Source organism: Brassica napus, chromosome C7 (assembly GCF_020379485.1).
Source record: "Brassica napus cultivar Da-Ae chromosome C7, Da-Ae, whole genome shotgun sequence".
Lineage (NCBI taxonomy): Eukaryota > Viridiplantae > Streptophyta > Magnoliopsida > Brassicales > Brassicaceae > Brassica > Brassica napus.
This window is the reverse complement of record NC_063450.1, coordinates 32,120,264-32,189,180: the sequence shown is the minus strand read 5'-3', so window position 1 is coordinate 32,189,180 and position 68,917 is coordinate 32,120,264. Positions and strand designations below refer to the sequence as shown.

The 68,917-nt window shown below is 36.9% G+C and overlaps 9 protein-coding genes, 1 long non-coding RNA gene and 1 other non-coding gene across 21 annotated transcripts; 7 read left to right on the top strand and 4 right to left on the bottom strand.

The window, feature by feature from the left end:
- Positions 1 to 2,835: 2,835 nt before the first annotated feature.
- Positions 2,836 to 4,532, bottom strand: LOC125575522. The gene is made up of 3 exons (XR_007325993.1): positions 3,572 to 4,532; positions 3,336 to 3,475; positions 2,836 to 3,094 (listed from the first exon to the last, which is right to left on the bottom strand). It is a non-coding gene; the product is annotated as an uncharacterized LOC125575522 (long non-coding RNA).
- Positions 4,533 to 4,777: 245 nt separating this feature from the next.
- Positions 4,778 to 6,178, bottom strand: LOC106408946 (mitogen-activated protein kinase kinase kinase 20). Its single transcript, XM_048762329.1, is given in 2 exon segments — positions 4,778 to 5,311; positions 5,314 to 6,178. Coding segments are annotated over 2 exon segments (894 nt in total). The 5' UTR covers positions 6,008 to 6,178; the 3' UTR covers positions 4,778 to 5,111.
- Positions 6,179 to 11,833: 5,655 nt separating this feature from the next.
- Positions 11,834 to 11,940, top strand: LOC125590750. Its single transcript, XR_007326754.1, has one exon. It is a non-coding gene; the product is annotated as a small nucleolar RNA R71 (small nucleolar RNA).
- A 4,879-nt stretch (positions 11,941 to 16,819) lies between these two features.
- LOC106390994 (galactan beta-1,4-galactosyltransferase GALS2-like) lies at positions 16,820 to 26,145 on the top strand. The gene is made up of 3 exons (XM_013831566.3): positions 16,820 to 18,162; positions 24,691 to 24,886; positions 25,524 to 26,145. The coding sequence occupies exons 1-3, from the start codon at positions 17,076 to 17,078 to the stop codon at positions 25,867 to 25,869; spliced, it is 1,629 nt and encodes a 542-aa protein (XP_013687020.2). The 5' UTR covers positions 16,820 to 17,075; the 3' UTR covers positions 25,870 to 26,145.
- LOC125589808 lies at positions 18,334 to 24,521 on the top strand. Of its 9 annotated transcripts, XR_007325991.1 has the most exons (7): positions 18,342 to 18,499; positions 18,594 to 18,840; positions 19,051 to 19,108; positions 19,779 to 22,978; positions 23,073 to 23,319; positions 23,530 to 23,587; positions 24,258 to 24,521. XR_007325991.1 is itself a non-coding variant. In XM_048762328.1 (5 exons), exons 4-5 carry the CDS (start codon positions 20,434 to 20,436, stop codon positions 24,278 to 24,280), a joined length of 1,326 nt encoding a protein of 441 aa, XP_048618285.1. In that variant the 5' UTR covers positions 18,342 to 18,499; positions 18,594 to 18,840; positions 19,051 to 19,108; positions 19,779 to 20,433; the 3' UTR covers positions 24,281 to 24,521. The 9 variants fall into 9 exon arrangements, 7 of the variants coding, with proteins under 7 accessions (XP_048618284.1, XP_048618283.1, XP_048618281.1 ...); XR_007325992.1 differs by lacking the exons at positions 23,073 to 23,319; positions 23,530 to 23,587; XM_048762328.1 differs by lacking the exons at positions 23,073 to 23,319; positions 23,530 to 23,587 and having other exon boundaries at positions 19,779 to 21,736.
- A 1,488-nt stretch (positions 26,146 to 27,633) lies between the features above and the next one.
- On the bottom strand, positions 27,634 to 29,107 carry BNACNNG58250D (uncharacterized protein DDB_G0271670). Its single transcript, XM_013831516.3, has one exon. The coding sequence runs from the start codon at positions 28,808 to 28,810 to the stop codon at positions 27,737 to 27,739; it is 1,074 nt and encodes a 357-aa protein (XP_013686970.1). The 5' UTR covers positions 28,811 to 29,107; the 3' UTR covers positions 27,634 to 27,736.
- A 136-nt stretch (positions 29,108 to 29,243) lies between these two features.
- Positions 29,244 to 31,812, bottom strand: LOC106390961 (ycf3-interacting protein 1, chloroplastic). The gene is made up of 6 exons (XM_048762321.1): positions 31,341 to 31,812; positions 31,096 to 31,140; positions 30,847 to 30,960; positions 30,236 to 30,316; positions 29,570 to 29,740; positions 29,244 to 29,425 (listed from the first exon to the last, which is right to left on the bottom strand). The coding sequence occupies exons 1-6, from the start codon at positions 31,650 to 31,652 to the stop codon at positions 29,336 to 29,338; spliced, it is 813 nt and encodes a 270-aa protein (XP_048618278.1). The 5' UTR covers positions 31,653 to 31,812; the 3' UTR covers positions 29,244 to 29,335.
- A 139-nt stretch (positions 31,813 to 31,951) lies between these two features.
- LOC106390931 (DNA replication licensing factor MCM6) lies at positions 31,952 to 36,368 on the top strand. 2 transcript variants are annotated; one of them, XM_013831496.3, is made up of 18 exons: positions 31,952 to 32,161; positions 32,250 to 32,402; positions 32,484 to 32,609; positions 32,841 to 33,003; positions 33,099 to 33,292; positions 33,380 to 33,575; positions 33,659 to 33,736; positions 33,874 to 34,103; positions 34,185 to 34,299; positions 34,423 to 34,497; positions 34,588 to 34,728; positions 34,832 to 35,035; positions 35,110 to 35,271; positions 35,350 to 35,405; positions 35,482 to 35,624; positions 35,708 to 35,818; positions 35,904 to 36,034; positions 36,138 to 36,368. In XM_013831496.3, exons 1-18 carry the CDS (start codon positions 31,974 to 31,976, stop codon positions 36,261 to 36,263), a joined length of 2,592 nt encoding a protein of 863 aa, XP_013686950.2. In that variant the 5' UTR covers positions 31,952 to 31,973; the 3' UTR covers positions 36,264 to 36,368. The 2 variants fall into 2 exon arrangements, with proteins under 2 accessions (XP_013686950.2, XP_013686942.2); XM_013831488.3 differs by having other exon boundaries at positions 35,705 to 35,818.
- A 17,635-nt stretch (positions 36,369 to 54,003) lies between these two features.
- On the top strand, positions 54,004 to 56,230 carry LOC106399400 (26S proteasome non-ATPase regulatory subunit 2 homolog B-like). 2 transcript variants are annotated; one of them, XM_048764405.1, is made up of 6 exons: positions 54,004 to 54,675; positions 54,882 to 54,982; positions 55,108 to 55,228; positions 55,310 to 55,371; positions 55,534 to 55,644; positions 55,747 to 56,230. In XM_048764405.1, the coding sequence occupies exons 1-4, from the start codon at positions 54,559 to 54,561 to the stop codon at positions 55,346 to 55,348; spliced, it is 378 nt and encodes a 125-aa protein (XP_048620362.1). In that variant the 5' UTR covers positions 54,004 to 54,558; the 3' UTR covers positions 55,349 to 55,371; positions 55,534 to 55,644; positions 55,747 to 56,230. The 2 variants fall into 2 exon arrangements, with proteins under 2 accessions (XP_048620362.1, XP_048620361.1); XM_048764404.1 differs by having other exon boundaries at positions 54,024 to 54,675; positions 55,838 to 56,230.
- Positions 56,021 to 56,842, top strand: LOC106398664 (proton pump-interactor 1-like). The gene is made up of 2 exons (XM_013839185.3): positions 56,021 to 56,260; positions 56,332 to 56,842. Exons 1-2 carry the CDS (start codon positions 56,135 to 56,137, stop codon positions 56,641 to 56,643), a joined length of 438 nt encoding a protein of 145 aa, XP_013694639.1. The 5' UTR covers positions 56,021 to 56,134; the 3' UTR covers positions 56,644 to 56,842.
- Positions 56,843 to 60,407: 3,565 nt separating this feature from the next.
- Positions 60,408 to 63,287, top strand: LOC106419054 (flavonoid 3'-monooxygenase CYP75B137). The gene is made up of 2 exons (XM_013859808.3): positions 60,408 to 61,414; positions 61,829 to 63,287. Exons 1-2 carry the CDS (start codon positions 60,479 to 60,481, stop codon positions 62,447 to 62,449), a joined length of 1,557 nt encoding a protein of 518 aa, XP_013715262.2. The 5' UTR covers positions 60,408 to 60,478; the 3' UTR covers positions 62,450 to 63,287.
- The last annotated feature ends 5,630 nt before the right edge of the window (positions 63,288 to 68,917 follow it).

The following is a 68,917-nucleotide window of genomic DNA, read 5'->3' as shown; positions in this document are numbered from 1 at the left end:
TTTAAAAAGATTCTTCCCAAAAGTAAAGAAAATACTTTCAAGATCTGCTAAATATTTTACCAACCGTTTTTTAACTAATTTTTTTTTAAAATCCAGTAGAAAATAGATTCTACCATTAGTAGGTTATAGAGGACACCGTAGATGTTATACTTTGCTGATAATAGTTGAAACTTTCAGTAGTAGACGCAACTTAAAGTGTAGACGCTCAGATATGAGTCTTTTAGAATATCTCTTATATATTAATTAAAAATCATTTAAAAAATAGTAACCTTACCGTTTGTAATATTTACAAATTAAACTTGGTGATGTGACAGTTAATTAGAACCCAATTTCACCAATGTGGCATGTTTAGAATCGATTGGAAAATTAGTTAGTCTAATTTAAATTTGATAGGAAATGTTATATTAACCCAAATACTTCGAGAAGACTTTGTTATATGATAAACACATTTATAAACAGAACTCAAAGAAAAAATAAACAATAGAAACGAGACATGAGAATTGTAGAGAAGATGACGGCAAAGGCGATGGCGAATGAGAACTAGGGCACCGATGCCTTTTCGAGATGGGGATTTTGGAAATCAAAGGATTAAAGCGGTGCAGATTCGGTTTGATACTCATCAGGATGAAGGTCTGGGAAGATATGTTAAGGGAAAGATGGATATCGTGGGGGTGGTTTCATCATTTCATATTAAGGAAGAACATGATCGATGGGCATTGTTGGCGGTTTTCAGTTTCTGGTTTTTTATTTTCTTTTATCTTAATAGTCTCTATGAGCATTCAATGGTTTAGGGTCTGTTGGTTTTATTGGCGTATTGTTTTGTGATTATTCTATGAGTTTGGAGCTCATATCTTTTGGAGCTCTTTCTTCATATACAAGTCACTTATGTTATGGTACAATTGCTGGAGCTTTGGAGTACATTGCTTATATGATAAAAAATTTCAGGAACTGGCAAGAATCAGGGATACCGGTTACAGAGGGTTACGGCTTTAGTTTGGTCTCATCAAACCAACTAAAGACACTGTTCCAGTACAACCAGCTGGATGGAAAAGCTTTTCTTTTGGTGATTCATTTCGATGGGTTGGGTACAAGAGGGAAAGTATGGCTAAGGGTGCAAGTGCATGATCTTCCTAACGCATCCAGATTGGTGTATGATGGTCTTTTTGTGGAAAAGGGTAGCAATTTTTAGAAGATACAAAACTTATGGGGTTATGGTTTCTTCGCCATCATGGGATTATTGTGTACAATAATAATAATAAGTTCGAGATTTTTTGAGTTGAAATTTTGGGTCCCAAACATTGATTAAGTTGCAAGCATCTGTAGTCGTATCGTGCTTAAAATGGTGGCTTCTTTGGATTATGAGAAATAAGAATATAATGGTATTGTTTTATTGTTGTTTATCTCGGTGGGATATTGGATATCGATATTATTTTAGAGCTTCACTTTATAACTTTGGTCCTGGTGTTAGAAATTGTTCTCCTGAGGACCATCTGAAGGAAGAAAGGCGTTTTGCCTCAAGTTTCAAATAGTTAGTTTTGACTCAGTCTAGGGTGAATAATAATACAAGTACACGGTCTCATTTTTGGGCTTCTCAAAGTGGAGTAGACAGGAGAGTTTTGGATAGAAGCATGGAAACAATCATCATCAGTTTTGGAGTACGCACATCGATTGATCAGGTATCATTACACCCCGATGATATCTAACAAAACTAAAAGGCCAATATACTGAGTAGGGAGTGTGTCCACGTAGGATCAATAATTCAGACCAATTAGGAGCATGTAATTGGACACGTCAGACAGACCTCACGGTCGAGCAATATTTCGTGTGGGCTTCACCCGATAAGCTTGCCATTTGGGCTTTATCGGATTTTCATTTGCCCGATGGGATACAGATCACCAAAAAAACCGTCGAAGGATAACGATTCTCCTCACCTCTACCACTTCGTCTTCTCCGATCGAAGAACAAAGAAGCCGAGAACTAATCGAGCCACTTCTACACAATCAATACTTTTGTTTCAATCAATCAATACATTTTTAATGATTTCGTTTCACCTCCCTCTTTTCCTCTTTCTTTATATACTGATCTTCTTTCTTTCATACAAACCAAAACCCTAAAACCACTCAAAGCTCAATCCATGGCGATGAAACCACAATTACGGGTATGAAATTTTCTTTTGCTTAGTAAGAAAGAACCTTTGTGAAGATTAGGGTTTGTGGTTTGGACGATGCGTGATGGTTACGGAAACGAAGCATGATCCTATGCTCTTTCTTGAGACTCTCCATGTAAGCTATTGGAGATGATTTCTCAGCGTGTAACCTTTGTTTGGAGTCTCTTATGAGAGCGACCGAACCAAAACTACCTCGGCCAAGAAAACATACAAACTCTAGTACTGAAGAAGATTGGCCAACGACATTCGGAGCTTTGCTGTTGTCTTCTCTAATCATCACCATCTTAGTCACTCTCTGTAATTAGGGTTTTTGACTCTATTTTGTGTTTTGTTTCTGGTTTGAGAAACAAGTGATCGAATCAATGATAGCTTTAGAGAGGAGTCTCTAGCGTTCTTATTTATATGAAGCTACTTGAGTAGGTTGTTCACTATTCGCTTTGGGTTTTCACTATTTCCTTTTGTTTTTGTTGATTATCATGTTTAATTTTTTTTGAACTAAATTATCATGTTTAATTTCCTTTTTAGTTTCTTCTTTCCTTTTTTTTTTGTAATTCCTCAAAGTTTCAATTGATTTTCAGATTTGCATTCTTATTTATCTTATTCATAAGAAGCTGAGAGCATCATTATCCTACCAACCCATAATGGGTTGCTTAATAATATAATAATAGTATTTAAGGAGATAATTTGGGTAAGAGACTTAGCTAAGCAACTTGACATTTTCCTCCTCCATTGCATTGCAAGGCTCTTATTTTAGGGTGCTTAGAAATTTTAAAGATTCTTTTGCCAATATTATGTTCTTCAAAGGAGACCATTCAATACACAAAACATACGGCAAGAGAGGAGAAGAGAAGAAGAGTATTCACTTGTTAGAATCCGGCCATCCTCCAGGGAATAAGAAGACCACCTCCTCAAACCCCAAGAAGTTATCTGCATTTCCATCATAAACAAAAAGCAAACACACGCTTGATCAAATAAAGCCCCACCATGAGACTCAAATGCCTCAAAGACAGAAACTTTTCTCCATTCTTGGTTCTCTATGTCAATGATTTTCGGACAGGATGGATTTAATTACAATTTGATTTTCTCTAGTTGTTTGCCTAATCTACTAAGAACCATGTGAAGAGACATTTATTAGATTTTTGATATTGCAGAATAAAGAGATGTTTACCCCATTGATAGTGTCCATGGGATGATCTTCGTCTATGTGGCAGCAGAGAGAGACGATATCAAAAATAGTCTGAGCAGAAGGGGCAAGCATACTCTTCCCTGAACTCATCTCTCCCTCTACCTCCATGTGAAGGCTCGGTTCTGTCGAAACCATCAATAAGATTTACAAAAGCCACTACACGAAACTATCAATAAGATTTGCAGAATATCTCTTTACTAACTAAGTTAAAGCCTCACCTTAGTCATCGAGATCGTGGCTGATCGTCCCATCGCCGGCGATAAGCCCGTCGGAGAAGTTAGCGTTTCAGTGAAGGAGCTTTTGGATCAGAACAAGGACGGCGGCGAGGAGGAGAAGACGGTGACGTACGCGGTGAGACGATCGAACCCAAACCCTATCCCTCGAGACGATCAAAGACGACGACGAGATCATCCCAAGAGAAGAGATCAATCACGACATTTTGGAATCGAAATCTACTGATTTCAGGAAGTGGGGAGAGAGACAGAGATAGAGATGAGAGAGAGAAGGAGATAAGCAACGTAGCTTATTGTTCCTAATTAAGCGACGGTGCTTGAATTAAAAGATAATTTTCTTTTTCTTTTAATCAAAATTAATCTAAGCAATCTACCTAAGCAACCTGGATAGTTTGTTTATATGTTGTTCACTGTTTCCTTTTTAGTTGTATCTTTCCTTTTTTCTTATTTCCCAAAATTTAAATTGATTTTAAACTGATATTATTGTTTTTTTATTTAGTTTTTAGATTTTGGGTTTTTCAATTTTTAGTTTCTGATTTTTCCGTAGATTTTAGCTTTCCCAAAAACTTGGATGATGATTTAGATTTTAAAAACTTGATATGATTTATTGCTCGGCAGTAGATGGATGCAGTGACTCCCTCTCCAAGTTTTGAGTCTTTGTTTTGTGTTACTAAGTTTCGAGTCTTCCACTCCAAGTATCAAGTAAACTATAAAAGGGAACGTTGGGATCTCATTCTGTGACACACATGTATTATTGAATATCGAAAGTGAATCCCAAGGACCCTTCTCCTTGAGTAAACTGAATCGCAGAGACAAACCCTCTCACGACTTCAATCTTCTCTAACAAACTTTCATGAGAAAATATCTACAACAGACTCTCATTATTTATACTTCTCTCGACTCACCATCAATTATCTTCACTTCCCTCCAATTCATCTCCCACGTCATCTCGTATTAAGTCTTTCTTAACTCCTCTGCCTCTCTTCCTGATGTATGCTCTCCAGGGGTCTATCAATATCCACCCACCCCCCCCCCCCCACCCCACCCCCCACCCCCCCCCCCCCCCCTCTTCAGAAATTAAGCTTGCCCTCAAGCTTAAAATCTGGAAACTGCATAACCAAGTCTCTCACGCGGCCGGAGCCATGATTGCTCATAACCAGGTAAACCTTTCCACTGGATTAATGCCTCCAAATGAATGTGTGAATGTTTTTCTGTTTGACTAATTTAAACTGTGTAATAATAGTATATATTAGATTCTTTTAAACATTTCAATAGCAATCCTCAGGCAAAGACAAAGATACATTAAAGGAATAAGTCAAGTACCAAAACATGAATTATACTGTTCTTAACTGTGCAACAACAATTAAATCAAGACGCAAACTCAACTGAAAGAAACTTAAATACGACTCTCTTTAACAACCGAGACCTAACTCAGCAGATCAAATCTTTAGGTCTTGGAACCATCATCATCGGTCTCCTCCTTGTCTTCTACCATAATATTCTCTCATAACATTATTGTGTCTTATCACTTATGACAAGAAGGGGATAGTACTGAAGCATATGATGTAGCCTTGGTGCAAACAAAAGGATGTTTCAGCAGATCCGCTGCGGTGGCTCTGCGTGAGGGGTGCAACGCCATGCACCGCCTCAAGAAGTCGTTGGCCAGCGGAGATACTAGTCTCGGAAGCCTCCACTTGTAGCAACATTCTCCCATCTTCACTGGACTCCAAACATCTGAAGCACACACGCTAGAGACCACATGTCAACACCCGGTCCAATCATCTTCACTCGGTTGGGTCCCAAAGACTCAGGGGGCATGTACTCCTTTGTACCGCCAGACAAGGACCTTGGATTCGTACAAGAAGGCTCCTTAGATAGACCGAAGTCAGCAAGCTTGAGATCCCACGGCTCTCCGACAATCTTGGAAGGGAAGAGGAGAACGTTAGCCGGCTTGAGGTCGCAGTGAACGTAGCCGTGAGAGTGAAGAGCCTCGAGTCCTTGAAGGATCATGAGAGCAGCGCGTCTGATCATAACCTCAGGCACTGGTTGGCCACTGAAGCTGGAGATGAAGTTGTGGAGAGTACCTTTGGAGGCAAGCTCCATGTAGATATAACAATGGTCGAGGTTGATACCTATGTGAAGATTAGGGTTTGTGGTTTGGACGATGCGTGGATGGTTACGGAAACGAAGCATGATCCTATGCTCTTTCTTGAGACTCTCCATGTAAGATATTGTAGATGATTTCTCAGCGTGTAACCTTTGTTTGGAGTCTCTTATGAGAGCGACCGAACCAAAACTACCTCGGCCAAGAAAACAGACAAACTCTAGTACTGAAGAAGATTGGCCAACAACATTCGGAGCTTTGCTGTTGCTGTTGTTGTTGTTGGTGTTGTCTTCCTTAATCATCACCATCTTGGTCATACTCTGTAATTAGGGTTTTTGACTCTATTTTGAGTGTTTGTTTTTGGTTTGAGAAACAAGTAATCGAATCAATGATAGCTTTAGAGAGGAGTCTCTAGCGTTCTTATTTATATGAAGCTACTTGAGTAGGTTGTTCACTGTTTATTTTTGTTGATTATCATGTTTTTTTTTTTTTTTGAACTAATTTATCATGTTTAATTTCCTTTTTAGTTTCTTCTTTCCTTTTTTCTTGTTATTCCTCAAAGTTTCAATTGATTTTCAGATTTGCACCAAAATTTAGGCTAAACCAAAAAATAATAGAAAACCACAACTATTTGATGTATTGTTTAGCTATAAAGATCATTTATGGAGCATTTGATGTATGGTTAATATATATGGTTCAAATGTTGAAATAACTTTGAAAGAGCTTTTACTAATGATTAATAAAATTACATTGTATTTCTTATATTCTTTTCGATGATGAATCCAACTAAAAATATTTTGAGGAAAAAATGAATTTATCTCAAATTCTTAATCAAATAAGATATTTTATTTAAAATGAAACGTTATATAAAAAATCAATAAAACCCCATACTTTCAGAAAACTGTAAACCACATCCCTCGATAACTCAATCCGGTTAAACTAAATATTGAATCCGAGATATGTAGCCTACTAAATCCAAATCCTGATCACCACCATTCACCAATAGGAAAAGTGTGACTTGGCCCTTTTTCTAGTTTCTTTTTGGAAGATGAACACCGCCGCACTTATGCCAGTTATTCCCTACTGCACCAAAGTAGTTTGTAACCAAACATTAATCCAACTGTTCATATTCAAAATTTTGAGCTTTTACAACTGTTTAATTACCTGACGGCTTATGCGCTGACTTGCATCTTTGGATTCTTTGATACAATTGTGTTGATGTTGTTTCTTGCTCCACCATTGGATCTCTTGCTCAGTGATTCCACTCTTTATTTCTCACATTATTGATCCAAATTAATTCACAAGCATTTCAAAGCTAAAATGTTCATAAGCTTTTAGTGCACAGAACCAATTCTTTAGGAAAATACTTTTAAGGTGTTTCCTCCTCTTTTTCCTAGTCATCCTCATCATTGTCCGAACCCATCTAAAACCTGATGCTAGGAGTTTTCAAGGCTCTTAAAACAAATTTTGTAGTATAGTGAATGTCGAACCAGTTCTGAGAGATATCAAAGCACCGAGAATGCAAGTACTCACTTAATCTAAGTGCAACCGATAATTTAAGAGGTTTTTAAACTAATGATTAATGATAAATGAAATGACTTTCTTTACTAAGGGAAAAGAGAACTCATGGGCATAGGGATTAGACCTTGGGTGATCAAGTTTCGAACTAAGGATGGCAAAAGATCAATCAAACTATCAACCATAAGCTTAGACACAATCTTAAACAAACTCTATGTCTAGATGAATGTTCATTTACTAACATATCTCAAACATCAAATGTCTTTGGTTGAATAATATGAAAGCAATCATTACTAACAGGTCTATTGGCTATCTTAACACCTTTAACAACAAATGTCTTTGGTAAAGTATGTTAAAAGCTTAGGAAAGTTGTCTCAGGCATTTCATAAAACACCTTGTGGGTGGAAAATGTCTAAAGATCAACTTTTGAGTGGCCAACTCATAAAATGCATTATGAATACTCTACTAGCAAAAAACAAGAATGATCTACACTAAAACATCCAATAACTAACCTAATCACCATTGATCTCCCTAACCCATGAATTCAAAAGGTAATTACTCACTACTCTTCATGATTCCTCCTAAACCCATATTGGATTTCAGATTAATCATGTAGAGAAATACATGTAATAGATTAGAAATCAACAGGATAACATATGATCAAATGAATCAAAGAGATGAACTTTTCCCAGAGGTTTTTGGTGGTTTTCTCCAAGATCCAGATACTCTGCCTCCTTGGCTTACAAAAGATACTTAAACATAGGTTTAGAAAGTAAAAAACGTGCATAATGAAATGACTAAAAGACCCCTAGAAAAACATGAGTTTGACAGAAAAATAGACACGGAGCGACCTCGGCACGTCGCTGCGAGAGGTCGTTCCCGGTTCGTTTCTTCGCGAGCGACCTGGCTGTGTCACTCCGAAGACGTTGCTCCCGGGTCGTCTCCTCGCGAGCGACCTGGCTGTGTCGCTCCGAAGACGTCGCTCCCGGGTCGTCTCCTCGCGAGCGACCTGGTTGTGTCGTCTCGCCATGGAGACGCGAGCGACCTCGGAGCGTCGCTCTGGCCAGGTCGCTCCAGGATGTGTGTCACAGCGACTTCACGGCGTCGCTCCGGTGAGGTCGCTCTGGTGCGCTGCTCGTCCGTTGATCGCTTTAAGCACTTCTTTTGAGCTCCAAATGCGCCCAAATGTCTCCAGGAACTCCATGTGGTACTCCAATACCTAAGAGAGACATATGTATGCAAAATGCAACCTAGACATGGCTAAACCCTAATCTATATGATGAAAATGTACATGAATAAATGGATAAGACAATGTAAATATGCAAGATATCAACTCCCCCAAACTTATTCTTTTACTTGTCCTCAAGTGAACTTTCTAGAACTCATAGGGAGAGAGGTTTGAAGGTGGGAGCTCATAGCCAAAAGAAACACACAAAGCACTCAAATCAACATCTAAATTCAGCATTAGTACACCCTCTCTTATTATACTCTAGCTTCTCTAGGCCTATCTCAACTCTTTTCATCCATACACTCATCATCATGCATTCACACATGCAAATCAGCCAACTCTCAAGTTCATTAAGCATAGCATCAAGTGAATTCTTGCAAATGGTCAATTGATCCAAATCATTTGGTTGAGTAAGGGAAGGCTTTTATTCAAGTGGGTCAAGAGGTTCAAAATCATGATTAAAGTGGTTTACTCTCAAAACAAGTAGCCTTGACATTGCACATAATATATCTAAGAAAGAGACCAACTCATGCATACAATGTTCAATCTCCATTGTTCTACCCTTTTCCCAAACATACAGGTTACACAATCACTTCCCAATGTCAAACCCAACTCCCATCTCTCACCAAAAGATCCCAAGAATATTTTGCACATAAAACTCTTTTTCTTTGAAATCTATAAAGGATTTTCTCAACTTCTAAACAAATTTTAGCTCTAAACAACTTTGCTAGCTCCCTTTTTTTTTTTTTTTCGGGGGCCAAGACTTTTCATAAACTCGAGCTAGACATTTATCTATTAATTCCAATAAGATTATCCATTTAAACACAAAGAGTCTATTCTTTTCCTTTAAACTTTTCATGCTTCCAAACCATAGTCACCACACTCACCCCCACATATAGCTAGACAATAGAGTGCCTAATCTAGCAAGAATGAAGACCAAGCATTGTCGTTCCCGATACTCTCAGCATTATGCACATGTAAGGCTTTCCGAAAAAGGCCTCACTCATCAAATAATGAAAGCTTAAAAGGGGGAAGGGATTTTGGGAATGGTGTACCACTAGAGTTTGTCAAAAAAGGTTGGCATAAAGGATGTGACAACTCAAGTGTGTATATCCATGATTCAGTACACAAGGGACCATGAGCAAGATGCATTAAGTTCGTTCAGTTCAAATAAGGTTGTAGTTGGCTTCAAAGACTGAGTTTCAGCAATCAACAAGTTTCAGGAAGAGTCTTCAAGGCTCGAAGCATACAAGTGTTTTTGAGAGGTGCATAAACTACTCAGGTGCAAAGTAATGTTCTTTACAAAGCGTTTCAAATCATTGCTCCCAATGCAAGTAAATGCAACCTATATGCTCTAGACTCTCCTAGAAATGCAAATGATGCAAACTAAATGAATTTTTTTTTATGCAAATATATATGTATAATGCAATGCATGAGACTCAAAATCATCAAAGCAAACGTGATCAAATACTTGGTACCTCTCCCACACTTAAATCACACAGTCTTTGTGTTGTCAAGGAGAGAGAGATACCCAAAAAGAGAAAACTAATATGCAAAAACGAAATGGTATATACAAGGGAAAGTAGTGGGTTACCTTCTATGGGGAATGAGTAGAGGGAGATGCTCCCTCCTCGTCGTCCTCAGGTGGTAACTCTTCAAGGTGCTCATCAGCAAGAGTGCCCATCTCTTCAATGTAGAAGGCTTGCCCGAACACAGTTGGTTTCTTCATTTTCTCCTTGATGTCAAAGTGGAGAACATGCCCTTTACCCAAATGGAGATCAATCGTGCCCTCTTTCACCTTAACAATTGCTCCTGCTGTAGCTAAGAATGGTCTTCCAAGAATCAATGGGTCTTGAGCCTCCTCACCCATCTCAAGCACCACAAAATCTGTAGGTATCTCATACCTTCCAATCTTCACAGGTAGGTCCTCTAAGATGCCCACAGGGTACTTCACTGAACGATCAGCTAACACCAGAGAGAGTCTACACTTCTTGTACTGAGTGAATCCAAGCTTCTTTGCAACAGACAAAGGCATCACGCTGACACTAGCTCCCAAATCGCAGAGACATTTCTCAAATACCATAGGTCCAAGAGCACAAGGTAGTGTGAAGCATCCTGGATCCTCTAACTTCTCTGGAACATCAAGCCTCTGGATGATGGCACTGCACTCATGGGTAAGAATCATCATGCTTTCCATTTCCTTCTTCTTTGCAGCTACAACATCTTTCAGGAACTTGTTGTATTGAGGAATCAACATGAAAGCATCGATGATGGGCATTGCAACCTGAGCTTCACTCATTTGCTTCTCAAACAAAGCCTTGTACTTCTCTAGCAGCTGCCTCTTGAATCTACCAGGGAATGGTAGTTTGGGTTCATAGGGAGGAGGAACAAAAGAATTCTCACTTGCTGGAGCAAGAACTTCACCATCTTCACTGTTTTCTTCTCTTCCCAACCTTTCCTTTACCTTTGGCTTCCACAATCTTCTCCAAGATTTCATCATTGATTTTCTCATCAACAATCACCACTTCATCATCTAAGTTGATGGCCACCTCCTCACCTAGTTTCTCAGCATCCCTGGTGAGGGTTGTAGGAGGTAACTGCTTACCACTCCTAAGGGTGATAGCTTTGGCCTCCTTGGGGTTTTGGTCAGATTTTCCAGGTAGAGATCCTTGCTGGCGAGTCTGGTGAGTGTTCATGGAAGCAAACTGATTCTCTAAATTCTTGACTGTAGAAGCAAGATGTGAGAACTTGTTGTTGAGCTCATTGTAGCTCCCATCAATCTTGGAATGAAGGTTCTTCAACTCATAACCAACATGCTTCTCACTTCTAGTCTGAGACTCCAAGATTTGTTTCAGCAGGGTGTCAGTGCTGCTCTCTTGAGGAGCAGAGGAACCAGATGAGGGGTTTTGCTGAGGTTGATAGCTGCCTTGCTGGTTGTTTCGAGGCGGATAACCACTCTGTTGGTTGTTGGGATAGGATTTCTGTTGGTAGTTGTTGTACTGAAAGTTGGGCTCTTTTTGTACCAGCTACCATTGTTGTTGATGAAACACAGCTCTTCCTGACCTTCCAAACCCTCAACCTCATGGACAACAGGTGGTGTCTCTTGGCTTGGTTACCAACAAAGTGCAGCTGCTCTTGTGTGGCTTTATCAGCAAGGAGGATGTCTATCTTATCCTGTAGAGCTTTCAACTCCTTCCTCGTCTGCTTATCATCTGTTCGACTGCCTCTGTCGTGGTCTCCACTGTAGACTGCATCACTCTTTACCATGTTGTCAACCAGCTCCTCTGCATCTTCCTCAGTTCTCCCCAAGAAGAACCCATTGCTAGCTGTATCCAGTCTGGCCCTGTACTTAGGAAGAGCACCACGGTAGAATGTGCTCAGCAAGCTCTCCTTAGAGAAACCATGGTGTGGGCATTGAGCTTGGTAGCCCTTGAATCTCTCCCAGGCTTCACTGAAGCCTTCCAAGTTCTTCTGTTGAAAGCTGGAAATCTCATTTCTCAGCTTAGCAGTTCTTGAAGTAGAGAAGAACTTCTCCAAGAATGCTCTCTTGCAATCATCCCAAGTGGTGATAGAGTCGCTGGGTAGAGACTTCTCCCACTGACGTGCCTTATCCCCCAAAGAGAAAGGGAATAGCTTGAGCTTTAAGGCATCTTCGGACACACCATTGGTTTTTGACAACCCACAGTAGCTGTCGAACTTGTCCAAGTGATCAAATGGGTCCTCTAGAGCCAAGCCATGATACTTGTTGTTCTCGATCACGTTGAGGAGTCCTGACTTGACCTCAAAGTTGTTGGCTGCCACAGCCGGTGCTCGGATTCCCAGTCTATGACCATGAATGTTGGGCCGGTCATAAGTACCAATGGGTCGAGCTGCCCGCGGTTGGTGTTCTGCCCCTTGCGGTTGATCTTCCATATCAATATCGAATCTCTGCAAGTAAGCTTGTTGTTCTTCTTCTCTTCTAGCTCTAGCACACTCCTTCTCAAAAGCTCTGATGTCTGTTACTATTGGAACTAGGTTTGATGGACCCCTGCTCCTCAAGTTCATACACCTGAAAGCGAAAGGTAGTTAAAGAAGAAGAATAAGTAACAAAACAAAATTAAAATGACTTAGTCTCAAGCAAGTGACTAAATCTCAATGCTTAAATCTACTCAGAATCCTCGGCAACGGCGCCAATTTTATGTTAGGAGTTTTCAAGGCTCCTAAGACAAATGTTGTAGTATAGTGAATGTCGAACCAGTTCTGAGGGATATCAAAGCACTGAGAATGCAAGTACTCACTTAATCTAAGTGCAACCGATAATTTAAGAGGTTTTTAAAATAATGATTAATGATAAATGAAATGACTTTCTTTACTAAGGGAAAAGAGAACTCATGGGCATAGGGATTAGACCTTGGGTGATCAAGTTTCAAACTAAGGATGGCAAAAGATCAATCAAACTATCAACCTTAAGCTTAGACACAATCTTAAACAAACTCTATGTCTAGATGAATGTTCATTTACTAACATATCTCAAACATAATGTCTTTGGTTGAATAATATGAAAGCAATCATTACTAACAAGTCTATTGGCTATCTTAACACCTTTAACAACAAATGTCTTTGGTAAAGTATGTTAAAAGCTTAGGAAAGTTGTCTCAGGCATTTCATAAAACACCTTGTGGGTGGAAAATGTCTAAAGATCAAATTTTGAGTGGCCAACTCATAAAATGCATTATGAATACTCTACTAGCAAAAAACAAGAATGATCTACACTAAAACATCCAAGAACTAACCTAATCCCCATTGATCTCCCTAACCCATGAATTCAAAAGGTGATTACTCACTACTCTTCATGATTCCTCCTAAACCCATATTGGATTTCAGATTAATCATGTAGAAAAATACAGGTAATAGATTAGAAATCAACAGGATAACATATGATCAAATGAATCAAAGAGATGAACTTTTCCCAGAGGTTTTTGGTGGTTTTCTCCAAGATCCAGATACTCTGCCTCCTTGGCTTACAAAAGATACTTAAACATAGGTTTAGAAAGTAAAAAACGTGCATAATGAAATGACCAAAAGGCCCCTAGAAAAACATGAGTTTGACAGGGAAATAGACACGGAGCGACCTCGGCACGTCGCTGCGAGAGGTCACTCCCAGGTCGTTTCTTCGCGAGTGACCTGGCTGTGTCGCTCCGAAGACGTTGCTCCCGGGTCGTCTCCTCGTGAGCGACCTGGCTGTGTCGCTCCGAACACGTCGCTACCGGGTCGTCTCCTCGCGAGCGACCTGGTTGTGTCGCTCTGAAGACGTCACTCCCGGCTTCATTTTGTGTCGTCTCGCCATGGAGACACGAGCGACCTCGGAGCGTCGCTCTGGCCAGGTCGCTCCGGGATGTGTGTCACAGCGACTTCACGGCGTCGCTCCGGTGAGGTCGCTCTGGTGCGCTGCTCGTCCGTTGATCGCTTTAAACACTTCTTTTGAGCTCCAAATGTGCCCAAATGTCTCCAGGAACTCCATGTGGTACTCCAATACCAAATAGAGACATATGTATGCAAAATGCAACCTAGACATGGCTAAACCCTAATCTATATGATGAAAATGCACATGAATAAATGGATAAGACAATGTAAATATGCAAAATATCAAAACCAAATAAAGCAAATATGTGTCAGATTTCATAAATCAGCATAAAGATCATAGCTTTCAAAAAATTAAGTGAGTCAATGCTACTCACAACCCTTCAAAAAGAAAATTATACGTTGCACTTCTTAAAACGAATTTAAAATCTACCATATCAGAGTTAAGATTTATTTTCGTCATCTGCGTCAGATTCACCAGCTTCAATGTTGGCCTTTTGATCATTCAACCCAGTGGCGTTTGATTTCTCCAAGATCATCATAGGCGGTGCGTTGCTTTCCAAACTGGACCTTCCCGAGAACGGGTCCCCAAAAGGGAAGAAAAATGGAGTGGCAGCATTGTACGATCTATATTTATCATGGAAACATATGCTGAGCGATTACAAATAACCTAGACACTAAAGCCAAGATAGTCGACACGAATATTTTACCAGCATATTGATAGGTATTCTCGAGATGGAGCAAGCTAGAAACTAAGAGAAGGTAGCATTGATATTGCTTTCGGTGTATCAGAGAGAAACTGAGACACTGGTCTCAGTAGATACACACGATGCGGTTGTGACATTGATGGATCCATTGAAGAACGTGACTGAGAGAGGAAAAAGGAAAGCTAAATCTTTGTTAGAGCTTTTCCACAAAACATCCCAATTGTTCAATTATAAGATTAATATCTTTTCAGTCGATTTCATCTTTGGATACTAATTCCATTTGCGGAATCGAATCTAGAGTTGGATAGTCAAGAGCGTTTTCCAGAATCGCACTCTTTGGCTTGCTGCGTAATTATTTTGATATCTTTCTTACGGAAATGGGAAGACTTATTACATAATGCATACTTGGATTTAATGGCTGATCAATTGTCTTACCAGACATGAAGAACATAGCAAAATTTTAAATCTTCTATTCTTGAATATTTTAAAAAAACTAAACATAGAGAACATAACCAATCTTCTCATATAAAAGCTTTGGGATCAGTAGCTAAATCTAATTGGTCAAATATGCCACTTCGGTAAGTAAAATTCTCAACACCCAATTTCTTTCTATATAACTTTCGAGATCTCCCATCAAAATCACTTTAAGGCATAAAGTTGTAAGCAAAAAGAACCTGTGAATATACACACTTTCTACAATTTTAATTTAAGAAAATAGGCTAAAAAGTTCATATGAACCCCACCTAACAAGTTCTTATATTTAATCGTCTCTCTATTAGCCAGTCCGCTTACGTTTTTAAATAGTACTTAAATTATTCATCTACACAATAAATATACACACATTGTATTTTTCAATAAATAATTTTTCCTTACATTCCTAATGGTAACTAAATATGTGACTCTCAAAAGTGTTGCGACTGTTCTAATGATAACTTACTCATTTTAAACAAATCGCAACATCATCAAACGACTAAATACAAAATCACCGCACCATTGGAACACTAATACAAATAGAATTTTTTTTATCATAATTCTAAGTACAGTTTTTGGGTTAAAACACAAAGGGCTAACTTAAAATTAGTTTTTAAACAAGAAGATAAATATTATTCGACATAATAAAATAATTTCTGCCCTAGTATGTAATGTTACGATGTCCACGTGTGCGGATAAAACACACAATTCAATTAATTTAATACCAATGTTGGCATAGAGCGAAGCCCCATGCGTCGAGGTAGACGAAACAAAAAAGCAAGTCCTTTAAAAGTCTACTATTCACTATTTAAAGTTATTATTTTAATTTGTGTTGTATGTATTATTGTAATTTGTAATATCTAAAGATTTGTTTATTTACAAAATTGATTAAGCGAGAGAAGGATAATCAGTCAGAATTTATATAAATTCTGACTGATTAATTTGTTATTAACTTTCGCAGACCATTTTACAAAGGGCGATCATAAATATTCACAAGGCTATAAGTCTAAATCAGAGAAACTAGAGGTTTCATTTTGTAAATAGCGTAAAATAAAAGCAAACCGGTATGCATGAGAAAAACATATAAAATGACAAATCTCTGAAGAAAAAGCTAATCCCTTTAATCCTCACATCCAACTCATTTTGGCTGCTAACAATTTTACTTTTAATTCCTTTTTACAACATCTTTACTTTTTATTCATTAACACATAACTTGCTGTTTGGCACCTGTACATTTTTAAAATACATTTAAGATTTCTGAAAGTTCATAAAAGAACAAAAAAAAAAAAAACAATAATGACGTATACACATAAGTACAATTCTCTCAGATACATCATTTTTGAATTCTTGTCCCAAAAAATTCTCAAAAATCAAAATAACCAAAATATTTTATTAAAAAAACAAAAGACCCTTTATACCATAAATATATAAATATAAATATAAATAAATAAATAAAAATTTAAAAGTAAACTTTCTTCATAGTTTCGAATTTTATGTTTACAAATTTGAACTTAAAAAAATTATTATTTTTTTTAAAAAAAATTCTTTTTCAAATTCAAAAATGCTTTTTGAAAATTTTTTTAATTTTTTAATTTTAATTTTAATTTTTGAAATTTTAAAGAACACTCTTAGGTACCATACGCCTTAATTCTGAACTGTAATCTAGATTAGTTAACTCTAACGATATAGTTGTATATTTATTTTTTTAATAAAACATTTTTGTTATTTTGATCCTTGAAAACTATATTTGTGACAAAAGAAAATTTTTGTCTATCCTTGAAAATATCTCTATATATAATTAGTAAAATGAAAATTAACAAAGTAAATAATAATATTTGAAGAATTTGTATATTTTCGGCTGGTTTAAAAATGCAAACATGATAAGTAAGTGGTCTTTTTTTACAAAGTATGTGATTAACAAAGTAAAATAAATAATAGTATAATTTATAAACAGAGACTCTTTGTCCAAAAAAAAAAAAAGACTCATTAATTTATCATTCTCTGTTCACTTGTCCTTCTAATTTCTTGTTCTTCTCTTTATCTCTGTGCTCTGTCGCTTTACTCTCTCAATACGTTCCGATTCGTCTTCTTCTTCATCAGTAAAGAGAACAACCCTCGAAAATGGCGAAAGAGAAAGACCAAAACACTAAGGATAATAAAAACCTTCTAATTTGTTTCTTATGGAACTTCTCCGCCGAGCTCAAGCTCATTTTAATGGCGTTACTCGTTCTCTGCACTTTAGCTACTCTTCTTCCTTTCATACCTTCTTCCTTCTCCATCTCCGCTTCCGAACTCAGATTCTGCATCTCACGCATCGCCGCTCCAGACGTCGTTAATTCCACTTCACTCGCCGTCGTAAACGACCCGGGATTAGAAAACGGCGTCATTAAACGGCCGTTAACAGATAAGGCCGTAGTGAATAACGGCGATATAAAACTGCCGGTGATGAACAACGGTGATACAAAACGGCTGTTTTCTGGCAACACGATAGTGGATAACGGCGATGTTAAACCGAAGTCGGTGTTAAATAACGGCGTTACCAAACGGTCGTTTACTGGTTACGGCTGGGCGGCTTACACCTTCGTGTTAATGAGCGCTTACAGAGGCGGCGTCAACGGTTTCGCCGCTATCGGCTTATCGTCGAAGCCACTTCACGTCTACGCACATCCGTCTTACCGTTGCGAGTGGGTCCCACTTAACCAATCTGAGAACCGGGTGTTAACCGACGGCAGTAGAATCTTAACCGATTGGGGATACGGTCGAGTTTACACAACCGTCGTCGTGAACTGCACTTTCCCGGCGACAGTAAACTCTAAAAACTCCGGCGGGACTCTTCTCCTGCACGCCACCACCGGAGACGCAGATCGGAACGTCACCGATTCGATTCCGGTCCTCACAGAATCCCCGAACTCCGTCGATTTCCATCTCTACGACACCAACCGCCGCCGCGAAAAATACGATTACCTCTACTGCGGCTCGTCTCTCTACGGGAACCTAAGCCCGCAGCGAGTGAGGGAATGGATCGCTTACCACGCGAGATTCTTCGGAGAGAAATCTCATTTCGTTCTTCACGACGCAGGAGGGGTTCAAGAGGAAGTGCTTGAGGTTTTACGGCCATGGATTGAGCTAGGGAGAGTGACGTTACACGATATCAGAGATCAAGAACGGTTCGATGCATACTATCATAATCAGTTCATGGTGGTGAATGATTGTGTAATGACCCACCACTCCCACCATCTCCACTTCTTTCTCCAACCCCACCACTTCCACCTTCTCTTCCACCATCTCCACCTTCTTCCCCACCATCTCCAACTTCTATAAAACTTAAGAGAGAGAGAGAGAGAGAGAGAGAGAGAGAGAGAGAGAGAGAGGAGAGAGAGAGAGAGAGGAGAGAGAGAGAGAGAGAGAGGAGAGAGAGAGAGAGAGAGAGAGAGAGAGAGAGAGAGAGAGAAGAAGAAGAGAGAAAGCTCACCTGAGCTCTTCGCCGGATCCACCACACGCCAGGACGTCGTCAAGCTCGTCACCACCATCATCCGCAACCAAAGGTAATCGAAAACCGCCATGTTTTTGAGTTAAGTTTCGGCCGTTTTAGTAAATCGACCATAACTTTCTAACCATGATGAATCTCGTGAATCCAAGACTACCATCGTGTTCCTCTCGTCGAGACGAATCCGTGGCCACCAAAAACGCCTCAATCGGAGTCCGGACGAAGCCGCACGCGCCTCCGGAAGTTTCGCCTCTGCGCGCGTGAGGTACACGCGCCGCCGCCGGAAAACGTCGCCACCGCCGGACCACCGTCCCCCGCCGCCGGAATATCCGCCGTCGCCGCCGTTGACCGTCGCCGGTAACTCGCCGGTGACTCGGTCAACTCGTCCGAGTCAACTCAGTGAGTCAACTCGGTTGACTCGGTTAACCACTGGTTTGACCGGTTTAAATTGATTTCGTTTCGGTTAGGGTAAACCGGTCGGTTTAGTCAAATCGATTTCTGGTCAAAGCTTGACCGGGTTGACTTTGACCAACGAGTTGACTTTTCCGTAAATACCCGTTTTAAACCGTTCGAAAGGCGTTCTGACTCGAAATTTCGATCTGATTTCAGATTTGGAGTCCATTTGAGCAGCTGGAGGTCATATATACCACTTCTCTTCATTGCTAAGGTGAGGGCTATTCCGTTAAATCCCGAGCTAGTTTAGTACTACCATTATGGAAAGTTTAGTTTCGAAACATGATCCGTCTTTGTGAATCGAGTCTATTTGAGAGTCTTGCTTGTTCATTATTGATATTGATTGTTAACTGGAATTAGGATAATAGAGGATTCAACGATTGTGTGAAATGATTGATGCTAAGAACTGCTATATATATGTATATACATAGTTATGAGTAGGGACTATGTGATGAGGGCGTGAGTTCAGAGATGTCTGAGCTTCGACGCTACGGTGTGATATGGGCGTGAGTTCAGAGACGTTTGAGCTTCGACGCTACTGTTTGGGGCGTGGTGCAGAGACGTTTGCATTCGACGCTACGATGGGCGGGGGTACAGAGACAGACTGTACTAGCGACGCTTCGAGTATATGTATATATCCGTATGAGGAGATGCGTGGTGCAGAGAGTAGCTATGTACTATAAGCGCATGAGTTGTAACGGCTAGTCCTCTAGCCGAATATTGATTATTATGTGTGGTGTAATAGGCACCGTGTTTGTTTCATGCTAGAGCTAGGCCTACATTTTAGTAGTGCTATGAACTCAGTCTGTGGTTTGCGGTTTAGCATCCCATACCTCGCTGGGCAACTCCCCTGTTGCTCACCCCTCCTTCTTTCCCCCTTTCAGGTGAGACCGACGAGCAGGAGTGATTATCGGACCGGTGCTATTGGGCTTTTGGGCTTCTATCGCTTTTACCGCTTTTATCTTTATCGGGTCTTTAGGCCTTTGGACTTTTATCGTTTATGTTATTCCTATTTCAGACTTTCGGTTTATGTCGTATTTTATATTTCGGATGTTATCGTTATCGGGCCTTTTGGCGTTATGCTATCGTATTGACTTTTATATTATGGTGGAAATTATTATTATTATTTGAGTTGTATTATTATTTTATTTCCGCTTTTATCAATTTATTATATTTCGAAAGTGGTGGGTGCCACAATTTGGTATCAGAGCTATTTATTTATCGTAACATTTTATTATGTAAATCGGGGTGTCACAATTTGGTATCAGAGCTATTTATTTATCGTAACATTTTATTATGTAAATCGGGGTGTCACAATTTGGTATCAGAGCGGGTTCCGTCCCGGCTCCGACCCGGGATGGCGATTTTTGGAGACCTGGTTTTATTCGGTTTTGACGGTTTTAAACGATTTCAAAATATTTTCGGGGATTTGGGAATTTTGAAAATAAAAATAAATAGCATCTTTCCGTTCGATATTACTTCTCCTTAAATGTTGGTATCCAAAGTTCAGCGTAAGTTAACTTTTCGCTTTCCTTTTAGATGCCGCCAAGGAGAAGAACCACCCGTGCCCAGACCGCCAGAGCCGTTAGAGACAATGTAGATGAGCATGAGCAGCCCGCAGTTCCACCACCCGCGGCTCCACCAGTTGATCAGGATGCATTGAGACAGATGGTTCAGGATGCCGCTAGACAGGCCGCTCAGGAGGCACTTCAGCAGATTGCCCAGGAGGCAGCCAGGCAGGCCGCTCAGGAGGCCGCCCGAGTAGCTGCTCAGGAGGTTGCTCGTCAGATGGCTGCCGTTCAGCAGGGTCCTCAGGTTCAGGTGCAGCAGGGTCCGCAGATTCGGGTTCAGCAAGTTCCACTGGTTCAGGTCCAACATGATCAGCATGGTCCAGTTCAGCAGTTTGCTCATGGTGTTCAGGATCTACCGCCACCACCACCGCGACCTCATGTTTACCCGGTTTATGATGAGAGGTTCTACAGGCTGACATGTCAGATGAGAAACATGGAGATGGAGCATTTTAGCGGAACAGTGGATGCTGTAGCTGCACATGATTGGAAGTTAGCCTTGCAGCGGAAGCTGGAGATTATTGAGTGTCCACCAGAGTTGTCGCTCAGATTGACTATGCAGTACCTTCGTGGAGATGCTCTTATATGGTGGGAGGGAATACGATTGAGTCACTTTGGGCCAGAGAGGCTTACCTTCGCAGACTTCATCCGAGAGTTCGATAGGAAATACTTTCCGAAGGAAGCTATGGATAGGAAGAAATGCGAGTTCGAGCATGTAAGTCAGGGTAAGATGTCTATCAGGGAGTATGAGGTTGTGTTTAACCAACTTCGCAGGTTTGCTGGAGAGGGCATTTTAGAGGAAGACCTGATGAGGAAATTTTTGAATGGGATGCGAGTAGAGATTCGTAACAGGTGCCGTGTCGCCACTTATCACAGATTGGGAGACTTGGTGGAGAAAGCTGCCGAGCAGGAGGCAGGTTTGGCAGAGGAGCAGAAGTACACCAAGGCAGATCAGCCTAAGTTTGGAGGGACTTTAGAGGCACAGCAGAGGACATGGGACAAACCGAGCATACAATGCTTTTATTGTGGAAAGATGGGACATAAGAGTAGGGTTTGTCGGAGTAGGCTATTTGATGCCCAGGTTGCGCCACCAGTAGCGGCAGCAGCACCAGTAGTGGATGTTAGGAACTGTTTTGGTTGTAACCAGCCTGGTCACATTTTCAGAGACTGTCCGAGGAGGGGTAATGCAGCGCTTCCACCACCACCGAAGCGTTTAGCCATCGCTCCACGTGTGTTTACGGTTGGAGATCCCCAGGGAGCTGAGCCGATAGCGGGTATGTTCTTATCATACTTGCTTGTGTTAATATTTGTGGTTTTGTGGTTATCTTGTATAGTTCGAGATTTGTGAATCTCGTGTATGATTGGTTGTGGTTGGTGTGAGTTACCTCACAGCTTATTTGACTTAAGAGCTTTTCATAGTTTTGTGAGTTCGCGTTTGGTTAAGTTTTAGTCTTTTTAGGGGGATCTTCTAACCGAAAGATAAGCAGATTTAGATTGTTGTTATGGAGAGCTTGTTGTTATGGAGAGTTTGAGAGCGATCAGGAATTCATCGTGATGTACCTGTTATCATTTTAGTATTATGATGGCACCGTCGAAGTTTTATGGTGGGTCTGGTCGTACACCACTTTGTTGGACCAAAGTGGGGGAGCAATATGAGTTAGAACTATTAATGGTTCAAGAGACGGTAGAGCAAAGGATATGCTCAAGGATTGGCTTTCGGAAGCCCATGACGTCAGAGGAATTATGCAGCTAAGCACCGTAAGGATTTAGAGCTACATATGGGCATACCTTAAAATAAGGACATTTCAGGAGGAGCCTAAGACTCAGAAGATAAAGGAGCTTAAACCGAGATACATGGAATTGTATCCTGCACTGGAGTGGATTGGATTAGTTGCTTGCAGTTACTTTATCAGCAGTATATCAGCCTTCTAGGACTTGGTTCATATGACAGCATTGCAAAAGTTGAGAAGGCGCTATAATTATTTTGCAGTTGACGTCAAGTGAGTTCATAAAGATTTTATGGACCTTATCATCTATTGAAGATTTTGGATCATCAAGAGAAAACAGTTCGGGGAATATCGACTGTGTTTGTCCGAGTTCGTTGGGGAGGGAGATAAGACTCAGGAGGAGACCTGAAAAGCCGAGCGACGATTAGTATTCGAGGTTTTTCTATGATGACATTGGGCACGTCAACTTATGACATGAATTCGGGGACGAATTCCTTATAAGTGGGGGAGAATTGTAATGACCCACCACTCCCACCATCTCCACTTCTTTCTCCAACCCCACCACTTCCACCTTCTCTTCCACCATCTCCACCTTCTTCCCCACCATCTCCAACTTCTATAAAACTTAAGAGAGAGAGAGAGAGAGAGAGAGAGAGAGAGAGAGAGAGAGAGAGAGAGAGAGAGAGAGAGAGAGAAGAAGAAGAGAGAAAGCTCACCTGAGCTCTTCGCCGGATCCACCACACGCCAGGACGTCGTCAAGCTCGTCACCACCATCATCCGCAACCAAAGGTAATCGAAAACCGCCATGTTTTTGAGTTAAGTTTCGGCCGTTTTAGTAAATCGACCATAACTTTCTAACCATGATGAATCTCGTGAATCCAAGACTACCATCGTGTTCCTCTCGTCGAGACGAATCCGTGGCCACCAAAAACGCCTCAATCGGAGTCCGGACGAAGCCGCACGCGCCTCCGGAAGTTTCGCCTCTGCGCGCGTGAGGTACACGCGCCGCCGCCGGAAAACGTCGCCACCGCCGGACCACCGTCCCCCGCCGCCGGAATATCCGCCGTCGCCGCCGTTGACCGTCGCCGGTAACTCGCCGGTGACTCGGTCAACTCGTCCGAGTCAACTCAGTGAGTCAACTCGGTTGACTCGGTTAACCACTGGTTTGACCGGTTTAAATTGATTTCGTTTCGGTTAGGGTAAACCAGTCGGTTTAGTCAAATCGATTTCTGGTCAAAGCTTGACCGGGTTGACTTTGACCAACGAGTTGACTTTTCCGTAAATACCCGTTTTAAACCGTTCGAAAGGCGTTCTGACTCGAAATTTCGATCTGATTTCAGATTTGGAGTCCATTTGAGCAGCTGGAGGTCATATATACCACTTCTCTTCATTGCTAAGGTGAGGGCTATTCCGTTAAATCCCGAGCTAGTTTAGTACTACCATTATGGAAAGTTTAGTTTCGAAACATGATCCGTCTTTGTGAATCGAGTCTATTTGAGAGTCTTGCTTGTTCATTATTGATATTGATTGTTAACTGGAATTAGGATAATAGAGGATTCAACGATTGTGTGAAATGATTGATGCTAAGAACTGCTATATATATGTATATACATAGTTATGAGTAGGGACTATGTGATGAGGGCGTGAGTTCAGAGATGTCTGAGCTTCGACGCTACGGTGTGATATGGGCGTGAGTTCAGAGACGTTTGAGCTTCGACGCTACTGTTTGGGGCGTGGTGCAGAGACGTTTGCATTCGACGCTACGATGGGCGGGGGTACAGAGACAAACTGTACTAGCGACGCTTCGAGTATATGTATATATCCGTATGAGGAGATGCGTGGTGCAGAGAGTAGCTATGTACTATAAGCGCATGAGTTGTAACGGCTAGTCCTCTAGCCGAATATTGATTATTATGTGTGGTGTAATAGGCACCGTGTTTGTTTCATGCTAGAGCTAGGCCTACATTTTAGTAGTGCTATGAACTCAGTCTGTGGTTTGCGGTTTAGCATCCCATACCTCGCTGGGCAACTCCCCTGTTGCTCACCCCTCCTTCTTTCCCCCTTTCAGGTGAGACCGACGAGCAGGAGTGATTATCGGACCGGTGCTATTGGGCTTTTGGGCTTCTATCGCTTTTACCGCTTTTATCTTTATCGGGTCTTTAGGCCTTTGGACTTTTATCGTTTATGTTATTCCTATTTCAGACTTTCGGTTTATGTCGTATTTTATATTTCGGATGTTATCGTTATCGGGCCTTTTGGCGTTATGCTATCGTATTGACTTTTATATTATGGTGGAAATTATTATTATTATTTGAGTTGTATTATTATTTTATTTCCGCTTTTATCAATTTATTATATTTCGAAAGTGGTGGGTGCCACAATTTGGTATCAGAGCTATTTATTTATCGTAACATTTTATTATGTAAATCGGGGTGTCACAATTTGGTATCAGAGCTATTTATTTATCGTAACATTTTATTATGTAAATCGGGGTGTCACAGATTGTTTGCACAGATACAGATTCGATGCGAAGTGGATCTTCTTCTTCGATGTTGATGAGTTTATCGGTATTCCGCCCAACAATACAATCTCGTCGGTGATGGAAACTCTAGAGGAATATTCTCAGTTCACTATTGGACAGATGCCTATGAGTAGTCAGCTATGTTTCTCCGGCGACGGTCCGGCGAGAACTTACAGGTAAACTATTGGGAATGTTTTTTTTTAAATCGGAATTGAAAAGTCTTGGTCTTGATTGGCTTATTGATTGAGTTTCAACCAACGCATGTGTGGTTTAAGCGTTTGGAATCAGTCACTAATTTGGTTAATGTAGCATCTGATTCTGTCAATATGTTTCCGTTGAAAAGAGTTCTTTTTGTTTTGCTGCACGCCTTTTTCAGTGGTTCGAATAGTGGTCCATGTGGGTAAGAGTTGTTTTCAATGATTCTTGTAGCTTTCAGATTTCCAAAATTAACTCGAGATTTGTTAGGATTTGATTGATAAGTGTAGGCCAGCAAGTTCCATTTAAACGGGTAGTTTGATTCGAATAATTCCGGTTTTGGTTAGTTCATTTGTATAAGTTTTTAGTGAATTCTACTGAATATAATTTAGTTAGGTTTTAAATTTTTTTTATTGAATTAATTTTGTTTAAAAAATAGTTGGGTAAAAGGTTTAAGTAATTTTGGCTAAATTTGGTTCAAAGTTTAAATATATTATTGGTTTCGGTTTAGTATAATATGATTTGGTTAGTATTTTTTCATTCTTCACGATTTTCTATTTTTTAAAAAAAACTGGATTGTAGTTTTTGGTCATTGATATTGTAGTTGTGTCTTGTCAGGAAATGGGGATTTGAGAAACTGGCGTATAGAGATGTAAAGAAAGTCCCACGACGGGATAGGAAATACGCGGTTCAACCGCGTAACGTGTTTGCGACGGGCGTTCACATGTCGCAGAATCTACAAGGGAAGACATACCACGGAACTGGAAGTTTAATCCGCTATTTTCACTACCACGGCTCAATCTCGCAGCGTCGTGAACCTTGCCGTCATCTTTTTAACGGGACACGCATCATGTTTGATAACAATCCTTACGTTCTTGATACCACGATGCGTGATGTTGGTTTTGCGGTTAAGACGTTTGAGATCAGGACGATTGGAGATCGGCTGATTAGGACACGGCAATGAAAACAAAAAAATGGAGTAAATTAGCAGTAATGGTTTTCTCTTTGTATTGTAACGTAAATCTTTAAAGGTACTTTTAGGCGAATGGTTTTCAATGGAGTTTTTACTCTCTTTTTTTTTTTTTTTTTTTGTAACTAACTCTCTTTTAGTTTTACTCTCTTTTTTTGTAGTATTCTTTTCTTGTATTATAAAATGGTGTTCATGGAATCATACAGCTCAGGGTCACTTGGTATATAAGCATCTCTGTTATGGGATTTATAATATTTTTGGTTATTTGTATTTGGAAAAGTGGTCTCTTTAATTATAAGTATTTGTGAAAGTAGTTGTGGTCTTCGATGAATCTTTGTCGTGTTAATTAACCAAAAGTTTCCACTTTTTCTTCCTTAGAACTGAGTTCCAAAAAAAACATTATAAAACTCGAATATTTGCAATGAATATTTATTCATATATATATACATATAAATTCCATTCGAATTAAAAAATTCAAAATGTCACTCGTTAAGTTAAAGTTATATTCTCATTTACCAAATTACACACTTTACTTTGCTTTACCATTTTTATTTAATTGTTTATTACTCAAAAAATTGGAAACACACAACTGTGAGGCCCACGGAGAACTTCCTTCCAAGTTTCGTGGTTGATAATTGTCGTAAAGGCTGGAAAGTCTCTCACTGCCAAATGCTCAACAATCATACAAATTATTTCCAATCAACAAATCTCCTAACAACGACAACAATTATTCATTCAGTCGTTTTCATCTCAATAAACATCAAAGTTAACTACATAGCAAGAAAAGCAGGAGCACTATATTGCAAATAGAATTTGTCAAAAACATAAACAAGGGAATGTGCACCGACGGTTCCGCATTAAATGTATTTGAAACAAGACATGTAAAAACAAATTGTTTTAGCACATTAACGAACCCTACCATTCCCACATTAATAATTTAATATCCATTCCCAAATTACTAATTTATTATTTTAAATGAATTAAATTATGCCATAATATTCCAACTCGGAAGTACACACATTCAAGAGAGGTAGCCGAAACTAGATGATCTCTGCATCTGTTATATTCTCCGCAAATCGACAGTTTCCATTTGTATCAATAAATTTTGTTCAAAAATGGCTTCCTCCATGATTTTTGTTTTTTTGGAGGACTGTTTCCTCCATGATTCATCAATATCCAGAATATGATAATGCAACCACGCGATCTTAACGAGTTTCTATAAATTTGGCATTAAAATATTGACACAAATCGCTCAATTCTAATTTTAAGAAGGATATTGATTTCTTGGGAAATTGTTAGCAAAGAAAAAAATAGGTCAAATCTCCAAAATAGCACATTTCGAAGTTTATATTACAAAAATAGCACTCAAAAACTAAAATGACCAAAATAACATTTTATCTTTTGAAAAATTTAAATTTTTTTATTTTTCAAAATTTGAAATCTTATCCCCAAAATCTCAATTCTCAACTCTAAACCCTAAAACCTAAACTCTAAACCCTAAACCCTAAACCCTAAACCCTAAATCCTAAACCCCACCCTTTAACTCTAAACCCTAAAACCTAAACCCCACCCTTTAACTCTAAACCCTAAACCCTAAACCCTAAACCCTAAATCCTAAACCCCACCCTTTAACTCTAAACCCTAATGTCTACACTAATTTACTATAATGGTATAAACATTTATTTATTTTTTTTGATAAAACATTAAATGCTATTTTTGTGATTTTTGACCTTGAGTGCTAGTTTGAGAACAAAAAAATGATTTAGTGCTATTTTTGTATTTTTCTCAAAAAAAATATTTTAACAAAGACATCCGCGTATATTACATCTTTATATATTGAAGTTAAAACTCAAATTATCACTCAAACGGCTTGAGCTTCCAAGAAAGCATTGAGATTCTTGCTGGCTTCTAGCAACCGTGGTGAGATCGCCGGTGACGTTGGGTAAGAAACCGGGGACGTCGTGGAGAATCGAACCTGGCGAAGCGAAGACTCCATCGATCCTCTGTGTTTCGAACCAGACATCTTTAAAACCCCTTTGATCTCTTTCTCAACAGGTTCCTTGTCGAACACGAAAGCCGCTGAAACCGGATCGTCGTGATCGTTTTTACCCGAACCGCTTTTGATTAGCTCGGACGGTAAGTCGAATAAGTGACCACCTCCTTCGTCCCCGGCGGATTCCGAAGCGTATGAGTTGCAGTCGAATTTCTCCATTGAAGCTCGAGCTGAGATCACTGTGGTGGTCGTGGTGGTTTCTCTGACGGATACGGTTCTTGAAACGGTAACGGACGATGATGCCGAAGTCGTGGTGGTGGTGGTTCGGGTGAAGGAAGAAGAAGAAGAATCGTCTCTTCTTGATGATCTGACCGGTTTTGCTTTACCAAAACCGGGGAGGTATAAACACAGAGCGTTGCATTTGAACCCGTCTTCTAACGTATTGTTATTGTTAATGCTCTTGTTCGATTCGGTTTTGACGAAGAAAGAGTTTCGAAGAGAGAGTCTCTTGCTCGTAGATCCACAAGATTTGCTTCTCTTCAATGAAGCCGACGAAGACGAGTCTTGTTCCTTGCCTTTGAGCGCACGCATCAAACCCGAACGTTGTTTAGGAGAATTTGTGGTTGAGCTTGGGAGGCTACGGCTCACAAACTTAGTCCGCACTGGCTGCAAAGGAAGAGGCATTGGCGCATCTAAGTCTCTAGGAGGTGACATGGCCGGTAACAGCATCATATCGAAGCTATCGTTCCTTCTTAAGGATGGTGACATAGACAAAGACTTGACTGACTTGGGGTCCATCGATATCTCTCTCTCGGAATGCCTCATACTCGCTTGCTTGACCAGAATCTTCTTCTTCGGCTCGTCTCTGCCTAGAACTTGCCAGTCTTCGTGAATGCTCCCGTCTCTAAAGCTTATCGTTGGCATAAGAACTGCAGCAGCCATTGTCTTCTTTTTTTTCGGTCTGAAAATGTCTAACTAGTAAGACGAGAAATTGCAATGGCTACGTCTTAAGGCTAAAGAGATAATGGGTACTTATATACTGAGTAAGCATGGACTGTACTTATATACTGAGTAAGCATGGACTGCACGTTCGGTGCGCTAACACTTGGTCATGATTTGCACGTCCAGCTTTTATTCTTACCTGCGTATTAATCTCACCCAAAGGCTATTGACTTTATTATAAACACACATAAAACGAATAAATAAGCCAAGTTTTATAGCATTTTTTACATGAGACCATGCCCAAGATTGAGACAGGATCTGACAAAGAGAGATATGCCTGCACGAACCCGCACTTATTATAATATTACCAGAAGATTTGGAATATTACCCGAAGTTGTGCATACCACAAGCTGTTGATTAGGGAAGAAGACGATTAAATAATTGAAATTTATTTCATAATATTATGTTACAAAACATCCATGATGGGTCATCGGTGTATGTGAAAAAACGTAAAGGTTTGGGAATCTACTGAAGGGAATTGTAAAACAAGATTAATACAACTGATATACCGATGATGACTGGAAAAGATGAGACTAAGTACAACGCTCCATAACCCTGCAACAGATTAAGAACAAAGGCAAGAGAAAAATATTAATCAGATCCCAAGGTTTTGAATAGGAAAACACTGCAAATGTTGGAAGAAAGAGTACAGATTTAAAGGTAAAACCACAACTCTGTGAAAGGTTTGAGAACACAAACCATGGCTTTCTTGGCTACTCCAGTGTCATCATCATCGACATCGGCTTCTTCAATTGCAGCAGCTGAATCCCACTCTAGGTTGAGTCTCTTGGCTGCCTCTTTTGGATCTATTCCGGTGTCTGTGGATTTCGCATACAATGATTTTGTTCGCTGCTTCTTTGAAACCTCAACCTTATCAGATGCACAAGATAAGGGTTACGATAAAGGCTTTGAAACAAAGTTGTGCGCAGCTAACTAACTAAATGTATATCAGCGGTCACCAGAGAGTTACACAGACAAAAAGGGATACACTTCCATCATATTTTACGAACGATGTAGGAATCAACACCATCAGATAAAACTAAGATTTGAAAGGTCCTGTACCAATATGACATTTCCCCGTGGGGTTAGACCAGTCAATACAATATGCTTTCTGGGTTTCTTAAAAGGCTACCTTCATGCCTAGTCAATTGCATGTTTATATGTCTGGATTCCTTATGGAAGAAATATCGTTAAATTTAATGCATCAAGTGTGTATGCTACCATGAACTTTACTCTATAAATGTTTATAAGCTTATGGCAGTTGTTGCATTACGTATTTGGATTGCCTCATGAGAAACGGTGGTCGTTTCCTATACCAATGGGGCCATATAGACAAAACAATTGTATGATTTAAAGAAGAGGTACCTCTAAATTTGGCCAACGGATCATTTCCTCGTACAGCATCTGGAGAGTGAGACGATCTTTAGGGATCTTCCCTTCATTTACCTGTGAGAAGACAGAAAGACATTACTTAAGGATCATCATATACTTAAGCGAAAAGTGAACTATTTCCCCCACCAAGTTTCAACTTAGTTACCCCTTGATACTACACAATGCAAACTGCTTAACTTGGTCTTGTGAAGCGACAGCTTGATATCATAACGAGTAGCAGGATCATGGTAACTTGAGACAATTTTGCGTACTAAAAGTCTAAACCTTGGAGTTAAACAGACCAGCATAATGTCCCATTCCCATTTAAACAAGAAATGTTACAGATGAACGATAAATGCAACTCAAGAAAGGTTAGTTAACCAAGGCTACCAAGTAACCGTACTAAGCTACAGACGCATTTGTATAAATTAACAAAAAAAATCACACTCCAGATAGCCAAGCGAGTGATTCACAACTCTATATACTCCTAGAACTGAGCCATATATGAGTTGAGTTCCTTTCTTCTCTTTGCGGAAAACTAACATATCATCTCCTCACAATTCACTCTAAGTAGTGCATTTTAATGAAAGACAGGAAAGTTTTACCAGTTCCAAGGCTTCAGCTAAGTCTTCCCTACTAGGGGCATCATCCTCTTCTATTCCGAGAAGTCTCCTTTTTTCCAATTCCCTTGGGTCCTCAATCATTATGGTCAACTTGACCTAATATGATTTTGAAGTTTCACAGACTTGTTACTTTCTCATCCTTTGTCTCATCAAAAGAAAGAACACAATACAGAACCAGAACTTGCTGGTATACAGTAGGAAAACATAGAGACTGACTGGGATGGGGTTTACCTCATTGAACATCATGTCTCTGTTCCTCCTGAGTAGCTCCAACACCTAACCCCCAAAAAAAAAAAAACGTTTTTATTTCATCAAATACTAATTACATGTCTTTATGCAGGTTGAGAAACTTGAATCAAGAAAAGTTAAGAACGTAGTCTTTAGACAAACCATGAGCTTATCCACTGTACATATTCTTCAGAACACTTATCTATAATTTCAGTAAAAAAAAAAAAAAAAGAAAGGGAATAACAAACCCGTTTGATCTCATTGACGTATTTAAGATCTTGAGGATCTACTTCTCCTTCTTCTACTTCTTCTTCATCGTCTCTATCTTCTTTCTCCTTCTCTTGTTGCTCCAGTGTTAACGGAACAGGAACTCGAATCTCCACCGCGTCTCCTTTCTCCTGCTGAGTTATCAAACTTCCGAACCTCCGACTCTTCCTCTGTCCACTACTCCTACGGAATACAACCGGAGAGGGCAAGCAAACACCGTGATAACTCCGTTGGCCGGAAGAAACAGAGTACTGTAACGGTAACTGAAATATCTGCGTCGCAGCCGCCACCATTTTTCCTCTTCTATATCTTAAAACAGAAAAAAAATATCCTCTTACAATTCACAGATTCTGCATCTCTCTTTCAATTGAAGAAGAATACCAAAAGGAAGAGGAAGAAGAAGACGATTCAAAAGTAGATTGCCCTCGAACCGCATGCCACTTGGATAATACTCCATCACTTAAAAAAAAATAAAACAAAATTTAATCAAAGCCCACAATATTATTATAAGGCCCAATATTAAGGCTCACTATTAAGGCCCATTGTACGCTATGGATTTGGCGGGAAAATGATAGAGAGGCCCAGTTAATTTCCCGCCACAACAGCACTCAGCAATGTTCTTTACCCCCGTAGTGAGAAACTGGGAGGACACATTTACTCTCTTTCTCTCTCTGTTCAAACGAAAATTAGGGTTTTACTTTCCCGGAAAGTTTTCAGATTTGAAAATGGAGGCGTTTGGTGGGTTTGTAATGGACGAGCAAGCGATTCAAGTGGAGAACGTCTTCTTAGAGTTCCTCAAGAGGTTTTGTTTTTTTTTTGTTCTTCCCAGAATTTGAAGTTCCGTATCGCTCTAATTCGATGGTAAATTAACTTTTGGTGGTTGTCCTCAGTTTCCGATTAGATGCGAACAAGCCGGGGCTGTACTACGAGGCGGAGATTGAGGCAATCCGAGGCGGGGAATCGACAATGATGTACATCGATTTCTCACATGTCATGCGTTTCAACGACGCTCTTCAGAAAGCCATCGCCGACGAGTACCTCAGGTTTGTGCTTTTCTTCTAATGGCGCTAATTTTAAACGAACCCTAGATTTGTTAATTTGGGGTTGATAATTAATTGGTTTAGGTTTGAGCCGTATTTGAGGAATGCTTGTAAGAGGTTTGTGATTGAAATGAATCCTTCGTTCATTTCTGATGAGACTCCCAACAAAGATATCAATGTTTCCTTCTACAACCTCCCTTTCACCAAGAGGTAATGAATATGTCTTTCCTTCCCTCATAAAAGTCATGAGCTTTATTAGTTTGATACATTTTTTTCGTGTTTTGGTGATTCTGATGATGAATGGAATGCCTTTCTCTCGTAAAACCTTGAGATTAATCTACATTTATGGTTTTGACGATTAAGTAGCTCTTCATTTCTCTCTCTAGCCATGAACTTTTATGTTTAATTTGTAGTGTGTGGTGCTTGTGATAATGAATCCAGGTTGAGGGAGCTAACCACTTCAGAAATTGGGAAGCTTGTGTCTGTCACTGGTGTGGTTACTCGAACTAGCGAAGTCAGACCTGAGCTTCTTTATGGAACCTTCAAGTGCTTAGATTGTGGCAGCGTTATCAAGAACGTTGAGCAACAGTTTAAGTACACACAGGTACTTAAATGATTGCTTCTTTTTTAAGGCGCTCTTAGCTTTGAAATTCCTTGTTTAACTTTTTTGTTTTTGTCATTCATGGTATTGATGCACAGCCTACGATCTGTGTAAGCCCAACTTGTTTGAACAGAGCAAGATGGGCACTGCTTAGACAAGAGAGCAAGTTTGCGGATTGGCAAAGAGTTAGGATGCAGGAGACTTCTAAAGAGATACCTGCAGGTTCCTTGCCACGGTCTTTGGATGTCATTCTGCGTCATGAGATTGTTGAACAGGCCAGAGCGGGTGACACGTGAGTTTCCCTCTTGCGCTAGTTCATGTCCCCATCTTTATAGGACCATTCGTTTTGAATCCTACTTTTGGGTTTTTGTCCTCGCAGGGTTATTTTTACGGGAACGGTTGTTGTGATACCTGACATATCAGCGTTGGCAGCACCTGGAGAGAGAGCAGAATGCCGCCGTGACTCATCACAGCAGAAAAGCTCCACTGCTGGACATGAAGGTGTCAAGGGTCTTAAGGCTCTGGGAGTTCGAGATCTTTCGTACCGGCTTGCCTTTATTGCGAACTCAGTGCAGGTTTGTCAACTAAAGTAACTTTCAAATCAAAACTCTAGGTGAGACGTGTCGACCCAATCTCAATGAATGTTTTCTTCTTTCAGATAGCTGATGGTAGCAGGAACACTGACATGAGGAACCGCCAAAATGATTCTAATGAAGATGATCAGCAGCAGTTCACGGTAAGGCTTAGACTAAATTACATATATGAATCGAGATGGGTATTATTCCGCAGTGTCCGGTTTTGCTCTTTTTATGTGAGTCTCACATGGTAACTATATACACAAGTACTGAAATTGTTCTTGTTAAAACATGTTAGGGAGAAGAGCTCGATGAAATTCAGCAGATGAGGAACACTCCTGATTACTTCAATAAATTAGTTGGAAGCATGGCACCAACAGTTTTTGGTCATCAAGACATCAAGCGTGCAGTTCTACTTATGCTACTTGGTGGTGTGCATAAGACCACTCATGAAGGCATCAACCTTAGAGGAGACATCAATGTTTGTATAGTTGGGGATCCCAGCTGTGCTAAATCCCAATTCCTCAAGTACTGATTCTCGCTGAAAAGACAAAGCGTCTTCCTATTCTTCAGAATTCTGATACCTTAGTTTTGGTTTAATATTTGCAGGTACACCGCAAGCATTGTACCAAGATCTGTGTACACATCTGGGAAGTCCTCTTCTGCGGCTGGGCTGACTGCAACTGTGGCCAAAGAACCAGAAACTGGAGAATTCTGCATTGAGGTAACTTTTGATGAGACGAAACTTTGAATAAACTTTGTAGATGGCTTTGAACAATGCTAGCCTCCTTTGATGCTGTGATTTCTATGTTTCAATTGTAACTGATATCATCGTGTTCTTTCATAGGCTGGTGCTTTAATGCTTGCTGACAATGGAATTTGTTGCATTGACGAGTTTGACAAGATGGATATCAAAGATCAGGTAAATGTTCATCATTTCTTGTTACAGTACTGAGGATTGAGTTTCCTTGACTGTGGCTAATTGAGATTACTGTTACATTTTGGCACAAAGGTTGCTATTCATGAAGCCATGGAACAGCAAACGATAAGCATTACAAAAGCTGGGATTCAAGCAACCTTGAATGCTAGGACATCAATTCTTGCAGCAGCTAATCCTGTTGGCGGGCGATATGATAAATCTAAGCCACTTAAGGTGAGCTTATCCCCGAAGTTGAATTTCAGTGGATGCATGTTTTGATTTACTTCTTTGTTTAAGAACTTTCATTGAAGTTTTTTTGAATATTTCTAATTTTCAGTACAACGTTAACCTTCCTCCTGCCATTCTCTCGAGGTTCGATCTTGTGTACGTTATGATTGATGACCCTGATGAGTTAACGGATTACCACATCGCCCATCATATCGTGCGTGTCCACCAGAAACACGAAGCAGCTCTTTCGCCTGAGTTTACTACCGTACAACTCAAGCGCTACATTGCATATGCCAAAACGTTAAAGCCAAAGGTTGTAAATTAACCCCAAAAAGCTCTTGTTTTGGAGATGCTAACATCTTTTTGGTATCTTCATCTGTTTTGCAGCTAAGCCCAGAAGCAAGAAAGCTACTGGTCGAGTCTTATGTTGCTCTACGTAGAGGCGACACAACTCCTGGCACAAGAGTCGCATATCGAATGACAGTGAGGCAACTGGAGGCACTGATCAGGCTCTCAGAAGCCATTGCTAGGAGTCATTTAGAAACTCTGGTGATTATATAACCTTGTCTCGTTTCTTTCATTTTTCTAGAAGTCATTAATTTGCTTTATCTGAGAACTGTTTCTCAGGTGAAACCAAGTCATGTTCTTTTAGCTGTCAGACTCTTAAAGACTTCAGTTATTAGGTAATTTTTCAAGCCTCTTCTAGCTCTTGATTTCTTCAAACATCTTAACCGTAACGTATTTGTTTCTCTTATCCAGTGTTGAGTCAGGGGATATCGATCTTTCCGAGTATCAAGATGCTAACGGTGACAACATGGACAACGCAGATGACGCTGAAAATCCTGTTAATGGAGATGAAGATCAACAGAATGGTTCAGCCGAGCCAGCTCCTGCTACTGCAGGTATTTAAACACCCTGTATGCTCATCCTTTTACTTAGAGTCACTTAAGAACCATAATGAACAATCGTGGTGTATTATCAGCAGATAATGGAGCAGCAGCTCCAAAGCTGGTGATAAGTGAAGAAGAATATGATAGAATCACACAGGCCTTAGTGCTTCGCCTTAGACAACACGAAGAAACTGTTAACAAAGACAGTAAGTTACATCACTCATCAGTCCTCGCAACCATTACTTGCTCTCCTCGACGTTTAAAACAAATGAATTCTTTTTCTTCTTTTAGGTTCTGAATTGCCTGGAATGAGACAAAAGGAGCTGATTCGATGGTACATCGATCAGCAGAACGAGAAAAAGAAATACACTTCGCAAGAGCAAGTCAAACTCGATATCAAGAAACTCAGAGCCATTATTGAGGTAAATCCAAAACAATTTTGCAAATGAAGATTATTATAAAATTTTATGTTTCTACTTAACACCAGAACATATATATATATATATATATATATGTGCATTACAGAGTTTGGTATGTAAAGAAGGCCACCTTATAGTGTTATCCAATGAGCAAGAAGCCGCAGAAGGTGAAGAACCAAGAAGAAGAGATGAGAGGATCTTGGCCGTTGCTCCCAACTATGTGATCGAGTGATGTTACGAAGTTTTGTGTTTAATCTGTAGTTCTAAGTAGAATCCTGCCTAAAACCTTGCGTTGTTATATCATTCGGACCTAGTTTTATTGGATTCCTTTAGCTCAGTTTTTTTATTCAAAAACCAAACGGATACAAAAGCAAACTCGTAACTAAAGATGTTATTGATCTAAGCAAAGTGGTGAGATATTCGTTGAAGTCTCCTTTGCGGTGATTGTAGACATAACTTATGTATAAGCACGTCCAACATGTGTCCGGAATTGAAGACTTGCATGGGCGCGGGACGAAAATGTTGGTTTGCCTTTAATAACTCTTTGTTTCATGTAATAATTGAGTGCGTTTGCGGTCTACCCTTCCCTCACATCACATCCACCTGATTATATACATCGATCATAGTGCTGTTCGTTTGGCAAATGTTGGCAGACTCCTATCAACATCAAAGGCAAATGTTGGGTTGATTTTTTTCACTCTTTGTTTCGTGTAATAATTGAGTGCTGGTTTTGTTTTAATTAAGCTTATGATTTATGAAATATTTTTATATTTCTATACTTGAGTGAAAATTTATTACCTATAAAATATAATATTTTATGGATGTAAATATATTTAAATTACATTTTATTTATTTAAAATACAATTTCATTTAATATTTTTAAATATAGGATTAGATTTTGGATTCTTATATATGTTTTTTAAAATGTTAATTTGACATATAAGTGTTTATATATAAATATATTAAGTACTCAAAAAGTTAATTTATTGTTGAATTAAAGGTTTAATGCTATATAATTCAATTATTCGATTTTAGAGTTTTGAGGTTAGGAGACTTCCTAAAGAAAGTGCGCCAAGCAGTTATGCACTAACATTCTTCGGGTGTATTATTTACATACATAGTGTAAATTCAGGGTATTAAGAGCACCCACTACAAGAAAACATAAGTTTAACGAGTGCGGTTTTCCTCGTGAGTTCGTCGTAAAAGAGGCTTTACGAGGAATTAGCGAGGAAACACGTTTTGTCGTTACTCGTTCGTCGTAACACATATTTCCTCGCCAATTCGTCGTAACATAGCGAGGAAAATATTTCGTTGTAAAGATGAAATACATCATTTCGTCGTAAAGACCACGTAAATATTCCACGTAAGGAGGTCGCTATATTCCTCGTAAATACCTCGAAACGTGTTCCTCGTAAACTACACGTAAATATCTCGAAAGTGTTTCCTCGTAAAGTACACGTAACTACCACGAAAGTATTTCCTCGTAAAATACTCGTTTATCTTTCCTCGTCATTTCCTCGTAAACGTTTCCTCGTAAAATACTCGTTTATTTTTTTCTCGTCATTTCCTTGTAAAATTTTCACGTAAATAGGTCGTAAATTAGCTACGAATTTACTTCGTTTTTTTATTTTACAGAATTTAAAAGTATAATTATAAAATAATTAAATTATTTAATTTATTATTAATAAAATTATAATTTAAAATAAAAATCAATACGAAAATATTTTATATATAAATAAGTTTTGAATTTATAATACAACAACCGGAAAAAAAGAACTAAGTGTCGTTCATCGCCTGGTAGAATTCCTCACTCCTCCTCGCAATATCCGCCTCGTTATGTGTGTCGGATGACTCGTCTGGAATGAGATGTTGTTGTCGCACGTTCCTCAACATGGACTCTCATTTCGGATTTGTGGCGCTATAACGTCCAAGAAGCCCTCGACTCCACCCATACGAGATTTTGTCGAGGCAAACTCGTTACGCAGCTGAGTGACTTCATCATCCCGTCGCTGACCATAAGACGATGTCGCTCTCGGAACATCGTTGACGGAACCAATCCCCAACGTCCGTCCTTTTTTTTTAGGGACAACCTTAAAAACAAAAAATAGATACTGTTAGTAAAAATTTAAAGTTAAATTAAATGAATAATAAAAAATTAAAATTTTAGAAAATTTACCTCTTCGTAAATTTTATCCACTTCAAGTGTGGATAAGGTGACAGGTAATCCGTCGGTAGACTGCTGGGTCAGTTGGGTCTGGCGGTCTTCAACCCGAGCAACCACGTCGTTGTAGATTTGCTCGGACTTGCCATCTACAAATACGCCCGCCTTGTTTTTGTGGGTCCTCTCGTAAAGTTCCATAAAAAAATTTAAGAAAGTTAGAATAAAAATATATATTAAAAAATTTATTTAATAAAATATTTAATTACCATTTCCATACGGACACCGGCGTGGGGTTTTTGGCCCGTAGTGTGAAGCATCGGCCCGTTCCCGTGCTCATCGACCGTGCTACGGGAGTTAGAGCAAGACTGGGCAATTCTAATGGAATCAGGAAGACGCCAATAACGGATGAGGCCTTCCCACACATCCGTGGTGAGCTCAGCGGGTTTGCCACGCTCATACCCCTTCACGATCCAGTCACCCTCCCAGTTGGAGACCGTGTCCAACAAGCGAACTTTCGCCTTCGCGTAAAACGCTTTTCTCACCCTCTCAGTGACCCCCAAGGCCCAATGATATTTTTGCTGTGGAAAAAATTAAATAAATAATTAGTTTTTTTAAAAGAAATATATATAAATCATGAAAAAATTAAAGTATATATAATTAATTAATAGAAACTTACAGCGTAAATTTTGAACCACGTCTTTCTGACGTAGTGAGGCGTCTTACTCCAGTTCGGATGTGGCATGGAGAAGTAACCTCTGATCATGTCGGTTACGTCCGATGTAAGACATCCGTCAACCCCAAACCTGGAAAAAAACAAATTTAAAATATAAATTATTTTTTAATGTTATACAAGAATTTTAAACGAATTAAAAAAAAATTTAATGCAACATACCACAAAGTTCCGTCCGGTCGGTCGGGGTCGATGACTAGTAAACCTTCTCTGCCTGGCAGACGGAGAATGTCCTCGACAGTGTACTGCGAGTAAGGAGCACTCGGAGGCACCATCAAATCAGGATGAATATCGGCGGGCATCGGAGGAGCCATCGGAGGAGGCACAGGAGGAGCCATCGGAGGAGGCACAGGAGGAACCGATGGTGCACTAGAAGAAGGCGACCGTGAGACTCTCTGAGAAGGCTGAGTCTCGGGGACAGTCTCCGGACCCGAAGAACCGGGAGCTGAAGAAGAACCGGGAGCTGAAGAAGAACCGGGAGCTAAAGAAGACGACAGGTCTAAATGACTACCAGGCTCAACGAACATCTGCCTGTAATGGGGAGTAAGTCTGTTCTTTCGAATCGTCTGGAAAAAAAAAATTAATTTTTAAAATTAACATCAACAGTATAATTCCCTACATTATCCACCTAATCAATACTAATTAACATAAAACCCGTAAACCTATCTAAATTCCCTATACTAACCACCTAATCTATCCTAAACTAATCAAATTAGAGAGGAATTAGAGAGACTTGCTGATGTGCCGCAGTCCACGGATCATTACGTGGAACCAACTCAGCATGGAGTTCAGGACGTTCTGAACATTTCAACCGAGGTTCATGTTTTTCACCGTACCAGACTTGACTTGGATCATGCCAAACTTGAGAAAGATCATGCCAGACTTGAGAAAGATCATGCCAGACTTGACTTGGATCATGAGGTTTCACAAAATGATCGAGACTTCTCTCTTTCGGCTCGATTGCCTCATACTGCACGTACCGGCGACCGTACTGATGGACTGATTGCCCCTTTTGATCAGTTCATGCACTTTGATTAGCCAAATCTCACTAAAGCAAGGATCCTTCACCTATCTGAAGACATATGACACACTTGGTCCTGTATGGTTCATGATCTGGACATGGTGGTTCATACGGACAGTCCCACATCCGTCGTTCTCCTTACCGCGGTTCATGCTTCAGGATACAACGAATCTGGACAGAAGCCGAACAGTCACCTTGTCTAGTCTTATCTCTTTATTTTCGTATTAAAGACTAGATCTACTTTTTCATTTAATTCCTAGATCTACAAAACACTATAAATATGTAGTCCATTTCATCAATAAAATCAGTTCAGTTTTGGTTGTTTATTTTGTTTCTTTTCTGAGTGAGAGAGAGAGAGTTTTTTAGCTAGTTCATTGGTGTGAACCGGCTTGTTGATTTGGTGGTCAGCCAATTCATCTTTATGTGTTGTTTGGTGGTTAGCCAACACATTCATTCATTCTTTGGTGGTTAGCCTTAGATCGTGGGTATATCAAGAGTCATTCCGCATCTCTTGACGATCCTTTCAATCCATCTCAGTTCCAGAAGTGTCGTTTGCCTTCTCGGATCATATCCAACACCCAGCTAAAGTGATCCTCCCTATCTTAGGGTTCTTCAGTTGGTATCAGAGCCACTTTGGCTGGTTTGTTTTCAATTCATCTTTTCATCTTCTCATCTCTCCACGATTTTATTTTCTTATTTCTTGTTGGATCCGGGCTGTTCCTTTACTCCTTTGTGATCGCCAGTTACTAAAAAAAAAAGAGAGAGAAAAAAATCTATAAAAAAAAAAGAGTAAAAGTTTTGGCTTGAATCACTTCTGAAGAGAAATCCAGGGGGAGTGGTGGAAGAGAAACCTTGCTGGCTGAAGAGAAACTCAGCCTTAGGACAGTTAAGGCGGATCCATATCAAAATTCTCTTCATCTTTCTTTCTCTTTTCTTTTTCCCACAAAAGTTTGTTTTGGGTTTTGATTGCTGAATTTTGACTGCCTATCATCCTTTGAACCAGTGGAAAGAACTCTGAGTGATCACCTAAGAATCGTGAGCTAAACACTTTGAGAGTGTGAGGATTTTTATTTGCTAACTCTTTTGTTAAGTGTTTTCAGGATGTTTGGACTTCTCAAGAAATCAAAACTACAACAAGACGTTTACTTTCCTTTTAAAATCGTGTTAGAAAAAGAGCAAATGATTTTTGGAAATAAGAAACAGTTTGCTTCTAATGGGTTTGATTTTGTGCAGAAACAAAGAAACCAAAGGAAGAGACAAAACAAGTTCGAAGATGATGAGAAGTGGATCAGGAGTGGTGATTGTCCCTTCACCAAAGCCAAGAGAAGCAACTGTGATGTGTCTGATCAGAACGAGCTTCAGACTTATGCCAGCTTGGAAAAGATGTTGCATAAGGCGATTCATGTTGTCCGGCAACTCAAAAAAAGGGAAACACCAACACTTCTTCTGCACCAAAACAACAAAGTAATTTTTTTCTCTTTCAAATTCTGATTTGAAAACTAATGTGTTGTCTTCTGATAAAAGCAAGGCTGTGAAAACCACAAACAAGGCTCTTTCTACCAGGTGCTTTAAATGCCATAGGGTCGGTCATTATGGCAACAAGTGCCAAAAACAGAAATCGTTGGTGACTTTGGAGAAAATTGAAACCGAGCCAGAAAAGGAAGACCCATTACCAATTTTCGATGACTATGCACATGAACCGAAGGAAGGGTCAGATGGAGAGCAAAACTGTGGTCATAAAGAAGGATCTTCTTCCATTCACAAACCGGACCGAACTCAAGGTGAGCAATGTTCTGATTATGGTTCTTTTGCTTATAATCATTTTCTTTTTAATGTTTCAGATTTGAGGACAAATCTTTTTGAAGAGGAAGGGAATGATGTGCCGCAGTCCACGGATCATTACATGGAACCAGCTCAGCATGGAGTTCAGGACGTTCTGAACATTTTAACTGAGGTTCATGTTTTTCGCCGTACCAGACTTGACTTGGATCATGCCAGACTTGAGAAAGATCATGCCAGACTTTAGAAAGATCATGCCAGACTTGACTTGGATCATGAGGTTTCACAAAATGATCGAGACTTCTCTCTTTTGGCTCGATTGCCTCATACTGCACGTACCGGCGACCGTACTGATGGACTGATCGACCCTTTTGATCAGTTCATGCACTTTGATCAGCCAAATCTCACTAAGGCAAGGATCCTTCACCTATCTGAAGACATAGGACACACTTGGTCCAGTATGGTTCATGATCTGGACATGGTGGTTCATACGGACAGTCCCACATCCGTTGTTCTCCTTACCGCGGTTCATGCTTCAGGATACAACGAATCTGGACTGAAGCCGAACAGTCACCTTGTCTAGTCTTATCTCTTTATTTTCGTATTAAAGACTAGATCTACTTTTTCATTTAATTCCTAGATCTACAAAACACTATAAATATGTAGTCCATTTCATCAATAAAATCAGTTCAGTTTTGGTTGTTTATTTTGTTTCTTCTCTGAGTGAGAGAGAGAGAGAGAGTTCTTTAGCTAGTTCATTGGTGTGAACCGGCTTGTTGATTTGGTGGTCAGCTAATTCATCTTTGTGTGTTTTTTGGTGGTTAGCCAACACATTCATTCTTTCTTTGGTGGTTAGCCTTAGATCGTGGGTATATCAAGAGTCATTCCGCATCTCTTGACGATCCTTTCAATCCATCTCAGTTCCAGAAGTGCCGTTTGCCTTCTCGGATCATATCCAACACCCAGCTAAAGTGATCCTCCCTATCTTAGGGTTCTTCACTTACCGTTGCTACGAAATAGAAAGGAAGTGGAGAGGAAGTGGATAGGAAAGAAAGAGTGAGCGCTCGGGAGTATATATAAGATTACTTATCCTCGTTATTTTCTCGTAAAGTTACGAGGAATTACAAAGACCCGTGTTTAGCTTTACGAGGAATTACAAAGGCCCGTGTTTTATTGTACGAGGAAGTAGCGAGGAATTACAAAGGCCCGCGTTTAGCTTTACGAGTTTTTTACGACGATTAAGCTTACGTGGAATTTACGAGTCAACATTTTACGAGGAATTAGCGAACCCCGCTTTTCTATATATACCGGCAACTTTCATTCTCAAACCACACACAAACTCACAAATCACACTCTATCTCAAATCACACAACTCAGCAAAATACTTTTCAAATTAGAAATATTTGAAAAAAAAAGGAAGAGAAGAAAGATATTGGAACACATGGGCTAGACTTACGTAAGTCTCGCCACATGTGACTCCAATATCTTTCTTCTCTTCTCTTCTTTTTTTCTAGTTTTTATTCTACGAGGAATTAGCAAGGCTAGCTTTTTTTTTTGGTTACGAGGTATTTACGACGATTTGCGCTTACGTGGAATTAACGAGCCCCGCTTTTTTTTTTTTCTTTGTCTTTATTTCCTTGTTGGCTTACGAGTGCTTTACGACGATTTCTTCTTACGTGGAATTAACGAGCCCCGCATTCTTTATTTTTATATTTTGTCGTAATATCCACATTTATTTACGAGGAATTAACGAGTATTATGTTTAAATCTTTAAAATCCGAAACCCCAAACCCCATCTTCCTTATCTTCTACGTCATATATTCCAAACCCCAAACACTGTAAGAATCATGCATATTAAGAGGGACATGCCAATTACCACCCCAACGAACTGTTTCGTTAGCTCCGTAATAGTCGATCTGCGCTTCAATTTGTTCTCCAGTTAGATATGGAGGAGAAGTGTCTCTCACAACCCTTTTGTGCCTAAACAAATTCTTGTTTCTTCGGTACGGATGGACAATAAGAAGAAATCGACGGTGACAATCAAACCAACTTGTCTTCCTACCATTCTTCAGTTGAAACGCATCTGTCGTTCCATTACAATATGGACAAGCTAATCTCCCATGTGTAGTCCATCCAGACAACATCCCATAGGCAGGAAAGTCACTTATGGTCCACAAAAGCATCGCTCGCATCGTAAAATTTGTCTTCGTTGAACAGTCATACGTCCTCACCCCTGTTGACCACAAATCCTTCAACTCTTTTATCAGTAGTTGTAGGAAAACATCCAGGGACCTTTTTGGATGGTTCGGACCAGATATTAATATGGTCAAGAATAGCAACTCCCGTTGCATGCACATCTTCGGTGGCAGGTTGTATGGCGTAAGAAAGACTGGCCACAATGAATATTGTCTCCCTGACATTCTGAACGGACTAAATCCATCTGTGCATAATCCGAGATACACATTTCGGCTATTGCTAGCGAAATCCGGATGTACTTTGTTAAAATGTTTCCAGGCTCTTGCATCTGATGGATGAGTCATCTCACCATCCGTCTGAGTATGCTCGGCATGCCATCTCATCTTTCCAGCTGTGTGCTGTGATTGGTACAGTCTTTTCAATCTGTCTGTAATTGGTAGGTACCACATCCTTTGGTACGGTACCCTATTACGTCCCCGTCCTTGCGGCTTGAATCGTGGCTTCTTGCAGAATCGACATTCTTCTAACTTCTCATCATCTCCCCAGTAGATCATGCAGTTGTCGATGCAAACATCTATCATCTCCGAAGGCAATCCAAGACTATAAACCAGTTTCTGAATCTCATAATAAGAATCAGCAGACACATTGTATTCCGACAAATACTCTTTAAACAAGTATGCCCATTCGTTCATGCAACTTTCAAATAGATTGTGATCAGTTTTAATATTCATCATTCTAGCAGCCAACGACAAATTAGAGAGACCTTCTCTACAACCACTGTAAAGTGGTTGATTTGCCGTGTTTAACATTTCGTAAAACTTTTTTGCATCTATATTAGGTTCTTCGTCTTCATCATGAGCTACGAATGCATCAGCTACCATATCATGAACCCTATCATAATCTACCATCTCCTCCTGGTGGTAACTATGTTCATTATGCAATTGATGATCAACCGGTTCTTCCTGAAAATTGCTATTACTACTACTAGCTTCATTCTGATCATAATTATAACCTTCTCCATGTTGAAACCAGATATAGTAATTTGGCGTGAAACCTCTATTTATTAAATGCTTCCAAACATTTTCACGGTTTACCAATTTCGAATTATTGCATTTCCGACAAGGACAGAACATCTTACCACTTTCTTGGGTGAGCGGTATTGAATCTGCTTGATGCATAAATGTCTCCAGCCCCGCAAGGTATTCTTTCGTCACTCTCCCGTTAGCATCTCTATGCATATACATCCACTTCCGCAACTCGAAAATATTCCCGGAGCCAGCCATTTTTTTTTCTTTCACGTTTTTTTTGTTGGTGTGTTTAAAATGATGTTCAAACGTCCCTATTTATAGAAATTTTTCGAATCTGGTAGTTGTAATTTTCCTACGAATTTACGACGAAAATTAGTTAGGTGACCGAAAAAAAAACGTGTGACAAACAAAGTTGGTGGATTCAAAATTTCGTCGCTAAGTAGACGTAAATTATTTCCTCGTAAAGACCACACTAAGTTTACGTGGAATGTACGAGGAAATACGATTTTCTCGTAAAAGCCATGTCACTTTATATCGACTTTACGACGAAACTGTTTCGTCGTTACTTCAAGAGGAAATAACGCTGATTTTATTTTTCCGCGTAATTTCCTCGTAAAGTCGACGTAAATTAACGAGGAAAAATATTCCTCGTTAGTTTTCCTCGTTAAGCTTGTGTTTTCTTGTAGTGACCCGCAATGGAGCCTCTTGCCAATTTTTTAGCTCCAAAACCTAGGTAAAAAATTGTAAAAAACTTGATGGGTCCCGCAATATATTAAGGATTGGCCTCTTCTTATCCTTCTTTAAGGATCAATTCGCTTGGAGTATTGTAACTGTTTGCGGGCCCCGCTGTTAGGTGGCGGCCCGCCATTGGTTATCTTTTTTTTTTTTTTCACCTGAAAAAATAATAATAAAAAAATAAAAAATAAAATTTCTAAGAATTCTTAACCGGGTATCACGGTTGCGGATGGTCAAAGAGACTTCTTGCAGAAGTTTTTTAAACCGATTTTTTTTACTTAACTGTGAATTGTACTTTCAATTTAAACATAACAGAAATTAAACCAATAAAATTTCATGAAATAAGAGTTTAATTATAAGTTATGGTGTAAAAGACTTCATGTGAAGTATACTCGACTGAGTAAATTTCACATGATGCCCCCTGCACCAATTATTTAAATCTAATTGAGATTTTTATTATTTATGTAAAAAAAAACCACACAGTCTATCTTTTTAACGATTGTAACAAAAATCTAATGTTTTTCTCTTTAAAACTCTCTGACCTATATGTAATTTATTTAATTTGAAGACAAAAGACAATATATCAATTGCTTATCTCATTGTCTCATGTTCACAATTTTATCTTATTTTTTGAAGGTTTTTCATTCCATTATTTTCATTTTCCCGTCTTAAAAAGACAGATATAAGGATTTTAGATGTGTATTTTTGTGTTTATGTCAGATTTAAAGAATAACTTGATAAGATTGTTTTTTATTATACCTTCTCACAACCTTTAATTAAAAGCCTTTTTTTCACTAGAATAATTATATGTATATTCATTTTTTTTGACGTCAAAAAGCCATTCTATTACTCAAACTTGAGGTGGTCTGGGTAACCAAACCGGAATAGAACAACCAATAAAATGTAACTCCCTATGGAAGGATCTAGCAGTCTTAGCTAAAAAATCAGCAGTCTGATTGCGCGCTCGTGGAACGTGAGTGATGTTGAAATCCGGGAAGCATATCTGTAGCGTCTCTATCCTCTCCAATTCCGTCGCAAAGCTTGGCTACGCCTGAGGGTCCTTTACCATTGCAATCAGTTACTTACAATCTGTCCCAAAACTCTGGCAAGTTGAATGTTGCAGCATATTCTCCATCGCCCATCGCAGTGCTTCTACTTCCGAATGCAAGGCTGATTCGCGTCGAGGAAAGTTTCTTGTCCCCATAAGTTGAATGTTCCCAGAACTATCCATCCATGTCCATCCGCATCCACTAAAGTTAGCAGAAGATGTCCAAGATCCATTTAACAAGCATATATTTCCCAATCTTATGACTTGGGGTTCCTCGTTTATATTGTCTTGTGCCACTATAAATAGTTGAACATAATATACTATTTGTTTCCTATGTCTATAGCCGAGTACTCATTAACGCCATACATTATTGTTACGGGAATGAACATGTCAATTTCAGTGACCATAACTTACTAATAACTTACTTATTATAAAGCTAACACATTAATATATATGTTTGTATATTAAGATTATATAGAACGTGTTAAAAATGTCTACATATGCCGCACATATATAAACTAATTAAATTATATAGTTGATTCCACATATACAAAATCACTATATAACTCTCTTATTACTAATATTTCTTTTACAAAAAAAAAAAAACTCTCTTATTACTAATATTAGAGGAAGCCATGGATCTGACGTAGTCAGGTCATGAATATCATGAATAAATTTGGTACATAGTCAAATCAAAACGATGGTTCTCTATTTTGATAGTTCTTACTATCTAAAAACTAATTAAGTGATCTTACTAACATCAATTTTGTACATAGTTAGATCAGGAATCAATATATTACATGTTCTACTTTTAACAATGGTCTCATCAGTTCATCGCAAGCATAAATATATTCAGGACTTGCGGCTCTATAATCTGACGTTTGTAGTGGTTTGTATATATATGTCAGATTGAAAGAAGTTGCTTCATATTTAGCTGTTGTAGTTTATTATTTTCAATGACATTCAAGTTCAGAATGCCCATAACTTACTTACTTATAAAGATAACACATTAACATATATATATATATATATATATATATTTGTAATCTTTTTATATACTGCAACTCAATTATCCTATATTTTTTTTCTGTGGAACATATAGAAAATCATCATTAACTTGATTCAATTAATTATATTTGTTTTTATAACATATAGTAATAATTAAACTTGTGAATAATGTTTGGGTATAATGAAACATGTTTATCTTCATTTGGCTTGGTCAACAGAAACCGATGACATCAAAGTAAAAGCCTGAGATAACAAAACCGGTTAGCTATGTATTCATTGTGATGAATTTGAAAAATAAATGGGTCGGTTCAAAGTTTTAGTTGTAAATACTGGCAGCTACGTCTCTTATTAGTTGTACCATTTAAGAGTAGTGGTCAATTTTAATTGTGGAATCAATTCAGAATTTAAATTGAATGATGTTTTTCCATCAATTATTTTGCAGCATCAGTGGCTATATAAAAGGTTATGGATGCAATTTTTAAATTACAACACAAGTCTTATATCTACGATATCGTTACACATACATTTAAGTGAAGTGCATTGATTATATAATTGGTATATGATAGTCTTTACATAATTTGTGGTGCTTTGATAGGTTATATTGTGTGTTGAGGAAAGTTTTTAATATAAACTGGAGCGCAAGTATTGGGATATTAATTCATGAATATTTTCTATAATTAGTCCGATTTGATTTCATCAGTTTAACCATAAACCCACATCATTGCGTATATAAATAGGTAGCCTTGAACACATCTCCTCATCACAATCTTCTTTCCCAAACCATCATTACAACCCCGTTCTCGCAAGCAAAACACTAATGGTGTGATTCAACTCCGTAGCCGATTGAAACCATTTAAGACAATGTGGAGAATAGGGGTGAATACCATCCGATTGTGGAAACAATATTCTGCTGCTGGTGGCCTAACCATTAAAATGGTTCTCATTGATTCTACGTAAGTTCCATCGTGTTTATTTTAATATGTACTATTTAATAATATTTTTGTGTTCAGTATTCAAAATCTATACAATATTGTTTTGTTTTTATAGCGAAATAAGATTTATGCAAGTGTGAAGAAGGATTTAGTGAGCTAATTCAACCATTTCCTAGCGCTAGGGAAAAGATTGACTTTCATCAACTTCTCCCTGGATCATTCATATGGCTTGTACCGGACAACAAACCATCTTTACAAGATCAGCTTCCTGTTAACTACACTTGTGAAAATTTCCGAGGATTTGCCCAGAGGTCTTAATGGCTTCACACCTGTTAATTTTCAGGAAGTTCTTGATGAAACTCTCAACCCGGAGTTTTTGGTTGGTGAGTACTGTGTACATGTATACGTTTTATATAGATATGATTAAATTTCTTATTTATTATGTTTATTGATATATACGTTTTATACAGATGTGATAGGACATGTTGTGGAAGTAAATCATGTTGAAATGATTTCAGTGAATGGAAAAGAAACCTAAAAGATTTCACTCGAGCTATGTGATCTAGAGTAAATTTTATATCACAGCTTTTGAAAGTTACCTTATATTAGTTGTTATGTCCTCTATGTTTTCTTGCCTCACTGTTATATAAATTTCTAATGCATTGTTTTATGGCAACTTATGGATGTTTGTCTTCCAATGGTATTGTGGGGAAAGTTTGCATATGTAATGTATTATTTTACCTAATATATAATATATAGTTTCAAATAATCATCTCACCCCGCGCATGGCGCAGTTTATTACCTAGTATATATTAAATCCAAACAAAGTTATTGAAACTTAATGTTATTGTTTTCTTATTGTGTTTTTTTTTTATTTTGTGCGTTTTTGTATCCAAATAAAACTATAGATTCACATTCAGTGTCATTATAATTTTTGTTACTATTTTTATTTAAAAGATTTTGTTTTGAACAATATTGAAATATTTAAAGTAGTTTTGACGTTTTTGAAATATATATTTTTTCCATATCTTTAACATTTCTAGATTTGGATATGATGCATCATACTTTATTAGCAAACTTTATTAGTAGATTTCATAGATGTCATTTATTAGCAGACTTCATTGGTAAACTTTATATGTGCATACTTCATCATTAGAATTCATATAAGTCATCAAGTTCATTAACAATAAAAAAAACTCTAGAATTTTTTTTACTATGTAACCAATTAATTTTGTAGAATATTTGATTGTAAATTATTATTATGCAATATTAATTTAACTTGTATGTTTTTTTCTGTAAATTGTAACTTAATAATCTACTTTAAACATCAACTTTATATGTTTCTTATGTTATTTAGAATTTATAAGTTATATTAAATTTTAAATAATGTTAACATGCAAATTATAAGAAATACACATTATAGTTAAAATACACAAATTTATATCAGAGTTTCAAACATAACAAATGTTCATAATAACACTTCCATAAGTTAAACAACACAAAAGTTCATATTCATAAGTTTAACAAAAGGAAATTTCAAAATAACACCTGACATAAGTTTAACACAGAAAAAGACACTAAACCAAATTTCACTCGAAGTTTGCTCCGATTAGCTACAAAATTAAAGAAGCAATAATATTGCTAATCTCATCATATAAAACATTTAGTCGTAAAATTTATTCAAAAACTTCACAGTTAACAAATATACACCAACAAACAAAAAATTCATAAAATTCATTTAAAATTTGGAAAAAGTAATTTTACTAAAACTAATAAGAAAGAATTCACTTGAAATCTACCGGAGGAGTCTTCACGAAGCCTTCCATGTGCAGACTTAAGGCAAAAACAATTTAAGTAGTTTTGCAACTACAAATTTATGAAACAAGATTTCAAATGAAGTTTTCTTTTGTAAATTATTGGGATATTTTTTTATTTCAAAAAAATTAGGTTCTGAGATCAAACTTCATCCATATTCCACTTTGATAATCATATTAATCTTGCAATTTTTCAAACTTTTGTAGGAATTTGACTATTTCAAAACATACTTTAGGCGAAGTCTATTGTAAGGAGACTCCACTTAAACTCTCTTTGCATGGCACATGCAGTCTTTGAGGTGTCGCGAGAAACTTGCTCATGTTAATTTTGCATTTGATCATATTTAATTTTATACAGGTGAAATCTGCTCTTAGAACCATGGGTTTAACCAAAGTCTCGAAATTAATTTCGAAAATAGGAAATGTCACCTCAAGTCTTCTAATTAATTTATTTTTGGTTAACTATTTTAACATTTCTCACAATAACAAATATGAACATATTTCTTCTGACACCTCAAAAATTCAAATGATATGTAGGGAGACTTCAAGTGAAATCTCTACACAATAAGCTTCACATAAAGTGCATTTTCAAAAAAAAAAAAAGCTTCACATAAAGTCTGCTATGAAATAGTTAATTTTTATAAAATTTCATTCAAACGCAAAACTAATCTCGCTTTTACGGAGACTCCCCCTAAGTTCGATTCATTTTTTTTCTTTACAAAGAAAAATTATGAGATATCCTAAAAACTCATAAAATGACCAGTACGTTTACCAGCAGAATTTACTTGAAGTATTCTTTACGTAACAGATTTGATAATTTTTAAATCAAGTAAATAGTTACCTAAATTCGGTGAGAGCTTGTATTTAATTTTTCCAAACACCTATAATTTCTAATTTAAGCTAAATGAAAGATATTTACTCGTTAATAACAAAGAATCATCAAAGTTTCCCAAAATTCAGTGAAAAATTCAATTTTTAAATAAACTTTTGAAATTTTTGAAATGAAACGAGAGAGAAAATGAAAGATAAATAAGCTTTGTGAGTGGGAACTGAAAAACGAAAAAAATGCCAAAATTGAATTAGAAGGCATTTAATGTCTAGCTTTTAGTTATTCATGGTGGTTTGTGATATTGATAATAATGCCTTTTCAAATTAGATGAAAATCGTGAGAATATTTCAAACATATTCATGTATTTCGAAATTAAAAAAAAAAACATAATGGTTTTTCGTAAATAGTTGATAAATTAAGGTGAAAATGCCAAAAACAAAATTTTTTAAAAAATATTAGTTGTGTGTTTTACAAAAAAAGCTAAGTAATTTTTGAAAGAAATACTAAATTCTATTGGTATAAATCCTAATAACATGTAAATGTTAAGTTTTTTATATATTTTTTTTTCAATAAGACACTAGAGCTTGACCCGCATGCCCATGCGGTAGGGGTGGGCGTTCAGATACTCGTTCAGTGTCGGATCATGTATTTTGGATTTTCGAGTATTTTGGTATAGGTATATATATATATATAGCCCGTTCGGGTATTTTCTATTTCGGATCGGGTTTGGATAATTTCAGATATATCCGAAATCAAAACTTAAAAAAAAATCGAAATGCATTTTCTGTTTTGTCTTCAAATCATTCCTTGTAATGTTATTAGTCCAAAAACACATGAAATGTGAACAACAACAATAATCCGTCCAAAAACAAAGTGAAAACATCAACAAAGTTTATAGAATAAGAAAAAAAAACTGAAACAAACGGCATATGTATTATGACAACAAGATAAGTCGTTCAATAATATAATTCATATTCTATGTTCATTCTTATTTTGTAAAGCTAAACAAGTCGTGCAATAATATTCAGACACACACAATTATTCAGTTGTGTTCTGTTCTCACTTCTTCAATCAACAAAAACAGTCTCTTTAAAGTTTAAACATGTGGACAAACCAAAAAAATCGACTAACTTCAAAAGGTTGCAAACAAAATTACCTAACTTCTGAGCATCATACAATCTGAATCAAACTTATAATTATCACGCAAACAAAATCAAAATGGAGAACGAGAAATAAATGGAGATTGCACAATCAGCTAAACTAAATGGAGGATGAGAAATATAGATTTAGGGTTATTTATATGTATGTTCGGGTATCGGATATAACCGATCGGGTTCAGTTATCCGAACATGCTCATATCAAAACCCGTTCGTGTATTTTGATTTCGGTTCAGATTTTGGTCCGCGTATTTCGGGTCGGGTATCGGGTAAAGTGCCCAGCCCTACCGTGCGGTATTGGGTGGTATTGGATCTTACGATTTTAAACATTAATATTTATTTTTCATGATTAGTGTTTTATGTTTTAGGCTTGTCGCCATATATAACTAATTGTATTTAAAAACCTCAAATCAAATTGGTTAATATTGTTATTTTGGTACAAATATCTGAACACGTTTCAAATATTATTAGGTTTTTATACATCCGAAGCAAACTCTTCCAGACCCGGGAGGATCCGACTAGAATCTACTCATTTATATGATCCGAGCGGGGACTAATTTCAAAACTCAAAACCCTGATATCCAAAATAAACGATATGTACCTGAATGGTTCCCTAAATGTCTATGACTAATTGATTTTGCAAACAAATAAAAAATTCCTTGTTAATTGTTTTGAATTCTTGTCACAAGCAATTTTTTTTGTCATCAACATAGACATATTTAGTAAGATTATGCATATCAATTTTATTTTAAACATGTCGAATTATTATGGTTAACATGTAAAATAAACGTTGTCTAATTATTATGGTAAACTTATTTAATGAATTAGTTAGGAAGAATAAAAAAGGAGTATAAAAAAGAGTTATTCTTGGGTTCACCCCCTAGGGTGAACCTCTAGGTTCACCAACCAATATGATTTCATTATTTCAAAATTGATATCTTTTAGAAAAGGAAACAAAATATTGTCAAGATATATTATGTTTTTAAAATAAAAAGTAAAAAAAAATTAGAAAAAATCGTAGTTAGAGAAAAACGAATTAAAAAAAATAATATTTTTATCGTCGTCAGCAAAACACTAAACCCTAAATCCTAATTCCTAAACCCTAAATCATAAACCCTAAACTCTTGGGCAAACTCTAAACCCTTGGATAAATCATAAACTGTAAATCAAAAACTCTAAATCCTAAAACCCTAAACCCTAAATCTTAAACCCTTGAGTGTTTAGTGTTTTTGATTTGGAGTCTAGGATTTATCCAAGGGTTTAGGGTTTACAAAAAGGTTTAGGATTTAAGATTTAGGGATTATGATTTAGGGTTTAGTATTTTGCTGAGGACGTTAAAAATATATTTTTTTAACTACTACTTTTTTTTTAATTTATTTCTTTTACCTTTTTATTTTAAAAATATAATATAACTTATAGCTTGAGAAAATATTTTGTTTCTTTTTTTAAAAGATTTCGAATATGAAATAACACAATCCTATTTGTTGGTGAACCTAGAGGTTCACCCTAGGGGGTGAACCCAAGAATAAGTCTATAAAAAATGTATTAAGACACATTAAATAGGCAATATCTATTTTATACTTCTCTAATAAATGCTATCAAATTATTAGGAAAAATAATTAATGAAGTAATTACAATGTGTTAGAAAAGAAAAATAAAAGTTGTAAGAACCACTTAAATTTGAAAAAATATCGTTTTGCACTTCAATTTGAAAAAGAATGGATTATAATCATACAATAACTAAAAGCTGAATATCCTCAATGGAGAGGTCCTCCACGTCGGCAAAAAAATCGACCAATCAGGAGATCCTTTTTGACACGTCATCTCGGCTGTGGTTTGTTGGGCTTCGATTTTTTTTTAAAGATAGAATGTTAATGATGTTGGCCCAGGAAGCTCATGCGTTTGCTCTTGGCCTTCTTGGTTTCACCTTTCGATCTGCTGAAAGTGGAGAGATTCACGTTTCCCTTTCTTATTTCTCCAAACCCCAGTTTGCTAGATCCATTCGTGAAACCCTTTGCTCTTCCTTTCTTCGTTTCCGTTTTACGATCTGATCCAGGATCAATCAATACATCCTCCACAATTGATTGAGATGGCTCCAGGTCCAGATCCGAACAGCGTTGGTGATGGTGCGAAGCGGGATGAAGCTACGACAAAGGTTCCTTCTAAGGATCCCAAGAAGAAGGATGATAAGAAAAAGGAAGATCTGGTAAGCACGATTTCTCATTCTATTTGAATCTTTGCTTGGCTGCAAGAGTTAGTTCATAATCAGAGTTAGTGGAGATTTACAATTAAGCTGTAGATATTGCACTAATGTAGAGATTTAGGGTTTAACTGAAAAGCTGTTTGTTGGTTTTGAAAGCCTTGCTAAAGTGATTGCTATATGATATGTTTGGCATCTGATGTGATTTGTAGTCTGAAGAGGACTTGCAACTGAAGCAGAACCTGGAGCTCTATGTTGAGAGGGTTCAAGACCCTAATCCTGAACTGCAGAAGGTTTCTCTCGAAAGCATGAGGTAATTCGTGTGTTTCTCTTAACCTATTGTCGATTTAATTAGCTGATAATACTCATATAATCTTTTTTTTTTTTGGATTTCATAGTATAATTTTAATTTAGTCTATGTTTTTTTTTAATCTGTAGGCAGGAGATCCGTGCCTCAACAAGCTCCATGACGTCGGTTCCAAAACCCCTCAAGTTTCTCCGTCCTCACTATGGAACTCTTAAGGAGTTTCATAAAAATATGGTGGAGTCCGATCTCAAGGTACAATTTCAAGAAATTATTACCATCTTCTTGCTCATTCTACTGTGTATGGATTAAAGATCGCTTTTTATGTATCTGCAGAAATTGCTGGCTGATATACTATGTCTGTCTTGGCACTGACCATGTCTGCTGAGGGTCAAAGGGTATGTGCTTTCGTGCTATTATAGTAGGAATTGATAAAAACTTAACTTTCTGTGTGTTTCATCTTATGATATACCTTAAAACAGTGTTGTGTTTTGTGGTTCTTTGCTAGAATTTGAGGTAGTTTTTGGTGCTTGACTTTGTTATGCAATACTCTTTTTCAGGAAAGCTTAGGATACAGGTTGACTGGATCAGAGGGTGACATCGGATCTTGGGGTCACGAGTATGTCAGGAATTTGGCCGGTGAGATTGCAGAAGAGTATACAGTTCGTCAGGTTAGAAAACAGTTGTTCATGAGTAGTTTATGTTTGGCTTTTCTCTGCCGGTTCGTTAATGAATGTTATTTAGAATTACATCTTTTTGAAAAAATCAACCAGTGAAAGAATAGTATGCAATCGTTCTTTGGAGCTAAACATCGTTCCTTTGATGAATTGTCGAGAATGTCACTGACCTACTTAGACATCACAGATTGCTACATGTTAGACCGGATGCCAAAGAGGTTGTGCAGGGGAGCCTCAGTTGTACAATGTTAATATTACTCTTAAAATCTGGCTTGATCTTACAGTTTCAAGTTTTTTTTTTTTTGTGTGCAGGGGAGCCTCAGTAAGGACTCTAGGGAAAAATATTGGAGCCAAAGATACAGCCTCAAGGAGACTTCCAGAAAATTTTAGTAAATAGTTAATCTAGATCTAGATGAAGCTGCGGTGAAAGTTACCTCAAGGTGTGGAAGTAATTCTAGATCTAGATGAAGCTACGGTGAAAGAGATGAGAAAGCAAGAGGAGATTGCTAAAGCCAAGCTAGCCATGGAAAGGAAAAAGAAGCTGGCAGAGAAAGCCGCTGCTAAAGCTGCCATAAGAGCTCAAAAGGAAGCTGAGAAGAAAGAACAAAAGGTATCAATATCAATGCTCTTTGCCTTCTCTCTTTTCCATTCTAATAATCTTCTTTTTTTTGTGTGTTTCAGGAGCGAGAGAAGGCGGCCAAGAAGAAGACAGGAGGCAGCAACGCATACGAGGCCATCTCTGAGGAAGTTCCTGAAGCTTCTGAGGCTGAGAAGGAGGAGATTGAAGCTCCAGTGGAGGAGAAACCAAAGAAGGAAAAGAAAGTCTTGAAGGAGAAACCAATAAGGAACAGGATCCGCTATAGAGGAGGACCGGAAACACTCCCGAGACCAATGCTCAAGCGTAAGAAGCAGACTAACTACGTGGTTTGGGCTGCTCCAGCTGCTGTTGTGGTACTAATGCCTCTTGATTTGGGTTACTACTACGTTTTGTAGATCAAGGGAAGCTGTGTTTGCTGTAGTTTGGGTCTTTTTAAAGCTTTCTTTTGAGGATGAGATTCTTTAAAACTTATGTCTCATTTACATACTGAGTAGAGACTCTTCCCTTTTTAAATACTTTTTTACATTTCACTTATGTATATATAAATCCAAAAATAGAAAATGGTAGTTAATTAAAAGGTTACAATTTTAAAAACGATCTTCTATTTTGATAATTTTAAAATTACTATAAATATAAAACAAATTATTAATATAAACATGTGTAGCCTGGATAATAACTTAGAATGTGTATAACTAAAGTAAAATTTAATATTGAGTTTGTACACAATACTATCAAAGCATCATAGACAAAGGTCATGGAACCTAAAAAAAAAGGTCATGAAACACAAAAGAAGAAGTGAGGCAAATGCGAGAATAATAATAATGCAGTTCGTAGGTTTGCAACTCAGATTGTATGCCATGATCAAACCGTAGGAGTTAGAATTCTTAAACCGTTTTTGTATATAAATTATTTTCAGAAACTTATGCAATGTGTTTAATCAGATTTAAGTTAAGAGTTCTTCAGAATTTTTGATTAAAAACCTAATTCCAGATCTTAGACAGTGATAATTTTTGTATATATCTACCATTTATAAATTTCAGAAAGCTTTTAAGTTGGGTTTGAAGTCCTCACTCATACTTGTTTTCGATAGGTCATTCAAGACCATGTTTGAGCAAGTATCTCAGCCTTGCATAAAGGGATGACCGAGCACACAAACACTACCCAACAAACATAAAAAAAAAGCTAGAACATCAAATAATAATATTAATATTCAAAATTATTTCCAAAAAATCTGATTAATTAAATAATTAAAATAAAAAACTGTAAAATTAATATTACATCAACAATGGTAAGAAAGTAAACCTTCTATAAATTTACAACTAAAAATATTTCAAATCATAAAGAAAAATTTTCTTTCTATCACAAACAAACTTAAAAAAAAAACATAAATTAAATAGCAACAATAAATGTTAAATTTAAATTTTAGTTAAAAAGGTCGACAAAATTATTTTGGTTAAAACGATAAATTGAAGACAACAAATTTATACAGTACTAATTATAAGCTTTACAATTTGGTGGTACTTTCTTTTAAAGACAAGTACAAAAATGAAACTTAATAATTTTAAAACTAATCAAAATTTATACAGTACTAATTATAAGCTTTACAACTGTTTTACATAAAAATAAATAACCACGAAAAAGAATATATATATAAATCTTAACTTATAATTTAATTAACTTTTTATTAATCTTACTAACATCCTACATAAAACTCCAATAAAACACAACAAAATATTTCAAATATTTTTAAATTTACATTTATGTTTATAATTCTATAACAAGTTTCAATGTATATCATATTTGTTCGATTTTAAAATATAAATATAAAAATTAAACTAATATTATAGAAAAAAATCTGGGCGTAGCCCGGAAAACCCCTAGTTTATCTAATAATCGAATTTACTAAACAGCCGCCACAAAAGTTATTGTTTAATTCTTTATCGTACACACGCTACAAGTTGCACAAAAGTAAATTAGATATTTCCATATTATAAACAAACAAATGTTTTTAAAACTATATTAGAAAACGACATTCGCATAATATATACGGGGCATGTCGGACCAATTTTCGTTTAATGTTTGGGAGGTTGTGGATTCGTAAGACGGTATATCCCTTAATCAACAATTTGAAATGTGAATTTCTTAAAAAAAATTGTTTATATATATCATCACCATATTCATTTGAAAGAAAAATGGTTTTATAATTTAATCAAAATGATGACATATTTCTTTTTTTATTATGACATGATTTAATCATAAAGACTTTGACTTTTGATAAAATTCTTAAACTAAGATAATTATATAATCTGGCTACATACCATAAACGTAAATTGTGTTTAGAATTATTATTACATTTTTAAAAATAATATAACTGTACCTAGAAAGTTTTATTAGATGAACTTATGATAAAAGTAAGTAATTTCGTATAATTATTTATACTTTTATCCAAATTCATTATAAAATAGATTAACAAATAAACTATGACAATTTGATAAAAAATTTATGAACTATAATCTATTGAACTTATTTGGATTTAAATGCTATACAATAATTATTATTTGAGGATTATTGATTTATTGCCATAAATAAAATGAATAAAGTTTATTGATGTAATAAATTTAAAAATTATATATTCGGAACTATAGTTTATATATATATAAATAGAAAATAAGTTTTTTTTTTAATTTAACTTTACTTAATATAACTAACCAAAAATCAAATTAAATATCTTTAAATCAAATGGAAATTAAATAATAAATAATTATAATTATGCATAATTATTATGAATAATTATTATGAATTTATTTTTAAATTGATAAAATAAAACCTATATTTATATTTATAGATATAATAATTTTGAAAGATCTATTTATGCGCATTGTGGAGGAAACAAACTATTTTTTTAAGAAAAGACTAAGCCATGAAATTTATAAAAAAACAGATCATCTTCAGAATCTGTATTAGGTAACACATGTAATTAAATGTTCAAAAATACCTATAATTTATGAAAATATATCATCATATTAGGTAATACATGAATTTTAGTTAGTAGACTACAGAAAAATTGAAAAGATAAGACTCTTATGACCTCAATGGGTTAACTCTTACGTGAAATAATTTGATCTTTTGGGCAGCCTAATACTTATGTGAAATAATTTGAACTTTGTTGTTTATCAAAATTTTATTAAACATAAAAAGAATTATTGAACATCCGCCACATAACTAATTGATTTCTCCTTTAATTAGCATATAGTTGAGTTTTCCCGTTTTTTTTAAACATAAAATAGATGCTTTAAAATAATTGTAAAATAGTGTGACACGTTATATATCATATATTTCTTAATATAGATTAAAGTCAAATTGATTATTTGTAGAATCTGGATTATCTAAGCAGTTACTTGTTAGACCATGCACAATGTTCTATTATTTAACAGCCACTTTCTTACAATTTTACAATCCATCACCATATTACATAGTCTTTATTCCACATAATCATGAACATTTATTTAATTTTTATGTTATACGATGATTTTTTTTTAAAATTTTTTTTTAACATTCTACTATCTTACTGACAAATTAAAATAAATATTTCAGTATTCAATTTCTAAAATTTAATTAGAATTTTATTTTAGTAAAAAATTATTTATATAAATAACAATCTATTAGTAATTAATATCATATTATAATAAAAATTATATATTCAACTAAAATAAACCAAATCTTTATTTATATAGTATAAAAATGATGATATTAAAAACATTTTTAGAAAATGTATTTCCTACAAAATAATTCACTTGAAACAAGTAGGATGAATAAAAATCTAAGTTATTTAATTTAAACAATCAATTAAAATTTAACAATTATATATTTTTTTCATAAAATAGAATTTCCAACTTTGATTGGTTTAAATCTTTTATGTGGACTTCACTTCTATATTTTTCAACTAGTTGAACAGATTTAACTAGATTAATCAATGTTAATTTTTTTTTCTTTTTCAAACGTCACCACTGCAAGTTTTCAATAGTTGAATAAATTTTTAACTATTATTATTATTATTATTATTATTATTATTATTATTATTATTAATTCAGTCGTTCATCAGTCACCATCTATTTTTTGGGTTTAAAAGTCACCATCTAGTTATATTTAAATTTTGAGCAAACCAGATTATATCAAGTCCTACTTCATGATAAAACGACTCTTCTGTTCTATCCATCAACTCGATTAAAAATGGTAACCATCTCGAGTCTGTTCAAGATTCTAAGTTGCACGGACCACGTTGACTATGCTATAATAGTGATCGCTCTATCCTCTGTTTTATGCTATATCTGGCTTTACGCCAAGTCCAAACGGCAGCCCAATCCCTTGCCTCCGGGACCTTGGGGTCTTCCAATAATCGGAAACCTGCTGTTCCTCAAACCAGAGCTTCACACCTACTTCCAAGGTCTGGCTAAAGAGCACGGTCCCATTTTCAAACTCTGGCTCGGCTCCAAACTGGCGATTGTGGTTAGCTCCTCTGAGGTGGCCCGTGAGATTCTACGAACCAACGACGTCATTTTCGCTAACCACGATGTTCCTGCCGTGGCTCTGATAAACACGTACGGTGGTATTGACATAGCCTGGTCACCATATGGACCAAGGTGGCGGATGCTGAGGAAACTATGTGTTAATAAGATACTGAGCAACGTCAGGTTGGATTCATCTGTTGGCCTACGTCGCGGAGAGACCAGGAGAACAGTTAGGTATTTGGCGGATCAGGCTCGAGCAGGATCGCAGGTTAACTTGGGAGAACAAATATTCGTGATGATACTAAATGTTGTAACGCAGATGTTGTGGGGCGCTACGGTTGAAGAAGAAGAGAGGGAGATTGTTGGAGCCGAGTTCTTAGAATTAGTTCAAGAGATGAATGACCTCCTGATGGTGCCCAATATATCTGACTTTTTCCCGGCATTGACCCGGTTTGATCTTCAGGGCTTGGCTAAGCGTATGCGAGGACTGGCTCAGAGGTTGGACCGGCTGTTTGACCGGGTCATTAATCAACGGCTGGGGATGGATAAGGGAACTCAAGGGAAGGGTGAAGATTTTCTACAGGTCTTACTAAAAATCAAGGATGAAGAAGAAGGGCAGACAAATTTGAACATGAATGATGTGAAGGCGTTGCTCATGGTACGTAAGACATTCTCTAATGGAGTGTTATAAGTTAATAACGCCAAGAAGATTTATTTATTTATTTATTTTTTGCATCAAACGGCTGCCAAGAAGATTTATTAAAGTTGGTTTGTTTTAATTAAATATATATACATTATAAATCTTTACCAGCTGATATATATATATATATATATGAGGGTTATTGGATTACTGCAGTAATGATCTTAAACATGTCAACTAAAAATAGGATTTAAAAAAAATTAAAGAATATAATTTTTTTTTTCCTGGGTGTTAGAGCTTATTATTTTTTAGGGTCTGGGATTTAGTTCTTAGACCTTACTAGTTAGTATATCGCTCTTACTCATAGTATTGTTTGATATAATATTTTCTTTTAAAAAATTCATAAATCATAACTTTCTCAACTATATATAGAACATGGTGCTCGGTGGTACAGATTCATCGTTACATGTCATAGAGTTCGCAATGGCCGAGCTAATAAACAAACCGGATATCATGAAGAGAGCTCAACAAGAACTTGACGAAGTTGTGGGAAAAGATAAAATAGTGGAGGAGTCTCACATCCCTAAACTTCCATACATTCTTGCCATTATGAAAGAAACTCTGAGGCTTCACATGGTTGCACCACTCCTTATTCCTCACCGCCCATCCCAAACCACCGTGGTGGGCGGCTTCACTATCCCTAAAGATTCAAAGGTCTTCATTAATGTGTGGGCAATCCATAGGAATCCAAATGTATGGGAGAACCCACTTGAATTTGATCCCAACCGGTTTCTTGATAAATCTTATGACTTCAACGGAAATGATTTCAACTATATTCCGTTTGGAGCTGGTCGTAGAATATGCGTGGGAATGGCGATGGGGGAGAGAATTGTTCTCTATAATATCGCTACGCTTTTGCATTCTTTTGACTGGAAACTTCCTCAAGGAGAGAGAATGGAGGTCGAGGAGAAGTTTGGGATCGCGTTGAAGCTGAAGAATCCACTTCTTACGACCCCAGTGCTAAGGTTGTCCGATCCAAATCTTTATCTTTAATCTAACTGTCAGATAATGGAAAATTGAATTTTCTGATGCGGGATGTTCTATGATTTAATAAAGCTGAACATGTTATAGGGCGTTCGCATGCTTGCAAAGTTTGATTTAGTACTCTATTTCGTGTTCCAAGTCCTACATATCTTCTGTGTTTCTGTTTTCTTTTACATATTGGGGTTTGTGCTTTGTAAATACCCGCGTTGTTTTACTTGATTTATAAAGTCATCATTGTTAAGAGTTTCTCGATATGAATCTCTCACCAACTATATTGATATTTCATTTGAGAGTCTCGTAGAAACTGAAGAGATTCATGTGAAAATCTTTCATTTGAAAAGAAAGGACTATGTTGAGATACTTGCAATACGAACCGTAAAGAAACCAATAAGAGTATTTGATGCAGGCTTAGACTAAATCTTCCATCACTTTGAAGTGATCTTAATGGATTTATTATATTAACTTTCATCAAAAACCAAATAGCACATTTCAACACAAGAGAAGAAATAAATTGATTATTTCTTTTAAGATGTATTGGATCTATGAGTAAAGAGAAGATATAATCCTTCAATTTTTCATAATCGCTGTGGTTGAATACATCATCTGCCGTATAGAGAACGTCTAATTAATAAGCGTCCGAAATTGATAAATTAGTTAAGAATTCGACGGGAAATGTTGGTGATTTCGAAGTACTCTTCGTTGACAATTTTGTTGCTATTTCCAATCATCTTCTCAAGTTCTCTATAGGTTTCTTCTTTGGTAATTCCATGTTGGTTCATGTAATAGTTGATTGCATTTGCAGTATACCCTTTAAATTTAGTCATATCGTCCTGGTAAAGACCACAAGTCAATTAGATGGCTAAACATAATCACTGATTCAAGATAAATACAGTGTTTTGAAACGTGGACAGGATAAGAAACATTATAACTTCTTTTCGTAACCACGTGTCATTAATAGGATGATTCTTAGAATCTTTAGAAAAACATGTTGGTCAATCTAATTATATAATAAATTTTCTATTAAACTAACCATAATTTCATTATTAATGTTCTTTATTATTTTCTTAGATAAAAGCTACAAAATTGTCTAATGTAACTAAATTATATATGAAAATTAATGATTTTGAATAATAAAGATTAGATAAAAATTAGTGTATCTTCTATCATATTTGTTTAATTTTAAACTATTAAAATAAATTAAACAACCATATTAACCATATAATAAAAATTTAGATTTTTCTGTATATGTTATATTTTGAATTTTAAAAAATGATGATAAATTACTAAAACTGTTAAAATTCTCATCTTCAAATTTTCTGATCCATGGTTTAAATTTTTTTCTTATGACAAGATACAAATGATCATAAAATCATATAATAATAAGTGTAATTTAATTAATTATTAGTAATATAAAGTTTTGTTATAAAATATATAAATGATCAGAAAAACCATATGAGTAGAAAGCATCATTTAATAGACATTGATATTAAAAATATAATGTATATGTTAATATCATTTAAATTTGATTATATATCCTATCAAATAGAAAAATAATGTTTGGATTAATAAACTTTATTTACATCTTCGCACCAATTTAATTATATATATAATAGTTACTGAATTTTTAATTTTTCAATATATATTTATTATTTTATAATATGTAAAAAATATATAATACCTAAAATAATTTATATATATAATGTTGGTTCCGCGTAAGACGCGGATCTTAACCTAGTTGTTATTAATCAAGGGAACTGAAATTGTTAATTTTTAAGAACTTTGCTTTAGATGGAATGGATAGAAATAAAAATAAAATATCTTTTTAAGAACCTGGTTCATGCGGTTTGTCTGTTATTACTAGTTTAACAATAGACTGCAAAAGTTGTTAATAACGGACAAGGACATTCGTGACAAAAACAAAAAACAAAAAAAACGGACACGCGTGTCCAAAAAAGTACTATTCTATGTTAGATTAGGCTTTAATTAAAACATTTTCTAAACATTTTAAAATTAAGATCAAATACCTCATAATCGGTTATGTCATCCATGAGCCGTGTCTTTGTAGCTAAAGAGCGGACGAACTTCGGTCGAGATCTAAGCCACTCAAAATCCTCCTTCTTACCAATATCTCCAAGTCCAATATAATAGAACATGTTATGACTGCATACGCTGTACGCACCAAATTTACTAGATAGGCATATTTGGTATGTAAAGCAAAAAATTTACAAATAACATGAATAAAAAATACAACAAAATAATACCGTAGTTTGAAAAGAACTAGGTTGAAGCAGAGTCGAGATTAGATCTCTTTCCTTAATCCTTTAAACGCCCGTAGTGTGCCGGTTTGATACGTTTAAGAATCCCAGGATACAACTGCCTATATCTTCAGTCTCACAGCACTTGAGAACCAAAGCCTGTCGAACCTATTTCTATGTTATACTCTCAGACACAAAAAGAAAAAATAGGAGAAAGTGGTTTTGTTTGTATTCGATATATCTAGAATGAGAAGAGCATGGCTTTATATAGCCTCATAAAATAACGTGCATCACAAAGCACTAAATGGAGATTTTAATTTTGATTCTATCATGATTATGAAATCATGGGCTGTATTGATTCTCCATATGTTACAGCATTGAATCCAAAATCAAATTCATTATTGGTCAAAGACGTTAGTCAAAGACGAGAGACAAAGAGATCTTTTGCTTTATTATTTGTAAGATAATTAGCAATAGACTTTGGGCTAAGCAAATAAATCTCAGTCCAGCCCAAACATCTCTTTTCTTAACACACCAAATTGTTTACAAAGTTTTTTATAACTTTGTTATAACTTCTCCATTTTAAACACAAGAGGTTTCTTACCTCATAATTCTAATATAGATATTTTACAAATAATCTATTTTAGACTTTCATTTCTCATTCAAACGAACTTCGTTTTTGATATATGATTACACTATACCATAGTGCTCATAACAATGAATCCTACGATTCCACAATCCGGTCATTTCGACAATCAAATTGCTCGAAAAATTCACCGGAATATTGGCCATAGCCATTTGTCCAAAAAACAGTTCCAACAATCCCCCACATGAATAGAAATGACTATAAACACTAGACGACTCGATAGACTTGACAGACTTGACTACCTAGACAAGACTCGACAAGACTCAAAAAAAAAACTCGATAAAAAACACCTTTTGAGAGTATAAACAAAAAATCCACTGCATGATGAGTTGGTAGCAATTTTTCAGCCTTGAACCAGTCATTGTTAATAACTATCGGATTTACTCGGCCAGGAGGTGGCCATGATGTCTTGAACCTCCCGGGCTTTGGTGTAAACCTAGACAATAGCCAAAACACAGCTTCATTTTTTCATAGATTAGGTTCTCTATTGTGTTCATTTTGGCCGTGAACAGTCCTGGTAATCATGAGTGAACTTGGAGAATATAGCCTTTCCTTCATTCTCCTAGAAACGGCCCCATTTCACACTCACAAGGTGATTTGCCAATAGTTTTGTTTAGAGGAGTATCATGTACTACTCCATTCATATTTCAAAACAATGGTCACAAATCATTAAAAGCTAATGCTTATCCTGTATTCCTTACATGTAGCACTGTTTAATCAGCACACATGAATGGTGGCACCTGTGTCATACCACCAAGTTCTTGGGTTGTCCTCAACATTGTTGACTTCAGTGACCACATCACACATGTCATCTTCAGTCAAATTAGCTTGAGACTTCCCCTTGTCATAGCTTGGACCAGCCTTGCTCCGGCAAACATGAGCTTTATGGCCCACCTTGCCACACTTGCGACAAGTTCCAGTGAACTTCACATGTTCCATTGGCTTCTTAAAGCTTGTGGTGCTTTTTGGAGGAACTTTTCCTTTCCCCTTATTCTTGTGCTCAGCCAAGTTTACATCATTCTTGCGAATGAGAACAGCATCGGCTTCACGGTTTCTGGATTCAACTCGCAGCTTGACAATCAAGTCCTCGAGGGAAATTGCCTTACGCTTATGTGTGAGATAGTTCTTGAAGTCCAACCAACTAGGAGGGAGCTTCTCAATGAAGGAATTGACCGTGAAAATTTCACAAATCGACATCCCTTCAGCCGCTATCTCATGCGTAATCAATTGGAAGGCTTCAACTTGTTCCATGATGGGTTTTGAATCCACCATTTTGAAGTTGTGAAATTTTGCCGTAGCATATTTCTGACAGCCAGCATCCTCGGACTTGTATTTCTTTGCCAAAGCAGTCCAAAGCTGCTTGGAAGTTTTCACCTCACAGTATACATCATACAGCGGGTCAATCAAGCGGCTTAAAATCCAACCTTTGCACACAAAGTCCGAATGGTTCCACGAATCCACACTGGCAAAAACCATTGGATCTGTGTTTCCAGATGGAAGAATGGGTGGATCTTCTTTGAGACACTTATCCAAATTCAAATTGGTCAAAAAGAATTGCATCTTTTGATGCCAAGTTTTGAACCCATTCCCACCGAACTTTTCGGGCAACAGTCCTACGCTTGCAGCACCAGGCACTGATTGGTTTCCATGTGGAAGACCACTTCCAAACTGAGTTTGGAGCATCGACTCACTTGAACCATTTCCATTAAGACCACCACCAACGGTTCCAGCATCGATCGCACTTTTGTTTTGCCCATCGATCGAAGTTTGGTTGTCGTTAGTCATATTGAATTCAAATCTGTTCACAAGAACAAAATGAATTAATATACTAATTTTAAACCAATAAATAGAAGTTCAGTTGCAATATATAAATTATGAGAATAAATATATTAATAGCAAATCAGTATTAAAACTGAAACGGTACTATGCGGTAAATGCAAAGACAATATTAAAAAAAAAAAATATAATCAGTTACTAGAATCAAGCGACATTAACGTTTATCAATATTCTATCTAATAAATAGAAAACGTTAAAATGAGTCTAGCAATTATCAACCGGATTGAAACAAATTTACTAGTCAAACTAATCAAGCTCACTAACGTTAAAATCAATTGAATAGACAAATCAAATTTCCATATTTTAACGAGTAGCAGCATGTTAACAGATTCGATTATAAATTCAAATAAACCGTATACATCAATTCGACAAGAACGGTAAAAGAATTCTCTATTATTAATCAAACCATGATTCTAAACCGATGCAGTTTTAATTTAATTAAAGAACAAATTAATTTATATTTTATTTTTTTTTTCTTTCCAAAAAACCTTAACCAAAATAAAGATTAAAGGTAAATAGGAAGAAAAAAAAAATATTATATAATCCCGCAGACGACACTAAAAAGTTCGTGCAAGGAAAAATAATAATGAATCTAACAAATCTGCTTAACCAATAAACATAAACAATATGAACTATTGAACAAGTCAACTAAACGATTACCAACCAAATCATTTTCTATAGATAAACTATTATCTAATGAAAATTTGTTTGAAATAACAGCAGCAGACGTAATAAATCAATACGGCAACAGAACGAATCCATGAGCGAATTAACTAAAAATTAGAATCACGAGCGGAGAACAATAAACGAATCAGATTCTGCAGAAAATAATATTAAGAATATAATATGCAAAACGCTCATGTCCTGCAAAACAGAATTGTTAAATCAAAGAGTATCCAAAGCGTTAAGCTTTCTCCACGGCACCGTTAAATGTAATTGCTTCACAATCAAATATTTCATTAGCGCAAGAAGGCAATATGAAATTTAAAGGATTAAGACTGTACGCACCAAATTTACTAGATAGGCATATTTGATATGTAAAGCAAAAAATTTACAAATAACATGAATAAAAAATACAACAAAATAATACCGTAGTTTGAAAAGAACTAGGTTGAAGCAGAGTCGAGATTAGATCTCTTTCCTTAATCCTTTAAACGCCCGTAGTGTGCCGGTTTGATACGTTTAAGAATCCCAGGATACAACTGCCTATATCTTCAGTCTCACAGCACTTGAGAACCAAAGTCTGTCGAACCTATTTCTATGTTATACTCTCAGACACAAAAAGAAAAAATAGGAGAAAGTGGTTTTGTTTGTATTCGATATATCTAGAATGAGAAGAGCATGGCTTTATATAGCCTCATAAAATAACGTGCATCACAAAGCACTAAATGGAGATTTTAATTTTGATTCTATCATGATTATGAAATCATGGGCTGTATTGATTCTCCATATGTTACAGCATTGAATCCAAAATCAAATTCATTATTGGTCAAAGACGTTAGTCAAAGACGAGAGACAAAGAGATCTTTTGCTTTATTATTTGTAAGATAATTAGCAATAGACTTTGGGCTAAGCAAATAAATCTCAGTCCAGCCCAAACATCTCTTTTCTTAACACACCAAATTGTTTACAAAGTTTTTTATAACTTTGTTATAACTTCTCCATTTTAAACACAAGAGGTTTCTTACCTCATAATTCTAATATAGATATTTTACAAATAATCTATTTTAGACTTTCATT

What these genes read in the sequence shown, in the direction of transcription:
- LOC106390994 (XM_013831566.3), top strand. Translation starts at nt 17,076, where the DNA reads ATGGCGAAAGAGAAAGACCAAAACACTAAGGATAATAAAAACCTTCTA. An exon ending in TCAGTTCATGGTGGTGAATG is followed by an intron (nt 18,163 to 24,690) that starts ATTGTGTAATGA and finishes GGGGTGTCACAG; the next exon opens with ATTGTTTGCACAGATACAGA. An exon ending in GGTCCGGCGAGAACTTACAG is followed by an intron (nt 24,887 to 25,523) that starts GTAAACTATTGG and finishes GTGTCTTGTCAG; the next exon opens with GAAATGGGGATTTGAGAAAC.
- LOC125589808 (XM_048762327.1), top strand. Translation starts at nt 20,434, where the DNA reads ATGCCGCCAAGGAGAAGAACCACCCGTGCCCAGACCGCCAGAGCCGTT.
- BNACNNG58250D (XM_013831516.3), bottom strand. Translation starts at nt 28,810, where the DNA reads ATGGCTGCTGCAGTTCTTATGCCAACGATAAGCTTTAGAGACGGGAGC.
- LOC106390961 (XM_048762321.1), bottom strand. Translation starts at nt 31,652, where the DNA reads ATGGTGGCGGCTGCGACGCAGATATTTCAGTTACCGTTACAGTACTCT. An exon ending in GAGACATGATGTTCAATGAG is followed by an intron (nt 30,961 to 31,095) that starts GTAAACCCCATC and finishes AAATCATATTAG; the next exon opens with GTCAAGTTGACCATAATGAT. An exon ending in GAGTAGCCAAGAAAGCCATG is followed by an intron (nt 29,426 to 29,569) that starts GTTTGTGTTCTC and finishes AATCTGTTGCAG; the next exon opens with GGTTATGGAGCGTTGTACTT.
- LOC106390931 (XM_013831488.3), top strand. Translation starts at nt 31,974, where the DNA reads ATGTTCTTTACCCCCGTAGTGAGAAACTGGGAGGACACATTTACTCTC. An exon ending in AACCTCCCTTTCACCAAGAG is followed by an intron (nt 32,610 to 32,840) that starts GTAATGAATATG and finishes TAATGAATCCAG; the next exon opens with GTTGAGGGAGCTAACCACTT. An exon ending in TTATTGCGAACTCAGTGCAG is followed by an intron (nt 33,576 to 33,658) that starts GTTTGTCAACTA and finishes TTCTTCTTTCAG; the next exon opens with ATAGCTGATGGTAGCAGGAA.
- LOC106399400 (XM_048764405.1), top strand. Translation starts at nt 54,559, where the DNA reads ATGGCTCCAGGTCCAGATCCGAACAGCGTTGGTGATGGTGCGAAGCGG. An exon ending in ATAAGAAAAAGGAAGATCTG is followed by an intron (nt 54,676 to 54,881) that starts GTAAGCACGATT and finishes TGTGATTTGTAG; the next exon opens with TCTGAAGAGGACTTGCAACT. An exon ending in GTTTCTCTCGAAAGCATGAG is followed by an intron (nt 54,983 to 55,107) that starts GTAATTCGTGTG and finishes TTTAATCTGTAG; the next exon opens with GCAGGAGATCCGTGCCTCAA.
- LOC106398664 (XM_013839185.3), top strand. Translation starts at nt 56,135, where the DNA reads ATGAGAAAGCAAGAGGAGATTGCTAAAGCCAAGCTAGCCATGGAAAGG. An exon ending in CTGAGAAGAAAGAACAAAAG is followed by an intron (nt 56,261 to 56,331) that starts GTATCAATATCA and finishes TGTGTGTTTCAG; the next exon opens with GAGCGAGAGAAGGCGGCCAA.
- LOC106419054 (XM_013859808.3), top strand. Translation starts at nt 60,479, where the DNA reads ATGGTAACCATCTCGAGTCTGTTCAAGATTCTAAGTTGCACGGACCAC. An exon ending in ATGTGAAGGCGTTGCTCATG is followed by an intron (nt 61,415 to 61,828) that starts GTACGTAAGACA and finishes AACTATATATAG; the next exon opens with AACATGGTGCTCGGTGGTAC.